The 72089-nt window shown below is 43.3% G+C and overlaps 1 long non-coding RNA gene across 1 annotated transcript; it reads left to right on the plus strand.

Moving 5' to 3' along the window:
- Positions 1-23324: 23324 nt before the first annotated feature.
- On the plus strand, positions 23325-34757 carry LOC140198187 (uncharacterized). Its single transcript, XR_011886134.1, has 2 exons — positions 23325-23609; positions 31745-34757. It is a non-coding gene; the product is annotated as an uncharacterized lncRNA (long non-coding RNA).
- The last annotated feature ends 37332 nt before the right edge of the window (positions 34758-72089 follow it).

Consider the following 72089-nt stretch of genomic DNA (forward strand, 5'->3'; position numbering starts at 1 on the left):
TAATACCTAATGACTGAACCTTCCAAACTAACCTTCTGTTTGGAACCCTGTCAAAGGCCTTACTGAAGTCCATATAGACAACATCCACCGCTTTACCCTTGTCAACTTTCCTTGTAACCCCTTCAAAAAATTCAATAAGATTTGTCAGACATGACCTTCCACGCATAAATCCATGTTGACTGTTCCTAATCAGACCCTGCCTATCCAGATAATTATATATACCATCTCTAAGAATACTTTCCATTAATTTACCCACCACTGACGTTAAACTTACAGGCCGATAATTGCTAGGTTTACTCTTAGACCCTTTTTAAGCAATGGAACAACATGAGCAATTATTGGGAGTTTGAGGAGATTTGGTTTGTCTCCTAAAGCACTCGAAAATTTCTACAGATGTACCATGGAGATCATTCTGACTAGCTGCATCACCATTTAGCATGGGGGGCGGGGCTACTGCAAAGGACCAAAGTGAGTTTCAAGGAGTTGTAAAATTAGTCAGTTCCATAACTGATACTAGCCTCCGTAGTACCCAGGACACTTGCAAGGAGTAGTGCCTCAAAAGAGCGGTGTCCGTCATTAATAACCACCCCCCACCACCACCACCACCACCTAGGACATGCCCTCTTCTCATTGTTACCATCAGGAAGGAGGTACAGAAGCTTGAAGGCACACTGTCAGAGGTTCAGGAACCTTCCCCTCTACCATCCGATTTCTAAAAGAACATTGAATCCATAAACACTAACCTCACTACTTTTTATTTCTGTTTTTGTACTGCTTATTTAAGTTAACTGTTTAATATACATATACGTGCTTAGTGTAGTTCACAACTTCTTTTCTGTATTATCATATATTGCATTGTTCTGCTGCCACTAAATTAACACATTTCACAACATATGCCGATGATGTTAAACCTGATTCTGAAATCTAGGTTGTTCCCGCTGCCACACAGGAAGGAATATGCAAATTAGCTCCTGGTTTACCTATCTACAATTCAAAATCTTCATGAGCTGACATAGTTGAAAGGTGTCCCTGTGAATGAGACAGTCTATGCTCTGTAAGAATTACATCAGTGTCTAATGACTAGTCATTTGAACTTCTGCAGATACAATTTGCACATCATTATGCATTTTATCTTTCGGAGTCAATGAGTCATAGGACACAGCAACATGCAACATCTTAAGGTCATTGAGTCCACATCAACCACCAACCACAAATTTACACTGATAGGGTATTTCTCTCAGATCAAGTAAAGTTTGTTGTTCATGCCTGTATGCACATAGAGACAGCATATAGAATTTAGATTCTCTATCAGAGACAAAAGGACTGAGCAAAAACTTTGCCCCTGCCTTCTGAAAAACTCTCCTCAGGCTCTATCACTCTCCTGGACACTGGAGATTGACGGTAGCCAATTCATCTTCCAGCCTACAGGTCTTCAGAATGTGAGGGGAAATTGGAGCACCTGAGAAACAAAGCAGTCAAAGCAAGAACGTGCAGACACCTTATTGGCTTGACATATGAGGAGCGTTTGAAGTCTCTGGGCCTGTGCATGATGGAGTTTAGAAGGATGAGGGGGATTCTCATTGAAATCTACTGGACACTGGTTGGATGTCATGAGGATGTTTCCAGTAGCAGGAAGGTCTAGGATCCGAGGGCACAGCCTCAGAATAAAGGAATGCCTGAGATGGGAAGAAATTTCTTCGGGTAGGTGGTGGTCAATCTATGGAATTCATTGCCACAGATGGTGGCACCGTGGTGTAGTGGTTAGCATAACATCGTTGCAGCACCAATAACCCAGGTTCAGTCCTGCCACTGTCTGTAAGGAGTTTGAAAGTTTTCCCTAGAACCATGGGGGGATTCCTACCAGTGTTCCAGTTTCCTCCCACATTCTAAAAACGTACACGTTAATAGGACAGTTGATCACATGAGGGTAATTGGGCTCATTGAGCTGGAAAGTCCTGTTACTGTGCTGTATCTCTAAAGAAAAGAGGGCTGTGCAGGCCAAGTCACTTGATGGATTGAAGGCAGAGATTGATAGATTCTTGACTGGCAAGCAGGAGAAGGGCTACAGGGAGAAGGCGGGAGAATGGGTTTGAAAAATCCTCCGTGATTGAATGGTGTCGCAGATTTGAATGACTAAAGGCTTGCTTCTGCTTATATACCTCATGGACTCGAAACAGACAGCACCAGAGTTCAGGATCGAACCCGGGACATGGGAGCTGTGAGGCAGTGGTACTGAAGTTGCCCCCTTTGTTTCAAACTTCTAATTTTCAAGACTTTTAGTTGGTTAAATGTTAAATAAATTGGAGGTGAAATAATGAAACAGGCGTGACTGAGAGCTGGAGCCAATGGAAACTCAGGCTGTGGAGATTTGGAAATTGATACTGGTGCACTTTAACTGAAACACTAATGCAATTACAAACTGCATTTCCTGGTTTCTGCTGATGTGTCCAGACCAGGTTCTCGTCACTTCTCATCTCTTCCTCAACCTCTTCTTGCTCACCAGAAGATCTAGAAACTCAGAAAACTTACAGCACAATACAGGCCCTTTGGCCCACTAAGCTGTGCTGAAAATGTACTTACTTTAGAAATTACCTAGGGTTACCCATAGCCCTCTATTTTTCTAAGCTCCATGTATCTGTCCAGGAGCCTCTTAAAAGACCCTATTGTATCCATGTTTAGCAATCTGAACTACCCAATACCTGTATTCACTTCTTTGGAGATTGGATAGTAACAGTAACTAGGGAATTAAATATTTTATATATTTATTATGTACAGTACATACAGTCTATTCCATTGAGCTCTCTATCCACGAGTTGTGTAAGATTTGGGAACATTCATTGCTGCCCTGACTAAATGATCATAAATCAAAATTGATCGTTCCTTAGCTCATATTACGCTAAGTGTATGTACTCATTGGCCCATTTTTAATTCTTGCTCACATTTTTTTTTAAACAAAGTGTCTGGCCAGAATCTTTCTTCAAGTAAAGGCTACATAGATATTGTATGTTTTTGTACTGTTGAAAATAAGGCAAGAAGCAGGAGATGCTATATTCATGAGCAAGAGTACATTGCAGTACAACCAGCAAGATTCAAGTACAGTGAAGTTTAAAAGAAACTTTAAACAAATCTTGAAACATCACTGAAAAATGCTTTCATCACAAGTGGAAAAAATGCTTTAAACACATTGTGGTGATCAAACAAGTAATTACCGACAGCAAATAAACTCATCCAAGCTTACTTTCTGGTTTCTACGTGCTTTGCTCACGCCTTTAGGGATGGAAATTGTACATCATTGAAGATCTCGGGTCCGGGTTATATTTTGTGAATAACTGAGTAATTTGTTTCTTGATAAATGAGCATCATCCTTTATAATGATACGCTTGAAATAAGACCATTAGACTTAGTAGCAGAATTAGGCCACTCGGCCCATTGAGTCTGCTCCACTATTTCATCATAGTTGATCCATTTCCCTTGTGAATCTCATTCTCGTGCCTTCTCCCCATAACCTATCATGCCCTGACTAATCAAGAAATTATCAACCTCCATCTTAAATATGCCCAGTTACCTGATATCCACAGCTGCTGGTGGCAACAAATTCAACAGATTCACTACCCTCTGGCTAAAGAAATACCTCTTCCTCTCTGTTCTAAATGGACATTCCTCTATTCCAAGGCTGTATCTTCTGGTCCTAGGCTCCCCCACCAAAGGAAATATCCTCTTCACATCCACTCTCTGGGCCTTTCAATTTTGATGGGTTTCAGTTAGATGCCCCCTCATTCTTCTAAACTCCATCAGTGAGTATAAGTCCAGGGCCATCAAACACTGATCATACGACAACCCTTTTATTCCCAAAATCATTCTCTTAAACCTCTTCTGAATCCCCTCCAATGTCAGCACATTCTTTCTGAAATAAGGGTCCCAAAACTGCTCACAATACTCCAAGTGAGGCCTCGCCAGTGCTTTATGAAGTCTCAACATTACATCCTTGCTTTTATATTCCAATTCTCTTGAAACGAATGCTAACATTGTATTTGCCTCCCTCACCACTGATTCAACTGCAAATTAACCTTTAGGGAATCCTGCAGAAGGACCCCTATACCCCTTTGCAACTCAGATTTTTGAATTTTCTCCCCATTTAGTAAACAGATCTATGCTTTTATTCCCTCAACCAAAGTGCATGACCATACACTTCCCAACATTGTATTCCATCTGCCACTAATTTGCCCATTTTCCCAATCAGTTTAAGTCCTTCTGCAGCCATTCTGCTTCCACAACACTACCAGCCTCTCCAACTCTCTTGGTATCATCCATAAATCTGGCCACAAAGCCATTAATTTCGTCATCCAAATTATTAGCATATAACATGAGAAGAAGCAGTCTCAACACAGACTTCTGTGGAACACCACTAGTCACCCGTAGGCAACCGGAAAAGGACCTCTTTATTTCCGTTCTTTGCCTCCTGCCAATCAGCCAATCCTCTCTCCATGCTAGTATCTTTTTTGTAATACCCTGAGCTCTCATCCTGTTTAGCAGCCTCATGTGTAGAAACTTGTCAAATGTCTTCTGAATATTCAAGTACTCAACATCTTGTCGTGTTATTTCTTCAAAGAGTTCCAACAAATGGTCAGGCAAATTTTCCCATAAGGAAACTGTGCTGACTTTGGCCTATTTTATCATGTGCCTCCATGTATCCTGAAACCACATTCTCGACAATTGACTCCAACATCTTCCCAACCACTGAGGTCAGGCTAGGTGGCCTATAATTTCCTTTCTTCTGCCTCCCATCCTCCTTGAAGAGTGGAGAGACATTTGCAATTTGCCAGTTCTCCGGAACCATTCCAGAATGTCCTGACTCATGAACGAGCATTATTAATGCCTTCACAATCTTTTCAGCTACCTCATTTATAACCCTGGTGTGTAGTACACTTGGTGCAGGTGACTTACCCACTTTCAAACCTTTCAGTTTCCCAAACACCTTCTCCCTAGTAATAGCAATTGCACTCACTACTGTCCCTTGACATCTCGAACTTCCACCATACTCTCAGTGTCTTCCACAGTGAAGACTGATGCAAAATACTTATTCAGTTCATCTGCCATTTCCTTGTACCCTGTTACTATCTCTCCACTATCATTTTCCAATAGTCTACTCTTGTCTCTCTTTCACTTTTTATATATCTGAAACCATAGAAAACTACAGCACAGAAACAGGCCTTTTGGCCCTTCTTGGCTTTGCCGAACCATTTTCTGCCTAGTCCCACTGACCTGCACATGGACCATATCCCTCCATACACCTCCCATCCATGTATCTGTCCAATTTATTCTTAAGTGTTAAAAAAGAACCCACATTTACCACCTCATCTGGCAGCTCATTCCATACTCCCACCACTCTGTGTGAAGAAGCCCCCCCTAATGTTCCCTTTAAACTTTTCCCCCCTCACCCTTAACCCATGTCCTCTGGTTTCTTTCTCCCCTTGCCTCAGTGGAAAAAGCCTGCTTGCATTCACTCTATCTATACCCATCATAATTTTATATACCTCTATTAAATCTCCCCTCATTCTTCTACGCTCCAGGGAATAAAGTCCTAACCTATTCAACCTTTCTCTGTAACTGAGTTTCTCAAGTCCCGGCAACATCCTTGTAAACCTTCTCTGCACTCTTTCAACCTTATTTATGTCCTTCCTGTAATTTGGTGACCAAAACTGAACACAATACTCCAGATTCGGCCTCACCAATGCCTTATACAACCTCATCATAACATTCCAGCTCTTATACTCAATACTTTGATTAATAAAGGCCAACGTACCAAAAGCTCTCTTTACGACCCTATCTATCTGTGACGACACTTTTAGAGAATTTTGTATCTGTATTCCCAGATCCCTCTGTTCTACTGCACTCCTCAGTGCCTTACCATTAACACTATATGTTCTACCTTGGTTTGTCCTTCCAACGTGCAATACCTCACACTTGTCTGTATTAAGCTTCATCTGCCATTTTCAGCCCATTTTTCCAGCTGGTCCAAGTCCGTCTGCAGGCTCTGAAAACCTTCCTCACTGTCTACTACACCTCCAATCTTTGTATCATCAGCAAATTTGCTGATCCCATTTACCACATTATCATCCAGATCATTGATATAGATGACAAATAACAATGGACCCAGCAATGATCCCTGTGGCACACCACTAGTCACAGGCCTCCACTCAGAGAAGCAATTCTCTACTACCACCCTTTGGCTTCTTCCATTGAGCCAATGCCTAATCCAATTTACCACCTCTCCATGTATACCTAGCGACTGAATTTTCCTAACTAACCTCCCAAGCGGGACCATCTGAAAAAATGTTTAGTTTCATTTTTGGTATTATAGTCTAGTTTTCCCTCATATTTCATCTTTTCACCTCCTTATGGTTTTTTACTTGCCTTCTGTTGTTTTTTTAAAAAAAACTTCCAAATCCTCCAACTTCTCACTATTTTCGCTCTATTATATGCCCTCTCTTTTGCTCTTATGTTGGCTTTTGCTTCTATTGTCAGACGTAGCTGCCTTTAGAAAACAACTTCTTCTTCAGAATGTATCGATCCTGCGCCTTCTGAATTGCTCCTAGAAACTCCAGCCATTGCTGCTCTGCCATCATCCCTGCTCATGTTCCCTTCCAGTCAACTTTGGCCAACCCCTCTCTTATGCCTCTGTAATTCCCTTTACTCCACTGCAATATTGATACATCTGACCATAGCTTCCCCTTCTCAAGTTGCAAGCTGAATTATATTATCTTATATGATCATAAGATACAGGGGCAGGCCATTTGGTCCATCAAGTCTGCTCTGCTATTTCATTATGGCTTATCCATTTTCCTCTCAGCCCCAATCTACTGCTGTTCTCCCCATATCTCTTCATGCTCTGACCAATCAAGAAACTATCAACCTCTACCTTAAATATTGCATAAAGACTTGGCCTCCACAGCTGCCTGTGGCAATGAATCCCACAGATTCACTAATCCCTGGCTAAAGAAATTCTGCCTCATCTCCTTTATAAAAGGACACCCCTCTATTCTGAGGCTGAGTCCTTTGATCTTAGACTCTCCCACCACAGGAAACATCCCCTCCACACCCACTCTATCATTCAATAGGTTTCAATTAGGTCACCACTTATTGTTCTAAATTCTACTGAACACAGGCCCAGAACCATCAAACAGTCTTCATATGACAAGTCATATGAACCTCCTTTGAACACTCTCCAGTTTCAGCACATCCTTTCTAAGATAAGGAGCCTAAAGCTGCTCACTATACACCAAGTGAAGGCTCATTAGTGCTTTATAAAGTCTCAACATTACATCCTTGCCTTCATATACTAGTCCTCTTGAAATCAATGCTAACATCGCATTTGCCTTCCTTACCACAGACTCATCATGCAAATTAACCTTTAGGGACTCCCAAGTCCCTTTGTACCTTAGTTTTTTTTAATGTTCTCTCCATTTAGAAAATAGTTAACCCTTTCACTTTTCCTACCCAAGTGGAGGACCATATAATTCCCGACACTGTATTCTATCTGCAAGTCCTTTGCCCATTCTCCTAATCTATCTGTCCTTTTATAGCCTCTCGACTTCCGAAGCAAACTGCCCCTCCACATATCTTCACATTGTCTGCAAACTTTGCAGCAAAGCCATCAATTTTATTATCCAAATCACTGACATATAACGTAAAAAGTATTGGTCCCAACATACACCCCTGTGGAACAACACTATCCACCAGCAGCCAACCAGAAAAGGCTCCCTTTCTTCCCACTCTTTGCCTCCTGCCAATCAGCCACAGCTTTATCATGCTAGAATCTTTCCTGTAATATCATAGGCTCTTAGCTTGTTAAACAGCTTCACGTGTGGCACCTTGTCAAAGACCTTCTAAAAATCCAAGTACATAACATCAAGCAAACCTCCTTTGTCTATCCTGCTTGTTATTTCTTCAAAGAATTCCAACAGATTTGTCAGGAGATATTTTCCCTTGAGGAAATCATTCCTATTTTAACATGTGCCTTTTGGTACCGCAGAACCACATCCTTAATAATTGACTCCAACATCTTCCCAACCGCTGTCAGACTAACTAGTCTATAATTTCCTTTCTTCTGCCTCTTTCCCTTCTTGAAGAGTAGAGTGACCTTTGCAATTTTCCAGTATTCCAGAACCATTCCAGAACCTTGTGATCACAGGTATTGCCTCCACAATCTCTTCAGCCACCTCTTTCAAAACCCTGGGGTATGGTCACTGTTTCCAGAAATTCTCTCTCATAAGATCCAGCATCAACTTGATTTTCCCAATCTATTTGCATATTGGATTCCCTCATGACTAATGTAATATTGACTTTTTCACATGCTTTTTCTTTCTCCCACGGTCATTTTCAGACCACATCCTGGCTACCGTTACTAACTCCCATCAGGGTCCTTTTAGCCTTGCTGTTTCACAACTCTACCCACAAGCATTCTACATCTTCCGATCCTATGTCACCTCTTTCTAAAGATTTGATTTCATTTTTTACCAGCAGAGACACTCGTCCTCCTCTACCTACCTGCCTGTCCTTTTGATAGATGATGTATCCTTGGATATGAAGCTCCCAAGTGAAATCATCTCTCAGCCGTGACCCCTTGATACCCACAATGTCATACCTACCAATCTCTAACTGTGCTTATTTCATATACCGTGTGCATTCAAATATAACATCTTCATTCCTGAATTTGTCACCTTTTTTTAGTTTTGCCCCTCTTTGGCACTGCAACGCATCGCACCATTTGCACTTCTGCCCTATCATCTGCCTGTCCTTCCTGACAGTCTCAACACACACTACCTCTGCTTATAAACCAACATCCTTATCCTTAGCCCCATCACTCCAGTTTCCCTTCCCCTGCCAAATTATTTAAAAACATTCCCCAACAGCTTTAGCAAACCTGTCCACAACTATATTGGTCCCCCTCAGGTTCAGGTGTAACCCAACCCTTTTGTACAGGGCATTCCTTCCCTAAAGAGATCCCAATAATTCATAAATCTGAAACCTTGGCCCCTGCACCAGTTCCTTAGCTACGTATTCATCTGTCAAGTCATCCTGTTCTTGCCCTCACTGGTGTGTGACACAGGTGGTAATCCAGAGATTGTGACCCTGAAGGTCCTGCTTTTCAGCTTTCTACCTTGCTCTCTAAATTCTCTCTTTAGGACCTCCCTTCTTTTCCTTCATCTGTCATTGGTACCATTATGTACCATGATGTCTGGCTCCTCCCCTTCCAGAATGTCGTGGATGTGATCTGAGACTCCCCTGACCCAGGTACCTGGGAGGCAGCATACCACCTGCGTCTCTTCCTTGCATCCACAGACTCTACTACCTACTCTGCTAACTATGGAATCTCCTATCCCCACTGCATTCTGCCTCTGCTCCATTCTGTTCTAAACCACATCGCCAGAGACCCAGTCTCTGCAGCTCACTCCTGGTCGGTTGTTCCACCACCCTCCCAACAGTATCCAAAATGGTATACTTGTTATTGAGGGGAACTGCCAGAGGGGTGCTCTATACCTGTTGCCTATTTTCCTTCCCTCTCCTGACAGTCACCCATTCATCTGTCTCTCACAACCTAGTGGTGACTACTTCCCTGTAGCTCCTATCAATCATTTCCTTGGTTTCCCTTAAGAGCCAAATGTCATCGAGATGCAGCACCCTGTCTTCAACACGTTCTCTGAGGAGCTGCAGCTCAGTGCACCTGGTGCAGATGTGGTTACTGGGGAGGCTGAATTCCCACATCTCACAGCCCCTGGAGCTATTCTTACTGCCCTGACTATACACTTAAAGATGAAGAATGTGCAAGAACAAGCTTACCAGATACTTACGTCGCCACAACTATTATTGCCCAAGCCTGTTGAGCCAAAGCCAAAAGTCCCTCCACTCTAACTCTGCCCTATCCAACACTGGCAGCTCCACTTGCCCTGCCTTATTTTTATTTGACCTTGCCAATGAATCCCTAACTCTGACTAGTCATTGCTTAAGCTCCAAAAAAAAAAAACAGCTGTTTAAGCTCCAAAAAAAAAGCTGATTCTTAAAGCTCTCTCTCTTCAACCTGGGTGAGGACACCATTACTTTTCGCATTTGAACTCCTATTGGCCATTGTTCAAGTTTTGAAAAAAAAGACCGCTATGAAGCGCTGATTTTTAAAGCTCTCTCTGAAATACAAGGACATGCTCTCCAAATTATATAAAAAATAGACGTGGAGACGCTGAATAAGGTTTGAAGGTAAATTAATAGATTTATTCCATAGCTAAGACGCTATAATTGTCAGAACAAAATGGCTGATGCCAGGCAGTGTTGCTCTCTCTTTCCTGTCTTGATTTTGCATCTGTTCAGCACTTTGCTGTACCCATCAGGAAGGATACCAGTACGAGAGGGCTCAAACACTGAAGATGATGGAATCTTATAGGAGAGGGCAGTGGAACATAAAATACAAGGAGGGAGGTGAAGAGGGAAACCAGTGGGAGGGGAGTGTTGGTGACGGGCAGAAGGAGACGATGGAGGAGGAGAAAGATAGGATGATAGGGGACATTTGAATCTGAAGGAGGGACCTTCCATATCTCACCTTCCAGTTTCTGGCATCAGTCCCACTCTCTACTTATCTCATCAGCTTTTCACCCTCCTCACCAATCACAGAGCAGCTTATGATTGCCATAGACACAAGGGATACTGCAGATGCTGGAAATCTAGAGCAACACATGCAAAATGCTGGAGGAACTCAACAGGACAGGTGGCATCCATGGATGGAAATAAATAGACCTGATGAAGAGTCTCAGCCTGAAACATCAACTGTTTATTCCTCTCCATAAATGCTGCCTGACTTTCTGAGTTCCTCCAGCATTGTGTATATGATTATCTGGCCAGATCATGCATAACATCCATCTACAAGTTTGCAGATGATACCACCATTGTGGGCTGTATCTCTAACAATGAGTCGGAGTACAAGGAGGTGGTAGAGGGTGTAGTGACATGGTGCCCTGACAACAACATTCCTGTCAACGTCAGCAAAATAAAAGAGCTGGTCATTGACTTCAGGGGGGAGAGGGGTTGTGGTGCATGATCGCCTGTTTACATCAATGGTGCTGAGGTTGAAAGTTTTGACAGCTTCAAATTACTAGGAGTGAACATCACCAAAGGCTTGTCATGGTCCAACCACGTAGACACCATAGTCAAGAAAGCTCATCAAGACCTCTATTTCCTCAGGAGGCTAAATAAATTTTGTATGTCTCCATCACCCCTTAACAATTTTTTTTAACAATGCACCATAGAAAGTATCCTATCTGCATGTACTATGGCTTGGTATGGCAACTGCTCTACCAGTGTCCATTAGAAACTGCAGAGAGTTGTGGACACAGCCTGGGAACAGGCCTTCCCTCTGTATAGACTTCACACTGCCTCAGTAAAGCAGTCAGCATATAAAAGAGCCAGACACAGACATTCTTCCTTCTCCCTTTTCTCATTATGTCTAAAAGCTTGAATGCATACTCGAGGTCAGCTTCTACCCTGCTGTTAAAAGATGATTGAATAGTTCCCCAGGATGATAAATTGGACTCTTGACCTCACAATCCAATCAATCTACCTTGTTATGATTTGCACATTGTTGATTGACTGCATTCCATTTCCCCTGTAGCTGTCCCAGTCTGTTCTGCATTGTTATTGTTTTACCTTGTTCTACTTCAATGCTCTATGTACTGATTTGATCTGTATGCATAGTGTACAAGACAAGTTTTTCACTGTGTCTCAGTACATGTGACAATAATAAAATAATTCCAATTCCATTTCTTGTCCCTCCCTTCCCTCCAACTCTTTATCCTGGTTCTCTTTCTTTCCTGTCCAGATGAAGAGTCTCGACCCAAATCATCGACTGCCCATTTCCTACTACAGATGCTGCCTGACCTGCTGAGTTCCTCCAGTACTTTGTGGGTTACTGAGAGGGGTCAAGCTAATTCAAGTACATTGTGGCAGTGAGGTACAGATGCTTCATGGAACATAGCCTCAGATAAGCGGCAAGCACAAGAGAAACATAAAATAAATGTAAATTATATACAAATTTTACAAGACAATAAAATTAGAACCAAAGAATCAGTCTATTCTAGTGCAAACTGGTCATTATTATTATGCTTTGTATCTTCAAAGTATTAAACTAATTCAAATGAAACCGGGGAATTATAGACCAGTTAGCCTAACGTCGGTGGTGGGGAAACTGCTGGAGTCAGTTATCAAGGATGTGATAACAGCACATTTGGAAAGCGGTGAAATGATCGGACAAAGTCAGCATGGATTTGTGAAAGGAAAATCATGTCTGACAAATCTCATAGAATTTTTTGAGGATGTAACTAGTAGAGTGGATAGGGGAGAACCAGTGGATGTGGTATATTTGGATTTTCAAAAGGCTTTTGACAAGGTCCCACACAGGAGATTAGTGTGCAAACTTAAAGCACACGGTATTAGGGGTAAGGTATTGGTGTGGGTGGAGAATTGGTTAGCAGACAGGAAGCAAAGAGTGGGAATAAACGGGACCTTTTCAGAATGGCAGGCGGTGACTAGTGGGGTACCGCAAGGCTCAGTGCTGGGACCCCAGTTGTTTACAATATATATTAATGACTTAGATGAGGGAATTAAATGCAGCATCTCCAAGTTTGCGGATGACACGAAGCTGGGTGGCAGTGTTAGCTGTGAGGAGGATGCTAAGAGGATGCAGGGTGACTTGGATAGGTTGGGTGAGTGGGCAAATTCATGGCAGATGCAATTTAATGTGGATAAATGTGAAGTTATCCACTTTGGTAGCAAAAATAGGAAAACAGATTATTATCTGAATGGTGGCCGATTAGGAAAAGGGGAGGTGCAACGAGACCTGGGTGTCATTATACACCAGTCATTGAAAGTGGGCATGCAGGTACAGCAGGCGGTGAAAAAGGTGAATGGTATGCTGGCATTTATAGCGAGAGGATTCGAGTACAGGAGCAGGGAGGTACTACTGCAGTTGTACAAGGCCTTGGTGAGACCACACCTGGAGTATTGTGTGCAGTTTTGGTCCCCTAATCTGAGGAAATACATCCTTGCCATAGAGGGAGTACAAAGAAGGTTCACCAGATTGATTCCTGGGATGGCAGGACTTTCATATGAAGAAAGACTGGATGAACTGGGCTTGTACTTGTTGGAATTTAGAAGATTGAGGGGGGATCTGATTGAAACGTATAAGATCCTAAAGGGATTGGACAGGCTAGATGCAGAAAGATTGTTCCCGATGTTGGGGAAGTCCAGAACGAGGGGCCACAGTTTGAGGATAGAGGGGAAGCCTTTTAGGACCGAGATGAGGAAAAACTTCTTCACACAGAGAGTGGTGAATCTGTGGAATTCTCTGCCACAGGAAACAGTTGAGGTCAGTTCATTGGCTATACTTAAGAGGGAGTTAGATATGGCCCTTGTGGCTACGGGGTCAGGGGGTATGGAGGGAAGGCTGGGGCGGTGTTCTGAGTTGGATGATCAGCCATGATCATAATAAATGACGGTGCAGGCTCGAAGGGCCGAATGGCCTACTCCTGCACCTATTTTCTATGTTTCTATGTTTCTATGAAAACAAGGAGTCTGAAATGAGCGTCGAACTTCGGATTTACTTTAAGCGAGGCTTGCATGTATCACATGGTAGCATCATGGCATATTCAATTAAGGTATTTTTACATAGAACCCACAATGAATTATTAAATAAACAAAAATGCATAATCAAATTATATATATATATACACACCCACACACAAGATTACTCAAATATTATTGAAATATTAAGTACACAATCATCATGTTATACTGAGGTTGTGAATATGTTTATGCAGGTTGGTTCAAGAACTGAATAGCCTTAGAAATGTACCTGTCTTTGATGATGTAGGACGTCAGGCTTCTGTACCTCCTGATGGTGAAAGCCTTCCTGTAAACGGGCAGCATCATCCTCTTCTGCTTGGTCTCACGTTCCACTCACACATCCATCAGCATCTGTGAACTGTTCCCAGGACAAATGCTAAGCCAAACATCTGGCTGAAACTAGCTGGTCTTTCAGAAGATGTATGTTCCTCAGTGGTCGGTATTGGAACCACTATTTTTCGCATTGTCAATGATTTGAATGGAATTGATGGCTTTGTGGCAAAGTTTGCAGATGATACAGAGATAGGTGGAGGGGTAGGTATTGCTGAGGAAGCAATGTGATTGCAGCAAGTCCTAGACAAATTAGAAGAATGGGCAAAAAAGTGGCAGATGGAATATAGTGTTGGGAAATGAACGATAATTGATTTTGGTAAAAGGAACAAAAGTGTGGACTATTATCTAAATAGGGAGAAGGTTCAAACATCAGGGGTGCAGACGGAGTTGGGAGTCCTTGTACAAGACTCTCAGAAGGTTAATTTACAGGTTGAGTCTATGGTAAAGAAGACAAATGTATAATGTTGGCATTTATTTCGAGGGGAATAGAATATAAAAGCAAGGAAATAATGCCGAGGCTTTAGAAGACACTAGTCAGGCCACACTGAGTACTGGCAACAGTTTTGGGCCCCATATCTTAAAAAAGAATGTGTTATCATTGGAGACAGTCCAGAGGAGGTTCATGAGGATGATTCTGGGTTAACATATGAAGAGTGTTTGGCAGCTTTGGGCCTGCACTCAATGGAAATTAGAAGAATGCAGGGGGATCTCATTGAAGCCTACCGAAAGTTGAAAGGATTAGATAGGGTAGATGCAGAGAGGATGTTTCCTTTGGTGGAGTTATCCAGAACTAGAGGGCAGAAACTCAAAACTGAGGGGTGATCTTTTAGAACAGAGGTAAGCGGGGTTTTTTTAAGCCAAAGATTAGTGCATCAGTGGAATACTCTCCCACAGACCGTGGTGGAGTCCAAGTCTGTGGGTATATTTAGGGTGGAAGTTGGTCATTTCCTGATTGGTCAGAGCATCAAAGGGTATGGTGAAAAGGCAGGTGTGTAGGGTTTAGTTGGATGTGGGATCAGCCATGAGGAGAAGACTCGACGGGCTGAATTGCCTAATTCTGTTTCAGTGTCTTGTGGTTTTGTATTGGTGAGCGAATACTGTTGATGGGCACATTCTTGGGTATGAGAACATATATTAGGAGGAACGTATAGCTGGTTGGGACAGCCACTGGAAAGCTCCTTGGGAAGGACCTCTATCTTGGCTCTTGTCGCCACTGAAGCCAAAGAGTCTGGATCCTGTGCATCTTCCTCTCAAATACTGCACAGTTCACTGTTTCAGAAGGGAAAAGGAGTGGCATTGACACATTACAAAAGAATGTATTCAGTTCTTAGGACAAAAGTGGTGACAAAACCGCATCTCAAAATAATAAGTGCAATATACTTTGGGAAATTTATGTCCAACCATACTCAGTGTCTCCACATCCTTTTTTTATATAATTTTGAGATTATAGCTGCTTGCCATACTCCAAGTGAACAATCAGAATAAGAGCTCAAAATCAGGATCAGGTTTAATATCACAGGCATATGCCGCGAAATTTGTTGTTTTGCAGCAGTAGTTCAATGCAATGCAATGCAAAACAAAGCTACTGTGTCACGCCAATGGCCTTTGGGACCGCCCGGTGCAGGGAGCCATTGAAATAAAACTAGAGAAAAGGAATTTTAACAAAAACAAATGTCTCGCTCCAAGAACTGGAACTCAACGGTAAACAAGGTAGGACAGCGGAAACCTGATTGGATGAGGACTAACCAATCAGGAGGGACGGATGATGGAGGCATAAATACCACCAGACTAAACATGCCCCAGCATCATCCCTGAAAATGGCAGAGTTTGTCATCGAAACATTGGCTGAAATAGATACCTGTACCCAGCTGGAAGCCCAAGAAAAGATTATTCGTCGTGTACACTGGGAAAACACCAGATCCATTTTCAATGCAATACAATATAAAAAAAACTATAAATTACTATATATACACAATATTATAAATACAATAGAGCAAAAAAAAGAGACAATAGTGGTGTAATTAGTGCATGTAGGCTCATTGTCCATTCAGAAATTTGATGGCAGAGGGGAATTTATTTATTTATTGAGATATACCATGGAATAGGTCCTTCCAGCCCTCTGAGCCACGTTGCCCAGCAATCCCCCAATTTAATCCTCACCTAATCACAGGACTATTTACAATGACTAATTAACCTACCAACCAGCATCTCTTTAGACTGTGGGGGGAAACCAGATCACCCAGAGGAAACCCGCACTGTCACGGGAAGAATATACAGACTCCTTACAGGCAGCAGTGGGAAGTGAACCCAGCGTGCTGGTACTGTAACGTGTTGTGGTAACCACTATGCTACCGTGCTGTTGCTAAAGAAGCTGTTTCAAAAATCTTGAGTGTGATGAACATCTCAAGAGGCTGAGTTAAATATATTTCAGGAAAAGAAACTGAATGAAAAAGTTTAAAGTAAGTTTATTATCATTTACATATACATCACTCTGTACCACTCACAACAAAAATGTTGTGATTGCCTTACACAAAAACTAGCTCAGACTAAAAAGATAATAACTTTCTAGTGATAACAATTAAACTATAAAATGGCCAGATTCAAGAGGCGTGACACCTGCTACAGGAAAAACTAAGAGGCTTCTAGAAAGATAAAGAAGCACTATTACTGGAAAATCCACTTACATGCTCAGTGGCTATTTTATTAGATACACTTGTACACCTGCTTGTTAATGAAAATATCTGATCAGTCAATCTTATGGCAGCAACTCAATACATAAAAATATGCAGCCATGGCCAAAAGTTCAGTTACTGTTCAGGAGAAACATCAGAACGAGGAAGAAATGTGACCTCAGTGACTTTGTGGAATGATTGTTTTTGCCAGACAGGGTGGTTTGATGGTCTTAGGAAATGCTGATCGCCTGCGATTCTCACACAGAACAGCCCCTAGAGTTTACAGGGAATGGTGCCAGAAGCAAAATACATCCAGCGAGCGGCAGTTCTGTGTGGAAACACACTTTATCAACGAGAATGATCAGAGGAGAATGGCTAGACTGGAAGGCATTAGTAACTCAAATGATCGCTTGTTACAGTAGTGGTGTGCAGAAAAGCGGACAGGAAGCTGACTGCAACTCAAATGATCACTTGTTACAATAGTAGTGTGCAGAAAAACATCTTTGATGGCACATCATGCTGAATCTTGCAGTGGATGGGCTACAGCAGAACACTGCAAAATAGACCCAGTGGCCACTTTATTAGGTAGAAGAGATCCTAACGAAGTGGCTACTGAGTGTAGATGTTTATATAAAAATAAAAGCAGGCATAGGAAAGATTAAACTGCTTGAAAAATAACAATTTCACACACTACTCTGATAGATGATTCCCTTGGAAAGCCCGTTTTACCTTCAACATTATTCACCAAACTCGGTATCCTGGGAGTTAATGCCTCCCTCTGCATCTCGGATTTCTGACCAGCATAATGCTATCAGTAACAATAAGCAGCAAAGCCTCTGCCACAACTTTTCTAAGCACTGGTTTTCCACAACGTTGTGTCATCAGCTCAGCATCTGTACGCACAGGACTCTGCGGTCAGATCCTGCACAAACTTTATCTGCAGGTTTGCTGATGATATCACTGTAGTGGGCTGCATCTCAAATAATGTTGAGTCAGAGGACAGGGAGGTGATAGTGACATATTGTCATGGCAACGCCCTTCCCCTCAATGTCAACAAAAGAGGTGCTCAATTGCCTGACAAAGCTGTGCACATGCTCTTGTCTACATCTGTGAGGTTGACATTGAGATGACTGAGAGCTTCAAGTTCCTAGGTCTGCACGTCACTAATTACTTGTCCTTGTTGAGACAGTCCTGATCCAACCCTGTTGATGTCACAGTCAACACCTATACTTCCTCAGGGAGCTAGAGAAATTTAGAATGTCTCCATCGACTCTTACCAATTTACATCCATAGAATACATCCATAATAGCTTTGTATGAGAACTGCTCTGCACATGACTGCAAGAAGCTGTAGAGTGTCGTGGACACAGCTCAGCACATCACAGGAACTAGCCTCCTCTCCAAGGACTCTGTCTATATTTCTCACTGCCTCATTAAGACCATAAGACAGGAGCAAAATTAAGCTATTTGGCCCATAAAGTTTGCTCTGCCATTTAATCATGGCTGATTCTTTTCTTCCCCTCTTCAAGACCATTCCCCATGCTTCTTCCCCATAACTTTGATGCCGCATCCAATCAACAACCTTAAATACACCCGGTGACCCGGCCACTGCAGCTGCCTGCGGTAACAAATTCCACAAATTCACCACCCTCTGGCTGAAGAAATTTCTCTGCATCTGTTTTAAATGGACACTGCTCTTTCCTGAGGCTGTGCCCCCTTGTCCTAGACTCTCTCACTATGGGAAATATGCTTTCCATATCCACTCTGCCTAGGCTTTTTTAACATTCAACAGGTTTCAATCAGATTCCCCTGTCATCCTTCTAAGTTCCAGCGAGTACAGACATAGAGCCGTCAGATGTTCCTCGTATGATAACCCTTTCATTCCCAGAATTATCCTTGTCTGCCTCTGAACCCTCTCCAATGCCAGCACATCTTTTCTTAGATGAGGAGCCCAAGGTTCACAATACTCAAGGTGAGGCCTCACTACTGCCTTATAAAGCCTCAGCATCACATCCCTGCTCTTGTATTCTAGACCTCTTGAAATGAATCCTAACATGGCATTTGCCTTCCTCACCACCGACTCAACCTGCAATTCAACCTTTAGGGTTTTCTGCGCGAGGACTCCCAAGTTCCTTCACATCCCAGATTTCCTCCCCATTTAGAAAATAGTCTGCATATTTATTTCTACTATCAAAGTGCATGACCATGCATTTTCCAACATTGTATTTCATTTGCCACTTTCTTGCCCATTCTCCTAATCTGTGTAAATTCTTCTGCAACCTACCTGTTTTCTCAACACTATACCTGCCCCTCCACCAATTTTCACGTCATCTGCAAACTTGACAACAAAACCATCTATTCTATCATCTAAGTCATTGATATTCAGCATAATATCCAACGTAATCAAAGACCCACCCAACTCGGACATTCCCTCTTTTCTCCTCTCCCATCGGGCAGAAGATACAAAAGCCTGAAAACTTGTACCACTGGGTTCAAGGACAGCTTCTATTATCAGACTCTTTTACAAACCTCTGGTACAATCAGATGGATTTGGCTTCAGTCTACCTCCTTCTGAGCTTGCACTTTATGGCTTACCTACACTTCACTCTTTCGGTACCTTTCTTCATTCTACATTGTTTTACCTTTTTTTTAAGCCCAATGCACGGTGTAATGATTTAATCTATATAAAGGACATGCAAAACACAATTTCTACTGGATCATGTGACATTAATAAACCATACTAATAGGTATTTTCTTGGAAGGGGCTTGCTTTCTCCTCATTTCTACAATTGGGTATTAGGTATAGGAGTCTGAAGATAGATAGACAGACATACTTTATTGATCCCGAGGGAAATTGGGTTTCGTTACAGCTGCACCAACCAAGAACAGAGCATAAATATAGCAATACAAAACCACAAATAATCAAACAACAATATGCAAACTATGCCAGATGGAAATAAGTCCAGGACCAGCCTATTGGCTCAGGGTGTCTGACCCTCCACGGGAGGAGCTGCAAAGTTCGATAGCCACAGGCAGGAACAACCTCCTGTGACGCCCAGTGTTGTATCTCGGTGGAATATGGCCGGAGTCCAACAGCAAAAAGTTCAATATCCGGTCTACAAACACGTTCCTCGATCGTAATATGACCAGGATGGCAACATCCGTTTTTAACCAGAACAGCAGGCCCCCAACTCCTTTACGCTTACCGCTCTCAGTGCACTTCCGGTCAGCCCGAACGGTCTGGAAGCTCTCCATGGAAAAGTTTTGATCGGGTATGTCCTCGTGCAGTCCCGTTTCAGTAAAACACATAACACTGCTCTCCTGAAATGTTCTCTGACTCCTGGCTAGCACTGTCAACTCGACCATTTTATTACCCACCGAACTCCTCTTCTCCATAAGTCTCTGTTGTCTCGACCCGGTCCTCTTTCCTGAAGGCCCACTCTCAGTGTTTTAGGAACAGCATCTTCCCCTGTGCTATCAGATTTCTGAGTGGACAATAAGCCCATTAACACTACATCACTATTCGTCTTTTGCACTATTTATGTATATTAGAAACACAGAAAACCTACAGCACAATACAGGCCCTTCAGCCCACAAAGCAATGCTGAACATGTCCTTACCTTAGAAATTAACCATATAACAATTACAGCACGGAAACAGGCCATCTCGGCCCTTCTAGTCCGTGCTGAACTCTTACTCTCACCTAGTCCCACCGACCTGCACTCAGTCCATAACCCTCCATTCCCTTCCTGTCCATATATCTATCCAATTTAACTTTAAACAACAACATCGAACCTGCTTCAACCACTTCTGCTGGAAGCTGGTTCCACACAGCCACCATTCTCTGAGTAAAGAAGTTCCCCCTCGTGTTACCCCTAACCTTTTGCCCTTTATTAGCTAGAGTTACCCATAGCCCTCTTTTTCTGAGCTCCATGTAGCTATCCAGGAGTCCCTTAAAAGACCCTATCGTATCCAGCTCCATCACCGTCGCCGTCAGCGCATTCCATGCACTCACCACTCTCTGTGTAAAAAAACTTACCTACTGTACCTACTTCCAAGCATCTTAAAATTGTGCCTTCTTGTGCTAGCCATTTCAGCCCTGGGAAAAAAGCCTCTGACTATCCACATGATCAATGCCTCTCATCATCTTATACACCTCTATCAGGTCACCTCTCATCCTCCGTCGCTCCAAGGAGAAAAGGCTGAGTTCACTCAACCTGTTTTCATAAGTCATGCTCTCCAATCCAGGCAACAAGTACTGGTAACCTTCGTAATTTTTATGTCTGTAAAACAACAATTTTCACAACATATGGCAGTAATAATGCCAAATCATTGAGTATATTTAAAGCAGAGGTTGGTAGCTTCCTGATTAGTAAGGCATCAAAGTCTATGGGGAGAAGGCAGAGGGGTAATAAATCATTAATGATTTTCATCATTCGACCAGACCCAATTCTAATTCTGCTCCTCTGTCTTATGGTTTTATAATAAACCCGATTCTGATTCTAGTTACTCTGGATACTTACTACAAATATTGTTGGCAAGACCAAAGCTTTGCACAGGATTAGTAAAGAATATCTAATATTTCAAGCAACATGCACAAAATGCTGGAGGAACTCAGCAGGCCAGGCAGCTGCTATGGAAAAATAACAGGCAATGTTCTGGGCCGAAACCCTTCGGCAGGGCAGGATTTCTCGGATTTCCAGCGTCTGCAGATTTTCTCTGGTTTTTAATGTTTGAAATCAAGATTCTGTTTCTTGGATATACACCTCACCGCCCCCCCCCCCCGCCACTGTTTTTATTAACCATACTGTATCATATTAGCAGTGAACTCTTCTGGAGAAGGAATTTTGATTACAGATTGGATTGCTGTATCCCCCATAACAGAAGTGTTGCCCTGAGGCAGCAAACTGTTGCAGGTAGGAGAGCTGCCACCAGCATGGATCAATCACTACCTCTGCTGCTGTCCACGTGGAGTCTGCATGCTCTTGCTGTGACTGCATGGGCTTCCCCGCTGACCTCCCTCATCCCAGAGAACTTGTGGGCCCGTAGATGACGTGGCTGCTGCTGATAATGCCAAGTGCGCAGGTGAGTCAGGGAGGAGTTGATGGAAATGTGTGAAAGAGGACAGATTACAGGGAAATAAATAGGATTGAGAAGATTTAATTGGGAATTTGGAACTGGTACAGACTGCCCTATTAATCTGGTAAGGAATTACACCGGGAGGCAAAACATCTGATTCAAACTGTGAAAACTGCAGTGTAGAAGAGTGCAGCGTAAAACACCTCCAAGACAATTTCATTAGTAGTCCCTTTCCAGACCCATGATGCTGCCCAGGCCATTCAGCCCCACAATGCTGGTACTAACTCATAGCATGGAAGCAGACCCTTCAGTTCACCAAGTCCACACCAAGCTGGTGGATTCAGAATCAGATCATTATCACAGTGCCACTTTATTAGGTACCTCTTGTAACTAAGTGGTCACTGAGTGTAGGCCTGTGGCCTCTGCTGCTGCACCTCTTCAGAGATGCCTCTCTACACACCATTGTGGTAATGAGGAGTATTTGAGTTACCTTCACCTTCCTGTCAGTTTGAACCAATCTGGCCTTTCTCCTCTGACCTTTCTCGTTAACAAGGTGTTTTCACCCTCAGAACTGCCACTCACTGGACTATTTTTGTTCTTCACACCATTCTCTGTCAAGTCTGGAGACGATTGCGTGTGAAAATCCCCCGGCGATCAGCAGCTTCTGAGACATTCAAACTAATAATCATTCAGTTCCATCACGTTTCTTCCCCGATCTGATATCTGGTCTGAAGAACAACTGAACCTTTTTGCCGTCTTCTTTTGTGTTAAGGTGCGAGTGGCCATATCAGGAAGGTGCATTACAGTCACCTACCAGAATGAAGCATGAAGGGAGTCACATCGGCCACCATGCCTCGGCGTGTTTTTATGCATTGTGTTGCTGCCAACTGATTGGCTGATTTGAGGATTGCAATAATGAGGTGGAAAGGTGTACCTAATAAATTGGCCACCTAATATATGGTGAAATTTGTTGCTGTTTTTTCGTGTCTGTAAGACAATGCAAGACGAGGGTTCGATCCTGACCTCCAGTGCTCTGTGTGCAGTTTACAAGTTCTCCCTATGACTGCGTGGTGTCCGTCTCACCTCACAAAGATCGACAGGTTAATTTGCCACTGGTGTGTAGATGAGCAATTATAATAAAGGGTGGGGATGGGGGAATAGAATAAAGAGGGATCCATTTAAATGGGTTAAAATATTCAGCATAGGCCGAATGGCCTGTATTCCTCCCTGTGTACCCCTAGCACCACAGCATTACTTTGCAGTTTGGTGAATCGGGAGATGCTGTTAATCTTGAGAAAACCCCTGACTGTTGGACGAACCTAACGGGTCAGGCAGTATTTTTCGGGTTTCTGACTGAAACGCCAACTGTCCACTCCCTCCACAGATGCTGCCCAACCAGCAAATTCCCCCAACATTTTTGTGTGCATTATTCTGCATTTTACTCGGGTTTAGGGGGACGAACCTACCTTGCTGGAACAATGGCCGGTGATTGTGCAAAGGAGGCGGGGGGAATGGTACGTGTGTCGGTAAGTCGTGAGGAATTCTGAGAGGACACGGGACACCCAAGGACTGGCCAATCGGCGTCTCCTTCGCTGCTGTCAATCAAGCTAGTACGTTTAAAAGGTGCTGTTCTCAGTAGGCAAAGTTATTAGCGGTGCCGTACCTGGTCGATCGGTCGCTGATGTATTCGTCGGTCACCCTCATCAGCGTACCGCTGCCCAGTCGCAGCAAGCATCTTAGCGACCTGGGCCCCCGGAGGCATACTGAGCCCGAGGTATTCACTTTCGACCGAATCCCGGAGCTCAGGTATGGGCGCAGATACAAGAGGCGGTTACTGAAAGTCCTTTATCCAATTTACCAGGTAAATATCCCGCCGCACTAAGACCAGGATAAAGTTGAGGGAAAAAAAAGTGGTTTGGGTTTAATTCCCGCCTGAAGTGGTTTGAATTGAAATTGATTTAAAACGGCTATTGTCACTCTGTTTCAATGTATACAAGGCAAATAAAGCTGATATTTAATCGCTAGTTTTGTGTGGGGATGTTAACTTGCTCAAACCTATTTTAAAGATAGAAAATAATTTTTCTAGTACATGACACTGAAATAATGGTTACTTCAAATTTAATACAGCATATAAACATAATCTATACGATTGTAAAATCAATCTTTAAAACAAAATGTGCAAGTAACTGGCTGTATCTACATAAGATTAGCTCGTATTCATGGTCTGTATGTACATGTAAGCAGCAGGAGTATCTGATCTTTGGGTGATTAACAGAAATGATAGTAACTGGGCAAGAGGAACACTTGAGAATCAGAATCAGGTTTAAGAATCAGAATCAGGCTTATATCGTTGGCATGTGGTGTGAAATTTGTTAACTTAGCAGAAGCGGTTCAATGCAATACACGATGTAGCAGAGAAGAAGAATAAATAAAATCAATTACATATATCAAATAGATTGTTTAAAAAGTGCAAAAACAGAATCTGTATAGTAAGTAGCAGGGCATATGGCCGAGCATCCATAAATGTTTAATAAGCACAAGAATTTCTGCAGATGCGGGAAATCCAAAGCAACGCACAAAATGCTGGAAGAACTCAGCAGGCCAGGTAGCATCTATGGGGGGCGGGGAAGTACAGTTGATGTTTTTGGCTGAGACCCTTTGCAGGACTGGAGAGGAAAAAAAAGCTGAGGAGTAGATTTGAAAGGTGGGGGGAGGGGAGAGAGAACCACCAGATGATGGGTGAAACCTGGAGGGGAGGGGATGAAGTAAAGAGCTAGGAAATTGACAGGTAAAAGAGACAGAAGGCCATGGAAGAAAGAAGGGGGGAGGATCAGCAGAGGGAGGTGATGGGCAGGCAAGGAGATAATATGAGAGAGGGACTAGGGATGGGAAATGAAGCCATTACTGGAAGTTTGAGAAATCTATGTTGCCTATCAACTTCCCAGCTATTTACTTCAAATCCCTTGCCTTCCAAGTTTCATCTATTGCCTGATGTTTCTCTTTCCTCTTTCTCTCTCCCCCCCCCCCCCCACCTTTCAGATCTTTTCCTTGGCTTTTTTTCTCCAGTCCAGCTGAAGGGTTTCGGTCTGAAACATCAACTGTGCTTTTTTTTCCATGGATGCTGCCTGGCCTGCAGAGTTCGTCCAGAATTGTGTGCGTGTTGCTTGGAATTCCAACATCTGCAGATTGTCTCGTGTTTGTGAAATGCTGGAGGAACTCAGTAGGTCAGCCAGTAAAATAAATATACAATTGATATTTTGGGCTGAGCCCCATCATTGGGACGTCATCCGTTTTTTTTTGTGGTGATTTTATTACTTACTGAAGCTGAAGCTTTGATTTTTTTTTTTACAAAGCTGTTGAAAGGAATGTATCCTCTGGGTGCCTTGGTGCACTGTTCCATTGGCCAGTTATCATGAGTTGCAGAGCTTTTCCTAAAACCTTTCACATGACAGTACTTTTTGAATTATGGGTGGGCTTTAACTTGTTAGGTTTAGTATAGATTCCCCACCACAGATGCTGCCTGACCTGTTGACTTCCTCCAAAAACATTTGTTAATCTGAATGGGCTCAGATTAAGCCTAGCACAATGATGATAATAGGCATCCGTTAGTCTCGTGAGACCATGGATATGCGCCTTGGAAGGTTTCCAGGGTGCAGGCCTGGGCAAGGTTGTATGGAAGGTTGAATGCAAGTCTCCCCTCTCCACGCCACTGATGTTGTCCAAGGGAAGGGCACTAGGGCCGATACAGCTTGGCACCGGTGTCGTCGCAGAGCAATGTGTGGTTAAGTGCCTTGCTCAAGGACACAACATGCTGCCTCAGCTGAGGCTCGAACTAGCGACCTTCAGATCACTAGACCAACGCCTTAACCACTTGGCCACACGTCAACACCCTAGCACAATGAAAATCGAGCAATTTATTAAATGAATTAAAATACAGGATTAATTTAATAGTCTCTAAGTAAGTTTAATTAGAGACTACTAAATTTAAGCACTCCAAATTCCTGGGAGTACCCATCTCAAATTACCTCACCTGGTCCCTCAATATCACCTCCCTGAAAAAGAAGGTACAGCAGCATCTCCACTTCCTGAGGAGATTGAGGTGAGAAAGCCTCCCCACCCCTCCTATCTTCACTGGATTTTACAGGAGCACCACTGAGAGTGTTCTGAGAAGCTGAAAATCCATCTGGTAAGGGAGTGGCCAAGCATCAGAATTGGAGGCCCTACGAAGGAATGAGAGAACAGCGGAGAGGATTTTGGGGGGTCTCCCTACCATCCATCGGGGATATTATCAGTTGTGCTGCATCCTCTGGATTTTCTCCCATCAGGCAGGAGACTCCAATACATAAAAACAGGAGTGGGCAGAGCAGGAAATTCTTTCTTCCCTTGGGCCATTAGACTTCTGTGCTCCCTGCTGTATCGTATTCGAAGTGTTGCTGGTTAATCTGTTCTGTACCTTGCAATATATATTATGCACTTTATTTATCCATCTGTAGATTTCATCCTTGTTTTCATAAGTTATTGTGTTGTGTGTTTTGTATACTACAGTGCTTCACACTGCTTTTCTGGAGAAATGTCTCATTTGACAGTACACATTAACATACTTAAATAACAATAAATTTGACTTCTGTCAATGTGTAGAAAAGATTAACTTCAATGTTAACTAAAATGCCCTTGAACCAGCTGGAACACACACAAAAAGTGCTGGAGGGACTCAGCAGGTCAGGCAGCATCTATGGAAAAACAGTAAACAGTTGACATTTTGGGCCGAGACACTTCGTGATCTGTTGACAGGTTGACATAAAGTGTATGGTGCATGTTTACAAAAGACAGTGCAATGTTACTGGCACGATTATCATAAAACAAGCAGTTGTATAAATACATGGAATAGCAGCAATAAAAGATGGGGCTAAAGAATATTCAGACGTGGTATATGTGTGCTGGGTGGCAGTAAGGTGTTACTAAGTTTAACAGCTAAGGGAAAGGTGTTGCCCAGCCTGACAGTTCTGATTCTCGTACTGACGTGCCTTCTCTCTCATGGCCAGTGGTCAAGAGATTCTGGGAAGGATAGGAGGAGTGTTCAACAAACTGTTTATGGTAATTTCACAGTAGTCAATTTCCTAAGTTCCTACTTCCATGGACTCTGAAGTTCTTCCAAGAACTTGAAGGAAAAGGCTATTGTGGGCTGTTTATCCTAACATAGTACAGTAGCACCAAAATGTTGAAGTCTAATATAAAGGGTTGAGAGGGCATGTTGAAATTGCCTTTAGCATGGATTGTGAAAGTGTTTCTCAAATATTTTTGAGATTGGTTCCTCTTTGTTCTGCCAGTTAGTGGGCATGGTCGGTTTTAACTTTCGGTAAAGTGCTACGTGATGGTGTTAAAAATAGAATGCCTGCAAAAAATATCATTGTTGGCTTGTGGATTGGTTAATGGTCAGGTTATTTTCAAGGTGCTGGGTCATTATTAATATCAATGATTTGACTTGGCTAAGTGGATCATAGATACACCTAATTTCACCTATGACATACCAGCTTGTACTACTTCCTCCCCTCACCTGATTCGGACTTCTCCCCTTCCTTTCCAGTCCTGCTGTAGGTTCTCAGCCTCAAACATCGACTGTTTACTCTTTTCCATAGATGCTGCCTGGCCTGTTGAGTTCCTTCAGCATTTTGTGTGTTGCTGCATCCTCTTATGGCTTCTCAATCAGAACAGATTGAATGTTGCATCTTGTGGAAGGCTGTGGCAGTTGTCATTTTCATCTTCGAGGTAGATGAGCAACATACAAAATGCTGGAGGAGCTTGGGTCAGGCAGCATCTATGGAAGGTAGGGCAGGGAAAGCAGTTGAAGTTTCATCTTGTACAGGAGAGAGATGTTCGAATAGAGTCACAGGGAAGTAGTCACTCTGAAGTTGCTGGAGGTGGGTAGTTGGGTGATCGTCAGGAGAAATGGAAATGTGAATAAGCACTTAGCATAGAGAACCCATGTGGCCCTTTCCCTCAAGAACATGTAACCACTTTGGATATTTTTGTGGGGCTTGACCTCCCAGGGGATCACCATAGAGACCAGGTTTCTGGCAGTGAGCATGGGTCTGCGATGCAGAAGGTGTAGAGGAGACCGGTAGTGATAGAGGACTCAATAGTCAGAGGAATAGACGGGAGATTCTGTGAACATGAATGGGACACCCAGAGGGTATGTTGCCTCCTAGATGCCAGGGTCGGGGACATCTCTGACGTCCAAAAGCGTTTTGAAAGAGAGCAACCATATGTTTTTGGTACATATTGGTACCAATGACATGGGAAGGAAAAGCAATGAGGTCCTGCAAAGAGAATTTGGAGAGAGGCAGAAAGCTGAGGAGCAGGACCTCAAGGATAGTAATTTCTGGATTGCTACCTGTGTGACGTCCTAGTGAAGATAGGACAGGATGATTTGGCAGGTAAATGTATGGCTGAGAAGCTGGTGTAGGGGGCAGGGCTTCAGGTTCTTGGACCACTGCAATCTCTACTGGGGAAGGTATGACTTCATCAAAAGTGATGGGTTGCACTTGAACCTGAGGGGGACCAATATTCTCACAGGCAGGTTTGTTCGAGCTGTTGGGGAGGGTTTCACCTAATTTGGCAGGGGGGTATGGAACCAGAATTAAGGGACTCAGGATAGGATGGGTGCTTAAAAAGCTTTGCAGTCAGACTGTCAGGAAGGGCAGGCAGATGATGGCAGATAGTTGTAGCCAACAGGGTGAGTATCATACATTAGGGATGCAAAATCAAAAAAAGGCTAACAAATATGGTACTCAAGGTGTTGTATCTCAAGGCACAAAAGTATAAGAAATAAGGTGGATGATCTTGTTGCTCTGTTACAAATTGCCAGATATGATGTGGTCATCACTCAATCGTGGCTGAACAATGGTTGTAGTTGGGAGCTGAATGTCCAAAGTTGCATGTTGTATCAGACAGATAGGAAGGTAGACAGAGGGGGTGGTGTGGCTCTGATAAAGAATGGCATCAAATGGTGGAGCAGACTCAATGGGACAAATGGCCTATTTCTGCTCCTATGTCTTGTGGTCTAAGTTTCAGGCTGAGACACTTCATGTGGACTGGAAAGGAAAGTGGGAGGGCAGAAGCCAGAATAAGAAATGGCAGAATGGGGAGGAATATAACCTGGGTATTTATTGAGCCCAGGTGAGAAGCTAGGAAGTGAGGGGTGGATGAGGCTAAGGGAGAGTCAGAACTGGGTTTAATAGGACTAGCATGTGTCATGAAATAATTCTCTTTTGGCAGAGGTACAGAGCAATACAAAAAAAAAACTAAGACACATTAGCTGTGCAAAAAAATAGAGGTTGTATTTGTGTTCATTGTTTGTTCAGAAACTGACAGGGGAAGAACCTGTTCCAAAAATTTGTCTTCAGGCTCCTGTACCTCATGGATGATAGCAATAAGAGAAGAGCCCTCTTCTCACTGTTACTGTTGGGCAGGAGTTACAGTTGCCTTTGGTCCATTCCACCAGGTTCAGAAACAATTATTACCCTATGACCATCAGATTCCGGAATTGATTCTGCAACCTACAGTCTTGTGCTCTCAGCATTCTTTGATTTGCACAGTTCAAACTTCAAAGTCAATTATTTATGTATGTCACCATATAAGTAGATTCCAGTTAACTGGGAAAATCATTACTGCTTATTTGGGACAACTTTTTTTTTTTTTTTTTTTTTTTTTAAAACAGATTGAAAATATCTAGGATTCACTGAATTCCTCAGATATCAGTTCCCAATTAAATCTAATATACTGTATTTTTGGTTGTATTCTATATTCATTTAAATACATAATCTGTTGCTCAAATAGTTTCTTTTTTTATATACCTTAACAATTTCCATGAAACTTCAGCTAATTGGGGCAGCCACTTAATTGGGCTCAAATGAGCCACCCTCCCCTGTCTGGCAGAAATAGTCCTCACCCACAATTTCTTCTTTGGCTCCCCACTCAAAATCTAGGGGTAGCCATGGGCACACACATGAGCCCCGGGCACACCTGTCTTATGGCTATGTAGTGTAGCCCATATTCCAGGCCATCCCTGATAATGCTTCCCAACTATCCCAGATGATGCACAGAAAGAGTTGGGAAGCTACATTGATGACTGCATTGGAGCCTGTGCTGAGCCCATTAACTTTGCCTCCAACTTCCTCCCTGCACTTGGTCCATTTCTGACACCTTCTCTTCCACCCCCCACACCCCCCACCCCCCCAACTTCTTGATTTGTCTCCATGACTGGACACAAACTGCTGAAATATTTTGTAAACCTACGGATTCCCATGGCTATCTTGATTATGTATCTTGCCACTCTCTCTGTAAATTCTCCTGTAAAAATGCTATTCCCTTTTCTCAGTTCCTTCATCTCTGCATCTGTGCCCAGGATGAAGCTTTCTTTTCTAGGACATCAGATGTCCTCCTCCAAAGAACAGGATTTCCATTCTTCCACCATTGATGCAGCCATTACCCTCATCTCCTCCATTTCCCAGTCATCTGTGCTCACCACATCTTCCCACTGCCTTAATAGGGATAGATTTCATCTTGTCCTTATTTACCATCTTATGGGTCTCCATGAATAATAACATTCTCTGCAACTTCTGCCATCTTCAATGGGATCCAACCACCAAACACATCTTCACCTCTTCACTGCCCACTCTGTGTAGGGATTGTTCCCTCCATGATCCCCCTTGTCTGTTCATCCCTTCACGCTAATCTCTCTCCTGGCATTTATCCCTGCAAACAGAAATGCTACACCAGCCCACTTGCCTCCACTCAGGGCCCAAACAGTCCTTCCAGGTGAGGTAACACTTCAGTTCTGATTCTGTTATGGTTATCTATTGTATCTGGTGCTCCTGATGCAGCTTCCTCTACATAGGTGAAACCTGCCGTAAATTGGGGCACAGCCTTGGTGAGCAACTCCACTCCATCCACCAAAGTGGAATTTCCCAGTGGCCAGCCATTTTAATTCCTATCTTCATTCCCATTCTGATATGTTAGTCTACGGCCTCTTTTGCCACAATGTAGAGCAACACCTTGTATCCTGTCTGGGTCATGTCCGACCTGATAGCATGCACATTGATTACTCCCTCCAGTTTTTGTATATAATTCCCCCTTCCCTCTTCTCTTACCCACTCTGGTCGCCTGCCCTCTTCTCGCCTGCCCCCTGGTGCCACTCCTTCCCTTTCTCCCATGGTCTTCTCTCCCTTCCAACGAGATTTCTTTTTCAGCCCTTTACCTCTCCCATCCACTTGGCTTCACCTTTCTCCTTTACGTCTAGTCCTCCTCCTTCCCACTCCCACTTTTATTCTGGCACCTTTGCCTTTCCATTCCTGCCCTGAAGAAGTGTCTCAAACTTAAGCAACGACTGTTTATTCATTTCCATAGATGCTATCTGATCTGCAGAGCTCAACCAGCATTTTGTGTGGGTGTTGCTTCAAAATATACTGGTCCTGATTTGTCCAAATTAACTGGAATCCACTACAACTGAGATTAATTTCCTTGCAGGCATTCACTTAGAACAAAGGAAAACAATAGGCACTTTGGTTGTTAGTCTTTTTATATAGTTTCATAATTACTATGACATCTTATTTTCCTGTAAATTTTGTATGAAAATGAATCTCAATATAGTATATGGTAACTTGTGTATTTTGGAAATTTAATTTTAACTTTGAGAAATTTGATCAAGGACAATGGAGTAAAGAGGTAAATGCTAGAGTTTTTAAATAACAGTTAGGGGAGGGGTTGTTGCTGAGATAAAGATTGCTGTAATCCTTGGCTGACAGTTTCTTGAGCACACTAATAATGTTATATCTTGTGTGGGTCATGAATAGTGAAGGGGTAAAGGTAAGCCATCAGCTGATTGGCCCTTGGCAATCTCTGGGTGGGTTGGGTTAAAATGGAAGTGTAACTGGTTGACTTGTTTGTGGTATACTATTTCCATGAACCTTCCATTAACTTTTCTCTTTGGATCCCCAGCCTCGGAAGACTGTACCTGCTAAGAAGGATGTTGCAAAGAGACTTCTGTTTCTCCTGCTCTCCATTGTTGCTCTGCAGGTCCACCTCACAACAGACCAACCAGATGATCTATTTGTTGTCCCGGAGGAAGTGACTGTGGAAACTGGTAGTGAACTCTCCCTCCCTGCTTGGCCTCTCTGGATGTCTTGTTCCACTTCAGCTTTGCTTAAGACACTGAAAAAAGTCGAAGTGAATATTACCTGTCCAAATGGCCATTCAGCCCATTTGAGTACTTGAGGGCTCAACTTTAGGAGCAACTGTATAACATCCAGTTGTTTACTTGGAAATCGATCTCACAACTTGAAGCGGAAATTCAACTGTGGGAACATCTCATGGGACTGAAGTTATGAACTTTGAGGACTGGGGAATTGGGTTGAGCACCACAGAATGCAAGCCTTTAGATTTGGCTGACTTCAACTTGCCAAAAATTGGGGTGGGGGTGGGGGGGGTGGTGGGGTGGTGTTGGAGAGAAGAGTTATTTTGTTCCAGCCAGAGCAGCCTCTTGGCTACAAGTACAAGATTACAAGTGGGGTGCGGGTGCTCAGATCAATTTTTTAATATAAAAAAGCAGCATCACACTGAAGATAGCTAAGAAATAGACATTCATATTGTAATTCTAAAATCGGATGATATTTTGCTGCCATCTAGAGTATTAATTTGATACTGTTTTAAGGATTTTGTTAGAGGATGCAGTGTATTTTAATGCTCATACCTTCTGGTTTGCCTTGCATCTTGTCCTGGTTTTATTTTTGAGCAAGCTTTTGTTTGTAACTTTTTTCTATAAGAGATCTTGGTGTTCAAGTCCATAGATCGCTGAAAGTGGCTGCATGTAGATAGATGTGACATGTTTTCCTTGCTCGTTGAACTCAAGTCAGGAAGTTACTCAAGTTATGAAATTGGCTTTGTTTAGTATCATAGATGGCCAACCAATTATAGGAAGAATGTAGAGACTGAGGGTGCAGAGGTAGTTTACCAGGGTGCTGCATGGGTTCGTAGACATGTTCTCTGAGAGGATGAATGGATTTGGGTTTTCTCTGCAGTGAAAGAGGTTGAGGGAAGACCTGGTAGATGTTTGATTGAGGCATGGATGGCCAGTATCGTTCCCCTGACTGTTAATTGCTGGGGTGCATTTAAAGTGAGGGGGCAAGGTCAATGATGTGCAGAACTGGTTTTGAGGCGAGTGGCTGGAATGTCCTGCCAGGGGTGGTAGTGCAGGCAAGTACAGTAGCTGTTTATGACCTTGGAGTTCCTGAATCTGCAGAAAATGGAGGGATGTGGACCATGTGTAGGTAGAAGAGAATGGTTTAGTAGGTGTTTAACTAGTTCAACGTTCATAGATCCCTTGGTTAATAGGGCCCATGGCATAAAATCAGATCAGGAACCTCTAAAATAGTTTAATTATTCTGATGGAAGAGCTTGATCCTGTATTCTATATTGAGTGAGATCAGCTCTTGAAAGTTTCCATGATATACATTGTGTAATGGCTTAACTGAGAATTGGGTAATCTGCAGATCTAATGCTAGTATCTAATTTGAGATGTGAGTTAGCTGCTTGACCTTTTCAACTCTGGAGGAAGTGGATGAAGAGAAAATACTTGATGCACATCTCTTTTCTCCCCCCCCACACACACACAAATCTGCTCATTATGGTTTACAAATCCAATTGCAATCCGTTGGAGCAGCTAAAGAGGAGCTTCTTTGGCTGCAGAGACCCAGGTTTGTAAGTCAGGAGCCGAATTGGGCCATACGGTTGATTGAGTATGCTTCATCATTCCATCATGGCTGATTTATTATCCCCCTCAGCCCCATTCATCTTTCATTCTCCCTGTGACCTTTGGCCTTGCTATTCAAGAGCCGATCAGCCTCTGCTTTAAATATACCCAATCACCTGGCCTCCACAATTAATTCCACAGATTCACCACCCTCTGGTTAAAGAATCTCTATTCTAAAGGGACATGCTTCTATTCTGAGGCTGTGCCCTCTGGTCTACTATAGAAAACATCCTCTCCACTTCCACCTTATCGAGGCTATCAATATTCGATAGGTTTCAATAAGGTCTCCTCTAATTCAGTGCTGTCAGTGTTGAGTTTGTTCTCCCTATATCTCTAGGCTTCCCAAAAATTCATGCAGCTGATAAGTTGATCATAATCGTGATACATTCTGCAGATACTGGAACACCTGAGTGGTGGAATCTGGGGTGTTTACTGTTATGGGGAGAAGTTCAGTGGGGTAAAATAGAGGGGTGGATTTGAGCTGACATGGTCTTGTCCTGAAATGATCTGCTATTGAGGGAATGGAAAGGAGTGCCGTTGGACCTCAAAGCATAAAGAAGAACAAGGCCATATTCCAACTTGAAGTCTCTGCTTGGAAACGGGGTGGTTCCTAGTATCCATCACAATAATCTGTGCTTCCCTCCGTACTCTGCATTTCAGGATGTAAGATTTTCAGTATGGATTTTAACTTTTCAGTAATGCTCTGAAAGTGCAAGTGAGGTTGATATAACCGAGAGTTTGAGTATTTCTGGAAATGATCTTGATTTGAATGTTCTGTTTGTCTACCTATTTATTTTTTTTTATCATATTTTGATTGAGTTGACGTGGCAAGGACTGATTTGGGGCAGAGGTCAAGTGTGTAGACCACTAAGGCAAAAATGACAACCTCACTCGTGATCTGACACAATTGGGTTTAAAAGTTCTGAAGTTGTTCAAGAGACAGTTCCTCTTTTAAAACACCCTCCAATCTTTCCCAATCAACTTCCGTTTGAAGTTCCTGTTTGTAACATGAGCCATGGAATTTTTCATAAGTTAATATTTGGATATCAATTAATGCAGTTTTTATTCAATGTCATTCCTTGAATGTTTATTTGCATAGATTGTAATCTATTGAAGAATCTTTTAAAGCTTTGTTTGAAAGTAATCTCATTGAACAATGATGGTAATTACATTTTGAAATAATAAAACTGCATATTTTAAAAATTGTTTTTGTTTTAAACCTTCCTGTACCTGAATAAAAGGGTTACATGTGAGGAGTGTTTCATGGCTTTGGGCCTGAACTTGCCAGAGTTTAGAAGAATGGAGTGGGGGTTTGGGGGGCGGGGGAGAAGAATCTTATTGAAACCTATTGAATATTGAAACTCCCAAATAGTGGATGTGGAGAGAATGTTTCCTATAAATGAGGACGTCTAGGACCAGAGGGCAGAGTGTTTGAATAAAAGGGCATCTTATAACAGGTGAAGAATTTCTTGGAATTATAGAATTCATTGCCACAGATGACTGTGGAGGGGAAGTCACTGGCAAGGTTGATAGGTTCTTGATTAGTAAGGGTGTCAAAGGTTATAGGATGAAGGCAAAACTGGGTTGAGAGGGATAAGAAATCACCTATGTTGAAATGATAGAGCAAACTCGATGTGCTAAAAGACCTAATTCTACTGTCTACTGGCCTTAAATTCACCACTCCAGATTGATACTTCAGCAATATATAAAATGCTGGAGAAACTCAGAAGGTAAGGCAGCATCCATGTAGGGAAATAAACGGTTGAGATGTTGGGCCAAAATCCTGAAGGGCCTTGGCCTGAATTTGCATCTTTTTTTTCCCCTCAAATGTGGTTCTGTACAGTTTGGAGCCAGTGATCTACATTTCAGACTTTGCCAATAACTCGGCCCCATCCTCAGATGTTCCAGACTATTACCCAACACCATCTTGATTCCCTGTTTAAATGTTGCACAGTAATTGTAGCTCTAGTGATGTAGAAGACTTCAGGGAGCAGAATGAGTTGGTCACAAAAGGCTGAAGAATTCAAGTTGTGCAGCATCTGTGGCAGTGAAAAAACATGGAAAGGTCAGTGCTGTAAGTGTGGTGACAACTGGGCTGTCACCAGCACATACTTGGACTGTGGTCGTTGATGTAAATGATACTTTTCATGTGTTGTGATGTACATGTTCCAAAATCTTTTAGTCTGTTTCTGGCCCAACAACCCTTCTGGATTTAGCATCCTGATGAAAGGTCTCAACCTGAAACTTCAACTACTTACTCCCTCCATAGATGCTGCCTGACTTGCAGGGTTCTGCCAGCAGTCTGCATGAAATTACTAGCTTTGGGACAGAATGTTGCCCTAGGAGAGGTAACATCCCCTGTCCCAAGGGGGATGTTCATTCTCTGATTCTTGCCAGTGATTTTGTTCGTTCTTTCTTAATCCTTTTATTGATTTAAAAGAAGTATAAATATAATCAAGAGAATTATGTCAAGTATATATCAGTAACAATACAAACCGAGAGTAAGATAGACATTGTCAAAATCATAGATATTGTTAAACTAGTATAAAATATATAATAAAAAATGAAAACAGCAATTCTCATCAGTTTGTGAAGAGAAAAGAAAAAACATTGAGTTTTAAATAAGGAAAAAAACCCACTACACTATATTTTAAAAAAAAAAAAAAGGACTTCGCAGTCCTGAGGATACAACCAAAAAAAAGAGACTTTCTGATCAAATCTAAAACTTTGGGGGGGGTGGGGAGATTGAAAAAGTAATCAAATTAAATGAAAATATTGTATAAAAGGTCACCAGATTTGCTCAAATTTAAAGGATGTATCAAATGTCCAACTTATTTTCTCTAAACTTAAACAGGACATAATAGAGGAGAGCCAATAAAAGACCGTAGGTGAATTAGCGTCCTTCCACTTCAATAAAATGGCTCTCCTAGCCAGTAAGGTCGAAAAGGCTATCATACATTGAGCAGAAACAGGAATATTTCCTCCTTCTGATGGGATAATCCCAAAAATTGCTGTAAGCAAATTAGGTTGTAGATCCAGATCCAAAACTTTTGATAGTATTTTGAAAACATCTCTCCAAAAGTTATCTGCCAGTGATTTTTGCAGGGGTCTGCAGATTGCCTTGAGGTAACTGCTACAGGTGATGTGCCAAATCTATGCAAACTTCTAAGAAAGAGATGCTGTAATGCCATCTTCGTGATGGCACTTGCATGCCGGCCTCAGGCCAAATCCTCTATGATAACGCCATGGAAACTTCTCTGTCTGTGATCCGGTAATGAGAGGTGGCTGATGGACCAATATGGATGGGTTTCCTTTCTCAAAGGCTGTGGGTGCTTGAACTACAGAATATTTGGTGCACTTGAATATCAAACTTGAGAGAAGGTAAGCTTGAGAGATGCTGCCTGACCTTCTGAGCCCCTCCAGCAATTTGTGCATTGCTGAAGTATCAAGCCGGAATGGAGAATTCACAAGGCTACGAGACATCAGAAGAAAACTGGGTCATTCAGCCTATCGTGTCTGCTCTCATTCCATCATGGGTGACTTATTATCCCGCAATGCTCAGCAGTTTGGGCAGCATCTGTGGTAAAGGAAGCAGTTAATGTTTCAATTCAAACCCCTTTTAACAGAAAACTTGTCAGAGGCTGTATTGAGTGTTAAAAGCATAAGGCCATATTCGGTTTGGAGGACCAAATGTCTTCGTAGCCTCCAACCTGATGGCATGAAGATCTATTTATCCAATTTTAAGTAATTTCTTTCCTCCTCCCTTCTCGTTACATTTTCCCTTCTGGCTCCCCTCTTAGCCCTTCTCTTCCCCTCACATGCCCATCAACTCCCTTTGGTGTATCTCTCCTTTCTCCCATGGTCCACTGACCTCTCCTATTGGATTTTTTCTTCTTCACTCTTTACCTCTTCCACCTGAACTCTCCCAGCTTCTCGCTTATCACCCTCCCCACCCACTTTCCTTCTCACCAGGTCTTAACTATCATTTGCCAGCTTGTATTCCTCACTCTCGACCCCACCATCTTATTCTGGCATCTGCCCCCTTCCTTTCAAGTCTTATTGAAGGGTCTTGGCTGAAATCTTGATGGTTTATTCCTCTGTAGATGCTGCCTGACTTGCAGAGTTCCTCCAGCATTTCATGTTGCTGCTCTGGATTTTCAGCATCTGCGGAATCTCTGGGTTAAAATGAGATCTTTTTACTCAGTTGTCAATCCGGGCTCCACAATGAGCAGGTGTGTTGATCAGTAAAGCAAAAGGTCTTGATTTATATGGTCCTTGGTGCCTTGAAGGATGCGGACGTGAGATGTCAAGAAATGTGCCTTGTCTGTGTTAACTGGGTGAGACCTTGCTTTTAAACGGTTCTGGGGTCACCCTCAGGAGGAAACATCTCCACATTTGCTCTATAAACACAAGGAGTGCTGGAAATCCAGAGCAATACACTAAATGGAGGAACACAGCATGGAGGGGAATAAACAGGTGAAGTTTTGGGCTGAGACTATTCATCAGGACAGGAAAAGAAAGAGGCAGCAGCCAGAATCAGATGCTGTGAAATTGTAAGATCACTAGTTTTTTTCCTCCCCCTAGAGGTGAGTGAAATTATTTCAGTTGACAATATAAAATTAAATAAGAAATGACTAGTTTTAGAATTGTAGCTGACTGGAATAAATGTATAGATCTTTAAAAGATGGTGCCATTAGGAGACAACTGTTTGCATGCATCTCTGATGGGGATCATCATCAAATATTACTGTTTAGGGCTACAGCTGAAATCCAGTCACAGCCAGACTTTAGTAAGCAGTGTCATTTTAAGATGTTTTTCTAAAAAAAACACAACTATCAATACTCAAAATTAATGAGCCTCTGGCAGTCTCTGGTTGTGAGTGTAGTTCTCCTTTAAGAAAACAAGTGGGGATGGTATGCCAGTCTGCAAGTTCAATTGAAATGCAAAGGCTTTCAACCTCCACTCCAATGATCTTGCTGACGAATGTACAATCTCTGGAAAATATGAAGACTCAGCAAGATTAATGTACTTGAGGGAGTCCTGTGTGTTCTGCTTTACTGAAACATGGCTATCCCTTGTCATTTCTTGGGGTCCGAGACCATAGGACACTCAAAGCTGCTGCACAGGATGACTCTGTGGTTAAGAAAGCACACAGTGCATTGGCCTCTTTCAATCATGGGACTGAGTTTAGGAGCCGTGAGGTAATGTTGCAGCTATATAGGACCCTGGTCAGACTTAGAGTACTGTGCTCAGTTCTGGTCATCTCACTATAGAAAGGATGTGGAAACCATAGAACGGGTGCAGAGGAGACTTACAAGGATGTTGCCTGGATTGGGGAGCATGCCTTATGAGAAGAGGTTGAGTGAACTAAGTCTTTTTTCCTTGGAACGATGGAGGATGAGAGGTGACCTGATAGAGGTGTATAAGATGTGAGGCATTGATTGTGTGGATAGTCAGAGACTTTTTCCCAGGGCTACAATGGCTAGAACAATAGAGGACAGTTTTAGGGTGCTTGGAAGTAGGTACAGGGGAGATGTCAGGGCTAAGTTTTTACACAGAGAGTGATGAGCGCGTGGAATGGGCTGCTGGTGACGGTGGTGGAGGTGGATACGACAGGGTCTTTTAAGAGACTCCTGTACAGGTACATGGAGCTCAGAAAAATAAAGGGCTACCCTAGTTAATTTCTAATGTAAGGACATGTTTGGCAGAGCTTTGTGGGCCGAAGGGCCTGTATTGTGCTGTAGGTTTTCTATATTTCTATTTTGGATGCAGCGCTGCAGTTTTATGGCTTCATAATTTTCCACAAGGACAGGAGAGCTGAGTCTTTTAATTGCAGAGGAGGTGGAGTATGGTTTGATTAACTCATTGTGATGCACAACATGGTGGTTCTCTCCAAGCCCTGCTCCACTGAACTGGAACATCTTGCAGTCAAATGTGATCTATTTTATCTACTGCCATCATCCCAGTAGTGGTGTGCATTCCAGCTCAGGCCAAGATCAGGCCATCACTGGAGGAACTGGGCAATAATCAGCAGGAATAAAACTGTGCACTCTGCTACCTTCCCTATCGTTGCAGGAGATTTCACTCAGGTCAGCTTGTAGAAGTCTCTGAACAACTACAAGCAACATACCACCAGTGTAAACAGAGAAGCCAACTTGGCACTGTTATACCACCATCAAGAATGCCTGCTGTGCCATCCCACACCCACATTTTGAAAGTCTGATCACCTGGGTGTACTTGTACGCCCAGCATATTGGCAGAGACTGTAAACAGCAGCAATACTGGTGAAAACCAAGAAGGTATGGACAAAGGAGAAAGAGGAGTACTTGCAGGACTGCTTTGAACATAGACTATTACAGCACAGTGCAGGCCCTTCGGCCTACAATGTTCTGCCGACTCCTAAACCCTGCCTCCCATATAAACCCCTACCTTAAATTCCTCCATATACCTGTCTGGTAGTCTCTTAAATTTCACTGGTGTATCTGCCTCCACCACTGACTCAGACAGTACATCCCATGCACCAACCACTCTGAGTAAAAAAAACTTTCCTCTAATATCCCCCTTGAACTTCCCACCCCTTACCGTGAAGCCATGTCCTCTTGTACTGAGCAGTGGTGCCCCGGGGAAGAAGTGCTGGCTGTGGGTACCTCTATCATGTCTCCTCTCATCCTCCTTCTCTCCAAAGAGTAAAGACCTAGCACCCTTAATCTCTGATCATAATGCATACTCTCTGAAATAGGCAGCATCCTGGTAAATCACCTCTGTATCCTGTCCAATTCATCCATATCCTTCCTATAGTGAGGTGACTAGAACTGGACACAGTACTCCAAGTGTGGCCTAACCAGAGTTTTATAGAGCTGCATCACTACCTCGTGAATCTTAAACTCTATCCCTCGACGTATGAAAACTAACACCCCATAAGCTTTCTTAACTACCCCATCCACCTGTGAGGCAACTTTCAGGGATCTGTGGACATGTACCCCCAGATCCCTCTGCTCCTCCACACTACCAAGTATCCTGCCATTTCCTTTGTACTCTGCCTTGGAGTTTGTCCTTCCAAAGTGTACCACCTCACACTTCTCCGGGTTGAACTCCATCTGCCACTTCTCAGCCCACTTCTGCATCCGATCAATGTCTCTCTGCAATCTTTGACAATCCTCTACACTATCCACAACACCACCAACCTTTGAATCTGCAAACTTACCAACCCACCCCTCTACCCCCACATCCAGATTGTTAATAAAAATCATGAAAAGTAGAGGTTCCAGAACTGATCCTTTTGGGACACCACTAGTCACAACCCTACAATCTGAATGTACTCCCCCAACCACAACCCTCTGCTTTCTGCAGGCAAGCCAATTCTGAATCCACCTGGCCAAATTTCCCTGAATCCCATACATTCTGACTTTTTGAATAAGCTTACCATGTAGAACCTTGTCAAATGCCTTACTAAAATCCATATAGATCACATCCACTGCACTACCCTCATCTATATGCCTGGTCATCTCCTCAAAGAACTCTATCAGGCTTGTTAGAAGAGGTCTGCCCTTCACAAAGCCATGCTGACTGTCCCTAATCAGACCATGATTCTCTAAATGCCCATAGATCCTATCACTAAGAATCTTTTCCAAAAACTTTCCCACCACAGATGTAAGGCTCACTCGTTCAAAAAAGGTAGTAGGGATAGTCTGAGTAATTATAGACAAGGGGACAACATTCGCCTCCCTCCAATCCTCCAGTACCATTCTTGTGGTCAATGAGGACATAAAGATCCTAGCCAGAGGCTCAGCAATCTCTTCCCTTGCCTCATGGAGCAGCCTGGGGAATATTCCATCAGGCCCCAGGGACTTATCCATCCTAATGTATTTTAAAAGCTCCAACACCACCTCTCCCTTAATATTAACATGCTCCAGAACATCAACCTCACTCATATTGTCCTCACCGTCATCCTCTCATTGGTGAATACTGAAGAGAAGTATTCATTGAGGACCTCGCTCACTTCCACAGCCTCTAGGCACATCTTCCCACCTTTATCTCTAATTGGTCCTACCTTCAATCCTGACACCCTTTCCTTCTTCACATAAGTGAAGAATGCCTTGGGGTTTTCCTTTACCCTACTCGCCAAGGCCTTCTCATGCCCCCTTCTTGCTCTCCTCAGCCCCTTCTTAAGCTCCTTTCTTGCTACCCTATATTCCTCAATAGACCCAACTGATCCTTGCTTCCTAAATCTCATGTGATGCCTTCTTCCACCTCACTTGTCACCCATGGTTCCTTCACCCTACCACTTCCTCACTGGGACAAATTTATCCCTAACATCCTGCAAGAGATCCCAAAACATCAACCACATGTCCATAGTACACTTCCCGGCAAAAACATTATTCCAATTCACACCTGCAAGTTCTAGCCTTATAGCCTCATAATTTGCCCTTCCCCAATTAAAAATGTTCCTGTCCTCTCTGATTCTATCTTTTTCCATGATAATATTAAAGGCCAGGGAGCGGTGGTCACTGTCCCCCAGATGCTCACCCACTGAGAGATCTGTGACCTGACCGGGTTCGTTACCTAGTACTAGATCTAGTATGGCATTCCCCCTAGTCGGCCTGTCAACATGCTGTGACAGGAATCCATCCTGGACACACTAAACAAACTCTGCCCCATCTAAACCATTGGAACTAATCAGGTGCCGATCAGTATTAGGGAATTTAAAGTTACCCATGATAACAACCCTGTTATTTTTGCACCTTTCCAAAATCTGCCTCTCAATCTGCTCCTCTGTATCTCTGCTGCTACCAGGGGGTCTATAGAATACTCCCAATGGAGCAACTGCTCCCTTCCTGTTCCTGACTTCTACCCATACTGACTCAAGAGGATCCTGCCACATTATCCACCCTTTCTGTAGCTGTAATAGTATCCCTGACCAGTAATGCCACCCCTCCTCCCTTCTTTCCCCCGCACTATCCCTATAAAGGACTGAAATCCAGGAATATTGAGAATCCATTCCTGCCCTGGTGCCAGCCAAGTCTCTGTCATGGCCACTACATCATAATTCCATGTATGTATCCAAGCTCTCAGTTCATCACCTTTGTTCCTGATGCTTCTTGCATTGAAGTACATGCACTTTAGCCCTTCTACCTTACTACCTTTACGCCCTTTTTTCTGCTTCTCTTTCCTCAAAGCCTCTTTAGATGTTAGATCTGGCTTTACTCCATGCACTATACTTGCAGTTCTCGCATGATTGCAGTTCCCATCCAATCGGAATAGGTCCCACTTTCCCTGGAACAAGGCCAAATTGTCCAGAAACATAAAGCCCTCCTTCCTGCACCAACTCTTTTAGCAACGTATTTAGCTGCATTATCTTCCTATTTCTAGCCTCACTGGCATGTGGCACAGGTAGCAATCCTGAGATTGCAACCCTGGAGGTCCTGTCCTTCAGCTTTGCACCTAACTCCCTAAATTCTCTTTGCAGGACCTCCTCCTCCTTCCTATCCACGTCATTGGTCCCTACATGGACCACGACGTCTGGCTGCTCACCTCCCCCCTCTTGAGAATACTGAGAACTTGATCTGAGATATCATGGACCCTGGCACTAGGGAGGCAACAGAGCATCTGGGATTCTCGATCTCTCCCACAGAATCTTTGAGTCGGGACAATATTCAGGGATTCCTCTTTGAGTCAGAAAATGCTTTAGTTGTCACTGACTTCAACAAGATATGCGTGCATGAGTGTGCCCTTGAAAATGTATGAGACATACCCAAACCAAAAGCTGTAGATGAACTAGGAAATTCCCCATAGTTTGCTGAATGCTAGATCTGTGGGATTCAAGACCAGTGATCCAGAAATCTACAAGAAGTCCAGGTTATTTTAACTGCCAAAGAAACAATTCCAATTGAAGTTAGAGATGGAATCAGATGCACAGCAGCTCTTGGCATAGTTGATGGGCTATTACTTCCTAGAAAGCGAAACCTAGCATCATAAGTGGCAGAGATGCTTCACTCCTGGATGAGCTCAATGCTCAAAGGGAGAATAAAACTAAGCTTGTGCAAATCTCTGCAGCATCTGGTGACCCTGTGATCTCTGTCTTGCAGGCTGATGTCAGAACATCTTTCAAGAGGATGAACTCTTGCAAGGCATCAGGCTCTGACGATGAACCAGATGGGGCTCTGAAAGCTTGCACCAACCAATTGGTGGGAGTGTTCAAGGACATCTTCAATCTCACTGCTGTAGTCAGAGGTTCCCATCCACTTTAAGGGGGCAACAGTCATACTGGTGCCCAGGATGATCAGGGTGAGCTGCCTCAGCACTATCGCCCTGTGGCACTCACATCTATTGTAAAGAAATGCTCTGAGAAGTTGGTCATGACCACAATCATCTGTCAAGCCAAGGACGGACCTGAACCCACTGGAATTTGCCTATTGCCACAATAGGTCTACAGTGAATGCAAACTCACTGCCTCTCCATACAGCTTTGGATCACCTGGACAATAATAATACTTGCACCAGGCTACTGTTTATTGACTACAACTCAGTGTTTAACGCAATCATACCCACAATCTATAAGCTCCAAAACTTAGGCCTCTGTACCTTTCTGCAACTGGATTCTTGACTTCCTCACTGGGAGACCACAGTCTGTGCAGACTGGAAATAACATCTCCTTGCTGACAGTCAACACTGCCGTATACTTGGCCGACAAGTCTACTCCCTCCACACCCATGGTTGTGCAGCTAGGCACTGCTCAAAGGCCATCCATAAATTTACCACGGCCAAAACTGCTTGTAGAGCGGTGTTGCAGCAACACCCCTGCACTCAAGGACAGTAAGACCAAGGAATTGATTGTGGATTTTAGGAAGGGGAAGTCACGGGAACACATCAGTCCTCAAGGGATCAAAAATGGAAAGGGTGAGCAGTGTCAGGCTCCTGGGTGTCAACATCTCTGAGGATTTATCCTGGGCTCAATACATTGATGCAATTACAAAGAAGGCGTGACAGCTGCTATGTTTCATTGGGAGTTAGAGGAGGATTGATATGGCCACAAAGACACTTGCAGATGTCTACAGATGTATCCTAGAGAGCATTCTCGCTGGTTGCATCTCTGGCTGGTATGGAGGAGCCACTGCATAGGATTGCAAAAAGCTGCAGAAAGTTGTAAACTCTGCCAGCTCTATCATGGACACTAGCCTTCCACATCCAGGACACCTTTGAAAGGCAATGCCTCTAATGGACAGCATCCATCATTAAGGACCTCCATCACCCAGGACATGCCATCTTCTCATTGCTACCATAATGAGAAGGTACAGGGGCCTGAAGGCACACATTCTATGTTTCAGGAACAGGTTCTTCCCCTCCACCATCAGATTTCTAAATGGACAACAAATCAATGAATGATACCAGTATTTTCCCCTCTTTTAGCACAAATTTAGTGTAGTTTATAACTTTTACTATGTACTGAAATGTCCTGCTGCCACAAAACAAATTTTATGACTTGCAGTACGCCAGTTTTATTAAGCCTGATTCTGATTTTGGATTAGAAAATAAGCACGGGCTTTCTTGTTTATCTAAGTATGAGTAGTGAACAAGCTTGGATGAGAATCGTGATCAGTGCCATGAACATCTGAGATTCTCCAGACCATTCATCCCAAAGAAGCAAAGTTCAAAGTAAATGTATTACTAGAGTACATACGTATTCATCTACCTGCAGGCAATCACAGTAGAACAAAGAAATGCAAAGGATCAATGCAAACACAAAGACTGATGAACAGCCAATGTCCAAAAGATGACAAACTGTGCAAATATAACAACAATAATAAATAAATAATACTGAGAGCATGAGTTGTAGAGTCCTTGTAAGTGAGTCCATAGGTTGTGGCACCAGTTCAGAGTTGAGGTGAGTGAAGTTATCCCCTTTGGTTCAAGGACCTGCTGGTTGTAGGGTAATAACTATTCCTGAACTTGGTGGTGCGGGAGCTCCTTCACAATGGCAGCAGTGAGAAGAGAGGTTGGCCAAGATGGTGGGAATTTTTGATGTAGAGGATATTGCTTTCTTTTGGCACTGTTCCTTGGAGATGTGCTCAGTGGTGGGGAACTTTTTACCTGTGATGGAAGCACAGAAGGGCAAGATACTCGTTCCTTCATCAATCATTCTATAGTGTGTGTTTTGGCACACTGTTAATACATCATATATACAGTACACTGCATATCTATCTTGTGTCTTGTTATACTTTAAAATAATACTCTGTAGAAACTTTGAAGTTTTCTTTCTTCTTCATTGGTCTGAATTCTTGAAACCTGTTGTACTCCGCCCTCCCCGTAGTATTAAGAAGATGGTTTGTTATAGATGGTGAGAATCCTTCATGATGGATCTCTGTTGATGGTGAGAATGATTGTGCCCATGATTGGAAGATGCTAAGTCTACAACCCTCTGCAGCCTCCTGTGCATTGGAGCCTGTGACTCTCCTTCGGGTGCTTGACCATTTGGTAACAGTGGCAAGTGTGAGAAAATACTGTCCGTACACTTGAACCCATTTGTCACTTTAGAAATTCACAGAGGACTGCAGTTTCCATTATATGCCCACTCCTTCTGATTAAGTCTCTAAGACTGACTCAATTCCTGTGTAACTGATTCACTCCCTCTTTCACTACAGACTTCCATATTTCCTGACAACTTACTTTTGTCTGTCGTTCCTGAATAAGGAAGTCGATGAGAGCAAGTTACTAATCTAAGTATTACTCCCCCCAATCCTAATCATGTTTGGAAGATTGTGCAAATTAAATTTAAAAAGGTATGGTAGATGCTGGAAATATGAAATAAAAATAACAAATACTGCCAGGAACATTTACAAGGTAATGAGGAACACTCATACACTTCTTCCACACAACCCTCCCATCTATTTATCTGCAGTTTAGTGATCTCCTGTACTTGTGAATGCATTGATTCCTGTCCATTCTGACTGGGAGATGCCTACACTTGAATCCTGCTACCATACAGCCTTGTTAAAACTGTTGGATTTGATTCTAAATTGTTTTATTTTGTATTTTAACTTCCTTTATGGTTGATTGACACTGACAAGCATTGCCATGAAATTTATTGTTTTGCTACAGCAGTACAGTGCTCCGTTCCGCGTCTCGTGGAGCATTGGTGGCAACCTTGCAGTTTCCTTAGCAATTTTTGTCTGATTTTTACAAGGCTGCGTTGCTAGCTTGACGCTCAACCCAGCATGGATGGAAAGTGTACAGGGAGCTGGCTGGATTCGAACCTGGGACCACACGCCTCGATGTCTGGTGTAGTTGGCATTACACCACTGGCCAGCAGACAGCAGTACAGTGCAATTCAGAAATTGTATTGTAAATTACAATATATAGTGCAAAAGGAAACAAATAGTTCATGGAGGATTCAGAAAGCTGATGATGGATATATCATCAGAGATGAAGACTACTCAGAAACATGAAACTGCCCACTATTGACCACTTGCCTGTAAATGTTCACTGGATTTTCAGTGATTCATAGCAGAGCTGGTTCTCTACTTCAGTAGTTTCCCACTGTAGCTTAAGTCCATTGCCCTACTAGAGCAAAGGCTGCCGTCCAGCAGCTCACCAGATTCCTCTGTCCTGGGCCAGTCTTTAAACTTGTCCCCAGGTATAACCCACCTTCGAAGATCCTTCCTCTCCCAGGAATGAGGTCTTTGGAACTTCTGATCGTGTTTTGGTAGATCTGGGTTTTTATGGGATTGGGTCGCTCGTCCCATACCTGACCCTCCTCCTTTCACGAACAGACTTGGAATCATCCTTGGCGGAGTGCGTCTGTGTCATGACATTGTACTTGTCTCATGGGCTGATTTTTATCAAAGGAGATTCCCTTATCTGTCCAGCTTGAACCAGCTTTCATAGAAACATAGAAAACAGGTGCAGGAGTAGGCCATTCGGCCCTTCGAGCCTGCACCGCTATTTATTATGATCATGGCTGATCATCCAACTCAGAACCCCGCCCCAGCCTTCCCTCCATACCCCCTAACCCCCGTAGCCACAAGGGCCATATCTAACTCCCTTTTAAATATAGCCAATGAACTGGCCTCAACTGTTTCCTGTGGCAGAGAATTCCACAGATTCACCACTCTCTGTGTGAAGAAGTTTTTCCTAATCTCGGTCCTAAAAGGCTTCCCCTCTATCCTCAAACTGTGGCCCCTCGTTCTGGACTTCCCCAACATCGGGAACAATCTTCCTGCATCTAGCCTGTCCAATCCCTTTAGGATCTTATACGTTTCAATCAGATTCCCCCTCAATCTTCTAAATTCCAACGAGTACAAGCCCAGTTCATCCAGTCTTTCTTCATATGAAAGTCCTGCCATCCCAGGAATCAATCTGGTGAACCTTCTTTGTACTCCCTCTATGGCAAGGATGTCTTTCCTCAGATTAGGGGACCAAAACTGCACACAATACTCCAGGTGTGGTCTCACCAAGGCCTTGTACAACTGCAGTAGTACCTCCCTGCTCCTGTACTCGAATCCTCTCGCTATAAATGCCAGCATACCATTCACCTTTTTCACCGCCTGCTGTACCTGCATGCCCACTTTCAATGACTGGTGTATAATGACACCCAGGTCTCGTTGCACCTCCCCTTTTCCTAATCGGCCACCATTCAGATAATAATCTGTTTTCCTATTTTTGCCACCAAAGTGGATAACTTCACATTTATCCACATTAAATTGCATCTGCCATGAATTTGCCCACTCACCCAACCTATCCAAGTCACCCTGCATCCTCTTAGCATCCTCCTCACAGCTAATACTGCCACCCAGCTTCGTGTCATCCGCAAACTTGGAGATGCTGCATTTAATTCCCTCATCCAAGTCATTAATATATATTGTAAACAACTGGGGTCCCAGCACTGAGCCTTGCGGTACCCCACTAGTCACCGCCTGCCATTCTGAAAAGGTCCCGTTTATTCCCACTCTTTGCTTCCTGTCTGCTAACCAATTCTCCACCCACACCAATACCTTACCCCCAATACCGTGTGCTTTAAGTTTGCACACTAATCTCCTGTGTGGGACATTGTCAAAAGCCTTCTGAAAATCCAAATATACCACATCCACTGGTTCTCCCCTATCCACTCTACTAGTTACATCTCAAAAAATTCTATGAGATTTGTCAGACATGATTTTCCTTTCACAAATCCATGCTGACTTTGTCCGATCATTTCACCGCTTTCCAAATGTGCTGTTATCACATCCTTGATAACTGACTCCAGCAGTTTCCCCACCACCGACGTTAGGCTAACCGGTCTATAATTCTCCGGTTTCTCTCTCCCTCTTTTTTTAAAAAGTGGAGTTACATTAGCCACCCTCCAATCCTCAGGAACTAGTCCAGAATCTAACGAGTTTTGAAAAATTATCACTAATGCATCCACTATTTCTTGGGCTACTTCCTTAAGCACTCTAGGATGCAGACCATCTGGCCCTGGGGATTTATCTGCCTTCAATCCCTTCAATTTACCTAACACCACTTCCCTACTAACATGTATTTCGCTCAGTTCCTCCATCTCACTGGACCCTCTGTCCCCTACTATTTCTGGAAGATTATTTATGTCCTCCTTAGTGAAGACAGAACCAAAGTAATTATTCAATTGGTCTGCCATGTCCTTGCTCCCCATAATCAATTCACCTGTTTCTGTCTGCAGGGGACCTACATTTGTCTTTACCAGTCTTTTCCTTTTTACATATCTATAAAAGCTTTTACAGTCCGTTTTTATGTTGCCTGCCAGTTTTCTCTCATAATCTTTTTTCCCCTTCCTAATTAAGCCCTTTGTCCTCCTCTGCTGAACTCTGAATTTCTCCCAGTCCTGAGGTGAGCCACTTTCTCTGGCTAATTTGTATGCTTCTTCTTTGGAATTGATACTATCCCTAATTTCTCTTGTCAGCCACGGGTGCACTACCTTCCTTGATTTATTCTTTTGCCAAACTGGGATGAACAATTGTTGTAGTTCATCCATGCAACCTTTAAATGCTTGCCATTGCATATCCACCGTCAATCCTTTAAGTGTCATTTGCCAGTCTATCTTAGCTAATTCACGCCTCATACCTTCAAAGTTACCCCTCTTTAAGTTCAGAACCTTTGTTTCTGAATTAACTCTGTCACTCTCCATCTTAATGAAGAATTCCACCATATTATGGTCACTCTTACCCAAGGGGCCTCTCATGACAAGATTGCTAATTAACCCTTCCTCATTGCTCAAAACCCAGTCCAGAATAGCCTGCTCTCTAGTTGGTTCCTCGACATGTTGGTTCAAAAAACCATCCCGCATGCATTCCAAGAAATCCTCTTCCTCAGCACCTTTACCAATTTGGTTCACCCAATCTACATGTAGATTGAAGTCACCCATTATAACTGCTGTTCCTTTATTGCACACATTTCTAATTTCCTGTTTAATACCATCTCCGACCTCACTACTACTGTTAGGTGGCCTGTACACAACTCCCAGCAGCGTCTTCTGCCCCTTAGTGTTACGCAGCTCTACCCATATCGATTCCACATCTTCCTGGCTTATGTCCTTCCTTTCTATTGCGTTCATCTCTTCTTTAACCAGCAACGCCACTCCACCTCCCCTTCCTTCATGTCTATCCCTCCTGAATATTGAATATCCCTGAACGTTGAGCTCCCATCCCTGAGAGTGACATAGTTAATTCAGAAACAAAGGTTCTGAACTTGAAGAGGGGTAACTTTGAAGGTATGAGACGTGAATTAGCTAAGATAGACTGGCAAATGACACTTAAAGGATTGACGGTGGATATGCAATGGGAAGCATTTAAAGATTGCATGGATGAACTACAACAATTGTTCATCCCAGTTTGGCAAAAGATTAAATCAAGGAAGGTAGTGCACCCATGGCTGACAACAGAAATTAGGGATAGTATCAATTCCAAAGAAGAAGCATACAAATTAGCCAGAAAAAGTGGCTCACCTGAGGACTGGGAGAAATTCAGAGTTCAGCAGAGGAGGACAAAGGGCTTAATTAGGAAGGGGAAAAAAGATTATGATAGAAAACTGGCAGGGAACATAAAAACTGAGTGTAAAAGCTTTTATAGATATGTAAAAAGGAAAAGACTGGTAAAGACAAATGTAGGTCCCCTACAGACAGAAACAGGTGAATTGATTATGGGGAGCAAGGACATGGCAGACCAATTGAATAATTACTTTGGTTCTGTCTTCACTAAGGAGGACATAAATAATCTTCCAGAAATAGTAGGGGAGAGAGGGTTCAGTGAGATGGAGGAACTGAGCGAAATACATGTTAGTGGGGAAGTGGTGTTAGGTAAATTGAAGGGATTAAAGGCAGATAAATCCCCAGGGCCAGATGGTCTGCATCCCAGAGTGCTTAAGGAAGTAGCCCAAGAAATAGTGGATGCATTAGTGATAATTTTTCAAAACTCATTAGATTCTGGACTAGTTCCTGAGGATTGGAGGGTGGCTAATGTAACCCCACTTTTTAAAAAAGGAGGGAGAGAGAAACCGGGGAACTATAGACCGGTTAGCCTAACATCGGTGGTGGGGAAACTGCTGGAGTCAGTTATCAAAGATGTGATAACAGCACATTTGGAAAGCGGTGAAATGATCAGACAAAGTCAGCATGGATTTGTGAAAGGAAAATCATGTCTGACGAATCTCATAGAATTTTTTGAGGATGTAACTAGTAGAGTGGATAGGAGAGAACCAGTGGATGTGGTATATTTGGATTTTCAAAAGGCTTTTGACAATGTCCCACACAGGAGATTAGTGTGCAAACTTAAAGCACACGGTATTGGGGGTAAGGTATTGATGTGTATAGAGAATTGATTAGCAGACAGGAAGCAAAGAGTGGGAATAAACGGGACCTTTTCAGGATGGCAGGCAGTGACTAGTGGGGTACCGCAAGGCTCAGTGCTGGGACCCCAGTTGTTTACAATATATATTAATGACTTAAATGCAGCATCTCCAAGTTTGCGTATGACACGAAGCTGGGTGGCAGTGTTAGCTGTGAGGAGGATGCTACGAGGATGCAGGGTGACTTGGATAGGTTGGGTGAGTGGGCAAATTCATGGCAGATGCAATTTAATGTGGATAAATGTGAAGTTATCCACTTTGGTGGCAAAAATAGGAAAACAGATTATTATCTGAATGGTGGCCGATCAGGAAAAGGGGAGGTGCAACGAGACCTGGGTGTCGTTATACACCAGTCATTGAAAGTGGGCATGCAGGTACAGCAGGCGGTGAAAAAGGTGAATGGTATGCTGGCACTTATAGTGAGAGGATTCGAGTACAGGAGCAGGGAGGTACTACTGCAGTTGTACAAGTCCTTGGTGAGACCACACCTGGAGTATTGTGTGCAGTTTTGGTCCCCTAATCTGAGGAAAGACATCCTTGCCATAGAGGGAGTACAAAGAAGGTTCACCAGATTGATTCCTGGGATGGCAGGACTTTCATATGAAGAAAGACTGGATGAACTAGGCTTGTACTCGTTGGAATTTAGAAGATTGAGGGGGGATCTGATTGAAACGTATAAATTTCTAAAGGGATTGGACAGGCTAGATGCAGGAAGATTGTTCCCAATGTTGGGGAAGTCCAGAATGAGGGGTCACAGCTTGAGGATAAAGGGGAAGCCTTTTAGGACCGAGATTATGAAAAACTTCTTCACACAGAGAATGGTGAATCTGTGGAATTCTCTGCCACAGGAAACAGTTGAGGCCAGTTCATTGGCTATATTTAAGAGGGAGTTAGATATGGCCCTTGTGGCTACGGGGGTCAGGGGGTATGGAGGGAAGGCTGGTACAGGGTTCTGAGTTGGATGATCAGCCATGATCATAATAAATAGCGGTGCAGGCTCGAAGGGCCGAATGGCCTACTCCTGCACCTATTTTCTATGTTTCTATGTTTCTATCCACTCTTACACACTTGGGCCATTTCGCCTTCCAACCCGCACGTCTCCGGGATGGAGAGGTTTCGGGGGGGGTGGGGGGAGGAATCGGGACACCCGGGGGAATTCAGACCCGATTAGAACGTGCGAAATGCACACGGCTAGTTCCGGTGGTCGGAATCGAATTAGATTTTCGCAGCCGCTAGGCAGCCAGGCTAACCGCGGCGCCTCCGAGATCATCCGGTTGATGCCGGAAAACATAAATAAAATTTTGCTTGGTTCGAAGACCCAACCAGGACAGGTAGGTGACAGCTACGGCCCCGCCCCAACCCTGGTATCTATAACCAGACAGCGGGAGGAGGGAGTGATTGCATTTCGAACACAGGGCTGTGCGTGTGTTTAATTCATTTGCAAAATTTATAATTATTTTGGAAAGTTTAAAAATAACTCACTATGTGCTTGGCCAGAGAGTACACCAAGCGACCGGGAGTGGCGCCCGTCTCCTACACCAAAGACCAGCCTCTGATCTTCAATTTCGAGAGCATCATCGAGCCGAAACCCAAAGTCCCAGGCAAGAAGCGAAGGCGGCGGGTGCTGTACCCCGTTCACTCGGTAAGGCTGATGTCTTTTTTACGGGATAGGTGTCAAGGTTATAATTCAGTGAGCGACTGAGTATAATCGTGAGACAATCTCATACTAAGAAATTCTCTATAATTTCTATAATTTATCTATAATTTATTGTTCTATAATTTATTTCATTGGTTTATTATTTGAACACATCCCAAGGTCAGCGAAAAGCTTTGTTTTTACGCCATCAGTTAGGATAATTTTATTCCTACTGTGTTTCTTCTGCATGCTTTTAAGATTGAAGTTAGTGTTTGAAATAAATGACAATACTCTGCTCTAACATGTGCTTCTCTTCCCTGTTAGGTCAGGAAAGTTCCTGCTCAGACAGACGTGGCCAAGAGGCTGTTGCTCATCTTCCTCTCCGTGGTCATCCTACAAGTGTACTGTGTGACTGAGGACGAGCCCGGCCTCGGTCCAGTGGAGGCGAGCAGACCCAGAGACCAGGCTTGGCCTGGTGACATCTTCTTCTCAACTGCATCGACTGGTGCCGAAGCTCACTGCATCCTATTTTGCTGGTGTGGAGAGATCTGCGGGAGTCCCTCTTTGCCCTGCGATGCCCCACTCAGTATTCCCAGCTGGGTGTGTGAAATGGAACCAGTGTCCATGGACTGAAACATATTTAATCTTGTCCAGCCATGGTTTTGAACACGCAAGACGTATGTTGATTTGTCTGATATTGAACCATTGCATGTTGATTAATGTAAACTGCAATTCCGATGTCCGTTATTCGATAAATGATATCCGCTTACGTTGGAGGGTCTCACACCATAACGCTGGTTCCCACACTCCTTCCGTTTTCCTCCACCCCACCCGAATCTCTGGCTGCTGCAGAGGTAGATACAACAGAGGCATTTAGTCAGAGCAGGAATGTGCTGGGAATGGAGTGATATGGTTCTTCTGCGGGCAGAAGTGGCATTGTGTTCAGCACAGACATTGTGGGCCGAATAGCCTGTTCCTGTACTGCACTGTTCTATATTTTATGTTCTGAGCTCACCTTCCCTACAAGCCACCATAGCCTTGTTCCTGTGCTACACTGACTTACTTTCTGTCTCTGCATGTGTGACCCATTGAAGCATCCAGTCACACAACACAACAGGCCCTTCAGCCCACTGAGCCTGTTCTGACCATTAGCCAGCAATTTACAATTCCATTCTCTCCAGATTCAAATCAGCCCCCCTCACTGGGGGTGACCAATATTTTTTGGACTTGGGTGGAAACTGCAGCACCCAAGGGACCCCATGCAGTCACAGGAACATCTTACAATCTCCACACACAGACAGCACCCAAGGTTGGGATTGAACCGAGGTCTCTGGAAGGGGGTGAGGCAGCGGTGCTACCAGCTGCACCACTGTGCCACCCTGAGCTGAGTATTTAAAAACACTAATTATAGGAATAGGCCATTCACCCCCAACAAAACATTATTTCCCTATCATCCACTTTAAATCATGTTGTCCTCCTCAAATCCTTTGAGCTCTTTTGAGCAATAAAATCCACTCATACTTTCTATTTTTGCTTTACAGCATTCAGTGTGTGTTATATCAGTTAGTTAATTTATAGGATCATGCTAAATATGTTGATCATTTTAATTATTTTTCCATATTTAAAGTATTGATTAGAGTTATTTATACTATTTCACCTTGTGTTTGTAAGGCCTGTTAAACCCTGACTTGCACACGAAGATATTCACCATGAACTGACTTCACCAGTTCGGTGAGGAAGTGTGCCTTTGCAAGAGAGAATGTGGACAGACACTGTCACATGTATAAATGTTCTGTGAACAACTTCATTACAATAAAACAGAGACTTTATTCAAATTGCCATCGTGTGGGTAAAGACATTACCATGTCTCCATTTGTGTGTTTCCTGGGGAATAAATACAGGAGAAATGTACCCTCAGTGGTACACCTGTATAGCTGCTCAATAATGCAAATATCAAATCAGCCAATCACGTGTCAGTAACTCAATGCACAAAGCATGCAGACATGGTCAAAAGGTTCAGCAGTTGTTTAGACCAAACATCATAATGGAGAAGAAATGTGAACTAAGTGACTTCGACTGAGGAATTACTGTTGGTGCCAGAGTGGGTGGTTTGAGTATCTCAGAAACTGGTGATCCCCTGGGCTTTCACACACAACACTCTCTAGAGTTTACAGATAACGGTATGAAAATCAAAGAAAAAATCCAGTGAGTGACAGTTCTGTGGGCAAAAACAACTTGTTCATGAGAGAGGTCAGAGGAGAATGGTCGGACCGTTCAAGCTGACAGGAAGCTGACAGTAACTGGTATATAGATGCACTACAACAGTGTTGTGCAGAAGAGCATCTCTGAATGTACAACATGTCAAAGCTTGAAGTGGAGGGGCTACAGCAGCAGAAGACCAAGAACATACTGTACACTCAGTGGCCACATTACAATGTACAGGCCGTACCTATTAAAATGGCCACACAGGATACATATGACGATATGGATGAGGACCAGGAGTCATAGACCCATACAGCACAGACACAGGCCATTCGGCCTAATCACTCTGTGCCAACCAAGGTGCCCACCAAAGCTAGACCTATTTGTCAAGTTTTCTTCATATACCCCACTGAACCCTGTCCAAAGGTTGTTGAAATATAGTTAATGAACCAGCCTGAACCACTTCCTCCAGCAGCTTGTTCCACATAAAGACATATTGAGCAGAGACTGCTGCTCTATGCACAGTTGATCTGATTATCATCACAACGGTACACTTCATCCTACCCGCCTACGCCACTGTCAGAAAATCAATCTCACTGAAAGCAAAGATTCTGTTTCTACCAGTCTTTGAGAAAGCCAAAGACTGACAACGCCTGGGAAACAAATTGTGCCTCATCTGTGTTAAGTGGACAACAGCTTATTTATAAACAGTTCTGGATTCCTCCACAGGAGAAACCAACTCTACATTAATTCTGTCAAATTGCATCTCTTGTTCTCCCAGTCTACAGTGTTGTGGCCCTTGCAGTTCATTTACCCTTCTGCCCTTTCTCTGTATCCACAACACTATCCCCTCGAATCTTTATTTTTGGCTTGCTCCCTTGATGTACTTGTGTATTGCATACTATGTCTGAATGTCACAGTATGCAAATGCTTTTCACTCTATCTTGCTATCTATTGTTTCGGGAAGTAGTCACACCCCTTAGATTAGCTGCCTCAAATTCGGCTTGTGGTCAGGGACAAGAGGGTGTGACTGCCAGTGAGGCTATCTCGCTATCTATTGTTTTAGGAAGTAGTCACGCCCCTTAGATTAGCTGCCTCAAATTCGGTCTGTGGTCAGGGAGAAGAGGGTGTGACAGCCAGTGAGGCGGATAGTGGGATCCAGGAGACAGTGCTGGATGAGCCTCAGCCCTCGAGCATGTCCAACAGGCCTGAGATTTTGCTCCTTGGATTACTACCTCAGCCACACGCAAACTGGCACAGGGGCAAGAAGATTAAAGAGTTAAATGTGTGGGAGAAGTGGGTTTGAATTCATGGCAAACTGGCTGAGTAATGGAGAAGGAGGGAGCTGTACCAATGGGAGGGGCTCCACCTGAACCATGATGGGACCTGGATCACAGCAAATCGCATAACTAGGGCTGTGGGTAGGGCTTTAAACTAAATAGTAGGGGGTTGGGTTCAACAAATTGGATATGTATGGATAAAGTAAAAGAGAAAAGTATGGATAAAGATAAAGAAGAAGCAAAAGGTAAATGTCAAAGTGAAATTAAAGGAAAATCAAGTGCAAAAGAGTAAAAGATCACAAGATTTTAAAAGCACAATTAGTGTACGGGCACCTTATGTGAATGTCCGTCGTATTCAAATCAAGGTCAGTGAACTTGTGAATCAAATCAGTACAAAGAGGTATCATTTAGTGGGCATTACAGAAATGTAGTTGCAGAGTGGAGAGAATTGAGAAATAGATATCCAAGGATATCAAGTAATACGGAAGGATAGGCAGGAAGGTAAGGGAGTAGGGTAGCATTCTTAATTAAGGATGATGTCAGGGCAATAGTGAGAGATGATATAAGACCTAAGGAGCAGAATGTTGAATCCATCTGGGCAGATATTAGGGATAGTAAAGGAAAAAAAAATCACCGATGAGTATTGTCTATCGGCCACTGAATAATAACTTTGCAGTAGCACAGTCATTAAACAGAAAAATATTGGAAGCATGGAAGAATGGAACAGCAGTTATCATGGCGGACTTTAACTTGCACATAGATTGGTTGAATCAAGTTGGTCGAGGCAGTCTTCTGGAGAATTTCATAGAATGTATCCATGATGGCTTTCTTGAACAGCATGTTACTGAACCTACAAGGGAACGTGTTATGTTAGATCCGGTCCTGTGCAATGAGACAGGTAAAGTTAGTGATCTTGTAGTTAGGGATCCTCTTGGAAAGAGTGATCACAGCACGATTAAGATTTATTTGGATTTCTTGAAGGCATTTGATAAGGTGTCACATAAAAGACTTATCCATAAGGTATGGAGGCATAGAGTTGGGGGGATGTATTAGCATGGATAGAGGATTGGTTAACCAATAGAAAGCAGAGAGCTGAGATACATGGGTGTCACTCTGAATGGCAATCAGTGGTGAGCGGTGTGCCGCAGGGGACGGTGCTGGGTCCACAACTGTTCACGATATACACTAACAATCTGGAAGACAGGACCAAATGTAATGTATCTAAGTTTGCTGATGATACTAAGTCGAGTGGAAAAGCAAATTGTGCAGAAGATACAAAGTTGGCAGAGAAATATAGATACGAAGGTTAAGTGTGTGGGCAAGTGTCTGTCAGACGGAACACACTATGGGTAAATGCGAGGTCATCCACCCTGGAAGGGAAAATAGAAGAGCAGTTTACTATTTAAGTGGTAAAACATTGCAGCATGCTGCTGTGCAGAGGGACTTGGGCGTGCCTGTGCATGAATCACGAAAGGTTGGTTTGCATTTTCAGCAGGCTTTCAAGAAGGCAAATGGGATGTTGGCCTTCATTGCTAGAGGGATTGAATTAAAATCCAGGGAGGATATGCTGCAACTGTGTGCAGTTCTGGTCTCCTTACTTGAGGAAGGATATACTGGCTTTAGAAGCGGTGCAGAGAAGGTTCACCAGGTTGATTCCAGAGACGAAGGGTTAGACTATGAGGAGAGATTGAGTCGCCTGGGACTGTACTTGCTGGAATTCAGAAGAACGAGAGGAGATTTTATAGAAACATATAAAATTCTGAAAGGGGTAGATAAGATAGATATAGGAAAGTTGTTTCCACTGGTAGGTGAGACTAGAACTAAAGGACATAGCCTCAGATTTGGGGGAATAAATTTAGGATGATGATGAGGAGGAACTGCTTTTCCCAGAGAGTGGTGAATCTGTGGAATTCTCTGCCCTATGAAACAGTGGGGGTTACCTTAGTAAATATATTTACTCAGAAAGGCGCTGCCAAAGTTATAACAACATATCTCCTGCCCCACTAGAGGCCCGAATATACTTGACCACTGCAACACAGCAGTCAAGGATGCCTACGGTTCCATCCCACGACCTCACTTCGGAAAATCGGACCATCAGGTCGTACTCCTCCTCCTGGCTTACAAACAGAAACTGAAGCAGGAGGTCACAGTGTCAAAAGTAGTGTGCGTTGGACGGAGGAAACGGATGAGGCCCTCTGTGACTGCTTTGAATCGGAGGACTGGTTAGTACTCAAGGACTCGACAGCTAACCTCCATGAGTATGCTTCAGCTGTCACAGACTTTATTTGGAAATGCACGGAGGACTGATAGTCTCTCAAGACTATCCGGGTATTCCCTAACCGGAAACCTTGAATGATTTATAAAGTCAAGTCCCTTTTAAAGGCTAGAGCTGTGGCTTTTAGGTCCGGGGATACCAGTCGCTACACGGAATCCAGGCGTGAACTCTGGAAAGCCATTAAGGGCGCCAAGAGGCAATATCGAGCCAAGTTGGAAGCCCAGGCTAACCAGAGGGATGCCAGTAGACTATGGCAGGGTCTAAATGAGATCACAGGGCGCAAAGAAAAGGCTGGGAATATCAATAACTGTGGCGCTTCTCTTCCTGACGAACTTAACGTATTCTACGCAAGATTCGAACAGAAGAGGAGCGTCCCGCTCCCTCCGGATGAACCGGACCTGGTGGCATCGAGATTCATCGTCACCGAGGAGGACGTTAGAAGGGCCTTCCTAAAGATAATTCCAAGGAAGGTGACGGGCCCAGATGGCATCCCAGGATGGGTTCTCTGGGCCTGTGCAAGCGAGCTAGCTGGAGTGTTTGCTGACATCTTCAACTGCTCGTTGCTTCAGTCTAACATCCCCTCGTGTTTTAAGAAGGCAACGATAATCCCAGTGCTGAAGAAGAGCAAGGTGGCATGCCTGAATGACTATCGACCTGTGGCTCTGACATCAATTGCTATGAGGTGATTCGAGAGATTGGTTATGGCACACATCAACCACAGCCTACCGGTCAACCTCGACGCTTGGCAATTCGCCTACCGGAGCAACAGGTCAACGGCAGATACCATCTCTCTGGCCCTACATTCCTCCTTAGAACACCTGGAGAATAAAGACGCATACTTAAGGCTCCTTTTCATTGACTGCAGCGCTGCCTTTAATACCATCATTCAAAATAAAATGATTCCTCAGCTCCGGAACCTGGGCCTTAACACTCAGATCTGCAGCTGAATCTTCAACTTCCTCACAGACGGGACTCAGGCTGTAAAACTAGGGGACAAGCTCTCCTCTACAATCACTCTGAGCACTGGTGCCCCACAAGTCTGTGTACTCAGCCCTCTGCTGTACTCACTGTACACCCTTGATTGTGTAGTCAAGTTTCCATCAAACTTAATATATAAGTTTTCTGATGACACAACAATTGTAGGCCGTATCTCTGGTAATGATGAGTTTGAGTACAGAGAGGAAATTAAGAACCTGGTGGCATGGTGCAAAGACAATAACCTATCCCTCAAAGTCAGCAAGACGAAGGAATTGGTTGTTGACTTCAGAAGGAGTAGCGGACCGCATGACCCCATTTACATCAGTGATGCGCAAGTGGAACAGGTCAAAACTTTAAGTTCCTCGGGGTCAATATCACAAATGACCTAACTTGGTCCAACCAAGCAGAGTTCACTGCCAAGAAGGCCCACCAGTGCCTTTACTTCCTGAGAAAACTAAAGGAATTTGGCCTGTCTCCTAAAACCCTCACTAATTTTTATAGATGCACTGTAGAAAGCATTCTTCTAGGGTGCATCACAACCTGGTATGGAAGTTGTCCTGTCCAAGACCGAAAGAAGCTGCAGAAGATCGTGAACACAGCGCACAAACCAATCTTCCGTCCTTGGACTCAGTTTACACCGCACGCTGTCGGAGCAGTGCTGCCAGGATAATCAAAGACACGACCCACCCAGCCAACACACTTTTCGTTCCTCTTCCCTCCGGAAGAAGGCTCAGGAGCTTGAAGACTCGTATGGCCAGATTTGGGAACAGCTTCTTTCCAACTCTGATAAGACTGCTGAACGGATCCTGACCCGGATCTGGGCCGTACCCTCCAAATATCCGGACCTCCCTGTCGGTTTTTTTGCACTACCTTACTTTCCATTTTTCTACTTTCTATTTATGATTTATAATTTAAATTTTTAATATTTACCTATTTTTACTATTTTTAATATTTTTAGTATTTAATATTTGTAATCCACGGAGCAGGAAGCGCAGAATCACATATCGCTGTGATGATTGTACATTTTAGTATCAATTGTTTGGCGACAATAAAGAATAAAGCATATTTAAGACAAGGCTGGATAGATTTTTGCATGGTAGGGGAATTCAGGGCTGTGGGGAAAATGCAGGTAGGTGGAGATGAGTCCATGGCCAGATCAGCCATGGTCTTTTTGAACGGCAGAGCAGGCTCAACATGCCTACTCCTGCTCCTATTCTTGCGCTCTTACGTGACAATATTAAACCTAGAATAATCATCTATGTTTCCACCAAGTCCTCTCTCATGCAGCTGAATATCTGATCTGTTCAACCTTCCCTTTTCAGTCAAACTAAGCTTTCCAACTATTAGCAGCGTTCTCTCCAGGTCCACTCAATCTAAGCCTGTTAATATTCAGTAGATTTAATGACATTCCTTCCCATCCCTATTTCTTCTTAACTCGAAAGAGGGCAGGCCCAGAGACATGAAACACTCCTCACACTTCAACCATTTAAATGCCGGGATTATTCTTCTGAACCTCCACTGGACCCTCTCCAATGTCTACTCACCTTTTGTTAAATAAAAGGCCCAAAATTGCTCACAATACTTCAAATATGGCCTGACCAATGGCTTATAAAGCCTCAACATTACATAACTGCTTTTATATTTTAGTCCCCTTCCATGTAATGCAAAGATTGCATAACATTTCCTTCCTGCTGACTTAATCCTGCACTAGGCCTCCCAAGATCCTTTGAATCTCCAATTTCTCAATCTGCTCCACATTTAACTAATATTCTATGCCTTTATTCCTTTTACCAATGTGCATGAGCATGCACTACTCTACACTGCATTCCATTTGCCAATTCTTCACATCTGTCTAAGCCCTTCTGCAGACTACCTGCTTCCTCAACACAGGCTGCCCCTCCGTCTATCTCTGTATCATCCGCAAACGTGGTCACATTGCAATCGATTTTATCATCCAGGTCATTGACATATAACGTGAAAATAAATGGTTCCAACACCGACCCTGGTCGAGGCCGTCTTCTGGAGGACTTCCTAGAATGCATCCATGGTGGCTTTCTTGAGCAGCACGTTACTGAACCTGCAAGGTAACATGTTATGTTAGATCCTGTCCTGTGCAATGAGACAGGTAAAGCTAGTGATCTTGTAGTTAGGGATCCTCTTGGAAAGAGTGATCACAGCACGATTAAGTTTCTCATACAAATGGAGGATGCAATAGTTCAATTGAAAACCAGTGTATTATGCCCAAACAATAGAGACTACAATGGGATGAGGGAGGATTTGGTTAGTGTAGACTGGGAACACAGGCATTATGTTGGGACAGTTGAGAAACAGTGGAAACTTTCAAAAAGATTTTTCATGATGCTTAATACAAGTATACTCCAATTAAAAGCAAGGACAGTACGGGTGGGGAGAGCCAGCCTTGGATAACTAAGGAAATAAAAGAAGGCATCAAATTAAAAGCTTGTGTGTACAAAATCACTAAGAGTAGTTAGAAACTGGAAGATTGGGAAAACTTTAAAAAGCAACGAAGAACAATTATGCAAAAGGGAAGATAGATTATGAAAATAAACTAGCACAAAATATAAAAATGGATATTAAAAGTTTTTTATAATTACAAACAGTGGAAAAGGGTGGCTAAAGTGAATGTAGGTTCCTCGGAGGACAAGAAGGGGGAATTGATATTGGGTAAGAGGAAATGGCAGAAGCTTTGAATGACCATTTTGTGTCGGTCTTCACCATGGAGAACATGTCTAACGTCCAAAGGGAGATGTTATGGATGCAGTGAGAGGTAAGGACCTTGATACAGTAGCCATCACTAAAGAGGTAGTGCTGAGCAAACTTGTGGGCCTGAAGATAGACAAGTCTCCTGGTCCTGATGGAATGCACCCCAGGGTACTGAAGGAAATGGCAGAGGATATAGTAAAGGCTTTGGTGATAATTTAACATAATTCTCTGGACTCAGGGCAGGTCCCAGCAGATTGGAATACAGCAGATGTCATGCCACTGTTCAGAAAAGGATGTAGCAGAAAGCAGGTAACTATAGGCCAATCAGTTTAACATCTGAAGTTGGGAAAATGCTTGAAGCTATCATAAAGAACAAAATAACAAGGCTTTCGCAACGAAATGGATCCATCAGGCAGGAGCAGCATAGATTCAGCAAAGTCAGGTCCTGTTTGACAAAGTTACTGGAGTTCTTTGAGGATATAACGAGCACAGTGGATAGAAGGGAACAGACGGAAATTATTTATTTGGATTTCTAGAAGGCATTCGATTAAGTGCCACATAAAAGACTTATCGATAAGGTAAGGATGCATAGAGTTGGGGGGATGTATTAGCATGGATAGAGGATTGGTTAACCAATAGAAAGCAGAGAGCTGAGATACATGGGTGTCACTCTGAATGGCAATCAGTGGTGAGCGGTGTGCCGCAGGGGACAGTGCTGGGTCCACAACTGTTCACGATATACACTAACAATCTGGAAGACAGGACCAAATGTAATGTATCTAAGTTTACTGATGATAATAAATTGAGTGGAAAAGCAAATTGTGCAGAAGATACGAAGTCGGCAGAGAGATATAGATACGTAGGTTAAGTGTGTGGGCAAGTGTCTGTCAGATGGAACACACTGTTGGTAAATGCGAGGTCATCCACCCTGGAAGGGAAAATGGAAGAGCAGTTTATTATTTAGAACATAGAACATAGAACATAGAATAGTACAGCACATTACAGGCCCTTTGTCCCACAATGTTGTGCCAACCCACAAACCCTGCCTCCCACATAACACCCCATAAATTCCTCCATACACCTGTCCAGTAGTCTCTTAATCTTCACGAGTGTATCTGCCTCCACCAATGACTCAGGCAGTGCATTCCACACACCAACCACACTCTGAGTAAAAAACCTTCCTCTAATAACCCCCTTGAACTTCCCACCCCTTACCTTAAAGCCATGTCCTCTTGTATTGAGCAGTGGTGCCCTGGGGAAGAGGCGCTGGCTATCCACTCGATCTATTCCTCTTATTATCTTGTACACCTCTATCATGTCTCCTCTCATCCTCCTTCTCTCCAAAGAGTAAAGCCCTAGCTCCCTTAATCTCTGATCATAATGCATACTTTCTAAACCAGGCAGTATCCTGGTAAATCTCATCTGTACCCTTTCCAATGTTTCCACATCCTCCCTACAGTGAGGCGACCAGAACTGGACACAGTACTCCAACTGTGGCCTAATCAGAGTTTTATAGAGCTGCATCATTACATAGCGACTCTTAAACTCTGTCCCTCAACTTATGAAAGCTAACACACCATAAGTTTTCTTAACTACCCTATCTACCTGTGAGACAACTTTCATGTACCCTCAGATCCCTCTGCTCCTCCACACTACCAAGTATCCTGCCATTTCCTTTGTACTCTGTCTTGGAGTTTGTCCTTTCAAAGTGTACCACCTCACACTTCTCTGAATTGAACTCCATCTGCCATTTCTCAGCCCACTTCTGCATCCTATCATTGTCTCTCTGCAATCTTTGACAATCCTCTACACTATCCACAACACCACCAACCTTTGTGTCGTCTGCAAACTTGCCAACCCACCCTTCAACCCCCACATCCAGATGGTTAATAAAAATCACGAAAAGTAGAGGTCCCAGAACCGATCCTTTTGGGACCCCACTCGTCACAACCCTCCAATCCGAATGTACTTCCTCCACCACAGCCCTCTGCTCTCTGCAGGCAAGCCAAATCTGAATCCACCTGGCCAAACTTCCCTGGATCCCATGCATTCTGATTTTAGAATAAGTCTACCATGTGGAACCTTGTCAAATGCCTTACTAAAATCCATATAGATCACATCCACTGCACTACCCTCATCCATATGCCTGGTCACCTCCTCAAAGAACTCTATCAGGCTTGTTAGACATAATCTGCCCTTCACAAAACTATGCTGACTGTCCCTGATCAGACCATGATTTTCTAAATGCCCATAGATCCTATCTCTAAGAATCTTTTCCAACAGCTTTCCCACCACATACGTAAGGCTCATTGGTCTATAATTACCCGGACTATCCCTACTACCTTTTTTGAACAAGGGGACAACATTTGCCTCCCTCCAATCCTCCGGTACCATTCCCATGGACAACGAGGACATAAAGATCCTAGCCAGAGGCTCAGCAATCTCTTCTCTCACCTCGTGGAGCAGCCTGGGGAATATTCCGTCAGGCCCCGGGGACTTATCCGTCCTAATGTATTTTAACAACTCCAACACCTCCTCTCCCTTAATATCAACATGGTCCAGAGCATCAACCTCACTCATGTTGTCCTCACCATCATCCGTCCCACCTTTCAGCACCACCGGGTCAGACTCAGTGCCGGAGGCCCTGCCACCATGGTGCACATCTGGTCGGTTGTCCCCGCCAACAGTATCCAGGATGGTAAACTTATTATTCAGGGGAATGGCTACAGGGGTGCTCTGCACTACCTGTCTGCTCACCTTCGCTTTCCCCCCTCTGACTGTCACCCAACAACCTGCTTCCAACAGCCTAGGTGTGACTACCTCTCTGTAGCTCTCATCTATGACTGCCTCATTCTCCCTTCTGAGTTGAAGGTCATCCAGCTGCTGCTCCAGATTCCTTACATGGTCTTCCAGATCACCCAGCCATGTGCACTTCTGGCAGATGTGACTCTGCGGGAGAGGGGCGTTCCCCCAAGACTGCCGCATCTCACATGAGGGGCCCATCACCGTCTCAGGAGGCATTGTAAAGACTAACTGGGAACAAGCTCATCCTCCGCCTCTTCTCGTCGAAGCCTCTCGAGTCAAAGCCTCAAAGCTCCACTCCTTCACTGGCTCACTCTCTCACTGGCCGCTTTCCACGGGCTGCTCCGCTTGAGCTACCCCTCAGTATAGGAAGGATGTGGAAGCATTAGAAAGGGTACAAAGCAGATTTATCAGGATGCTGCCTGGTTTAGAGAGTATGCATTATGATCAGAGATTAAGGGAGCTGGGGCTTTACTCTTTGGAGAGAAGGAGGATGAGAGGAGACATGATAGAGGTGTACAAGATAATAAAAGGAATAGATAGGAGTGGATAGCCAGCGCCTCTTCCCCAGGGCACCACTGCTCAATGCAAGAAGACATGGCTTTAAGGTAAGGGATGGGAAGTTCAAGGGGGGTATTAGAGGAAGCTTTTTTACTTAGAGAGTGGTTGGTGTGTGGAATGCACTGCCTGAGTCAGTTCTGGGGGTAGATACACTAATGAAATTTAAGAGACTACTAGTCAGGTATATGCAGGCATTTAAGGTGGGGGGTTATATGGGAGACAGGGTTTGAGGGTTGGCACAACATTGTGGGCCGAAGGGCCTGTACTGTGCTGTACTATTCTATGTTCTATGTTCTAAGTTATCCGTTTGAGCTTTTCAAAATGCTTGGTCACCTGACCTCAATTGCACAATCAGCTGCTTTCTGCTGAGTCTGAGCTATTCAAATCTTGATTGTCTAATCAGCGGCTTTCTGCTGATCTATTCAAATCTTGATTGACTTGATTGCACAGACCAACTGCAAAATCTGCCAGAATCTCTCGAGTCAAAGCCTCAAAGCTCCACTCCTTCACTGGCCCACTCACGCACTGGCCGCTTTCCACGGGCCACTCCGCTTGAGCTACCCCTTTATTTATCCGTTTGAGCTTTTCAATATGCTTGGTCACCTGACCTCGATTGCCCAATTGTCTACTTTCTGCTGAGTCTGAGCTATTCAGATCTTGATTGTCTATTCAACGGCTTTCTGCTGATCTACTCAAATCTTGCTTGACTTGATTGCACAGACCAACTGCCAAATCTGCCAGAATCTCTCGAGTCAAAGCCTCAAAGCTCCACTCCTTCACTGGCCCACTCACTCACTGGCCGCTTTCCACTTAAATGGTAAAAAATCGCAGCATACTTCCATGCAGAGGGACTTGGGAGTGCCTGTGCATGAATCACAAAAGGTTGGTTTGCATTTTCAGCAGGCTTTCAAGAAGGCAAATGGGATGTTCCAGGTTTGTGTTGCTTTGATCCCAGCATCTGCAGATTATTTTGTAGCTATAACTAGGCAGTAGGAGGAAGGACTTATTGCATTTCGAAGACAGGAATGTGCATCTACTTAATTAATGTGCAAAATTTATAAATAGCTTGGAAAGTTTTTTTTTTAAAACTCACTATGTGCCTGGCCAGAGGCTACACCAACCAACCAGGACTGGCCCCAGTATTCTACATGGTGGACGGCAACATTCCAGGTCAAGACCCTTGATTTGGTCTTGTCTTGCTGCAAACATCATTTCCCTCCACAGACAATTCTCAAGCTGGGATCAAACCAAGGTCTCTGGGGCTATGAGTGACGAAATACCTTGGGCTCTTTTGAGATATAAAATCCACTCGTACTTTCTGTTTTTGCTTTACTGCATTCAGTGTGTTATATTGTAAATTTACAGGATCATGCTAAATATGGTGATCAGTTTACTTATTTTTCTATTAGTTAATTACATTATATTTAATTTATTTAATACACTTATTTACACTATTACACCTTGGGTTTACAAGACCTATTAAACCCTGACTTGCACAGGAAGATATTCACTGTGAACTGACTTCACCAGTTCGGTGAGGAAGTGTGCCTTTGTAACAGAGAATGTGGGCAGACATTGTCACATGTACAAATGCTCAAGGAACAACTCCATTGCAGTAAAGCAGAGACTTTATTCAAATTGCCATTGTGGGGAAAAAGACATTATTACTGGGCAAGAGAACCCTTGTTCATGAGAGAACACAGGAGAATGCCCATCAAAGCTATGTCTGTTTGCCAAGTTTTTCTCATTTCTATCTGTGAACTCTCCAAAAGCTGGTGAAGCATAATTAATGAACCAGCCTGAACCACTTCCTCCAGCAGCTCGTTCCACATAAAGACATATTGAACAGAGACGGCTGCTCTACTCACAGCTGACCTGATTATCACCACAATGGTACACTTCAGCATATCCGCCTACGCCACTATCAGAAAATCAATCTCACTGAAAGCAAAGATTCTGTTTCTACCAGTCTTTGAGAAAGCCAAGGACTGACAACTGCCTGGGAAACAAATTGTGCCTCATCTGTGTTAAAAGAACGACAGCTTATTTTCAAACAGTTCTAGACTCTTCCACAGGAGAAACCAGCTCCACATTAACTCTGTCAAAATGCATGTCTCGATTTCCCAGTCTACCTTGTTTTACAGGTTATTCCAATTCTGCACTTTCTCTGTAACTGCGACACTATCTCCTGCAGACTTTGTGGATTGCTCCCCGGATGTACTTGTGTTTCGTGTGATCTGTCTGGATGGCCCAGTACACAAATGCTTTTCATTCTATCATGATTTATCTGGCAACATTAAACCTAGAATAATCATCTATGTTCAATCAAGTCCTCTTCTAATTACCAGCAGCTACAAGTCTGGTCTGTTCAACATTCCCTCTTCAGCCAAATTGAACATTCCAGCTATCGGCAGTGCCCTCTTCAAGTCCACACTATCTAAATCTTTTAACATTCTATGAGTTTAATGAGATTCATTCCCACCCCTATTTCTTCCAAACACCAGGGAATACAGGTACAGAGACATCTAACACTCCTCACACCTCAACCCTTTCACTGTCGGGATTATTCTCATGAAATTCCTCTGGACCGTCTCCAATGCCAGCGCATCTTTTCTAGATTATGGACCCAAACTGCCACAACACTTGAAATATGTCCTGACCAATGGCTTATAAAGCCTCAACATTACATAATTGCTTTTATATTTTAGTCCCCTTCAATTCGATGTAAGCATTGCATAACATTTCCTTCCTGCTGACTCAGTCCTGCACCAGGACTGCAAAGACCCTTTGAATCTCCAATTTCTCAATTTGGTCCACATTTGAAAAATATACTATGCCTTTATTCCTTCTACCAACGTGCATGAGCATGCACTTCCCTACACTGCATTCCATTTGCCACTTCTTCTCATCTGTCCAAGCCCTTCTGCAGACTACCTGCTTCCTCAACACTGGCTGCCCCTCCATCTGTCTTTCTATCATCTGCTAATGTGCCCAGACTGCAATCAATTTCATCATCCTGATCATGGACATATAACATGAAAATAAATGGTTCTAGCACCGACCTGCTGGACACCAGCAGCCGACAGTATCCAACCAGAAAGGGGCCAATTTATTCCCACTTTTTGCCTCCACTAGACAACCAATCTTCTGTCTCGTACCTTTGCTGTGACATCATAGGCTCCTATCTTGTTTCACAGCCTCGTGTGTGGGACCTTGTCAAAGGCTTTTGGAACCTGGAGCCAAACAACAAGCATGAGGAGGACTAAGCAGGTGAGGCAGCATCTACAAAGGTTGAGCTCCTTCATCTGGACTGGTCAAACAGATCTTTCCTACTTTTGGCAGCGTCCCCTCCAGTGCGACACTATCAAAGCCTTTTAATGTTCAATGGGTTTAATAAGATTCCTTCCCACTCCTATTTAGACCATAAGACATAGGAGCAGAATTAAGCTGTCTGGTCCATCAAGTCTGCTCCGCCATTCAATCATAGCTGATCCTTTTTTTAAGATCTCCTCCTCAACCCCAGTTCCCGGCCTCCTCCCCGTAACCATTGATGCCATGTCCAATCAAGAACCTATCAATCTTGGCCTTAAATACACTCAACGGCCTGGCCTCCACAGCTGCCTGTGGCAACAAATTCCACAAATTCACCACCCTTTGGCTAAAGAAATTTCTCTGCATCTCTGTGTTGAAATGACGCCCCTTTATCCTGAGGCTGTGTCCTCTTGTCCTAGACTCTCCCACCATAAACATCCTTCCCACATCTACTCTGTCTCGGCCTTTCAAGATTCAAAAGATTTCAATGAGATCCCGCCTCATCCTTCTGAATTCCAACGAGTACAGGCCCAGAGCTATTAAACATTCCTTGTATGATAACCCTTTCATTACTGGAACCATCCTTATGAACCTCCTCTGGACCCTCTCCAATGTCAGCACATCCTTTCTAAGTTGAGGGATCCAAAACTGTTCACAGTACTCAAGGTGAGGCCTCACCAGTGCCCTAAATCCTCAGCATCACATCCTTGCTTTTGTATTCTAGACCTCTTGAAATGAATGCTAACATGGCGTTTGCCTTCCTCATCACTGACTCAACCTGCAAGTTAACCTTCAGGGTGTTCTGCACAAGGACCCCCAGATCCCACTACATCTCTGATTCCTGGAATTTCTCCCCATTGAGAAAATAGTCCGCACATTTTTCTCTACTGCCAAAGTGCATGATCATGCAATTTCCAACATTGTATTTCAATTGCCACTTTCTTGCCCATTCTCCTAATCTGTCTAAGTCCTTCTGCATCCTACCTGTTTCCTCAACACTACCTGCCCCTCCACCAATCTTCGTATCTTGGCAACAAAGCCATCTACTCCATCATTTTTTTTCCAATTTTTTTTTCCAATATTTTTATTAATTTCTTACTGTGACGGGGTCCTGAATTACCCCTATGAACTGTGCTTTTGAAAAGAGAGAGAGAGAGAGTTGTTCAACACCAGGCACCTTGTTAAAAAGAGAGAGAAAGAAAGAGAGAGAGAGAGGCGAAGACTGCTCACAGTTTGTTTATACTTTCTACAAGCACACTGGCAGTTTCTGTGTTCTTACAGAGAGAGGAGGGAGGAGTTGCTTGATGGACAGTTGGTATTCAGCACGGTGAGATAAATGGAAGGTCAGCTGTTAGACCTATAGACACATGGTTTTGGACACTGAATGAGCTTTGTTGTGCCCACAGAAAAAGTGGGTTTTGGAGGATCGATCAGGCAGATTAATCAGTAGCTCTTGCAGTATGAAAAAGGGAGTGACCGGTGGGGAGTTATTTTGTGTGTCCAACCCTCGCCTGGGTTGATAATTCCACCACAGAAGAGCGGTCCCCTTTGTTGTGGTCACAGTCGGTGACCTCTAGAGGATGTCGGAGGACAGCGGGAAGATCGACGGCATCAGTTCACTTGAAGACTCAAATCTCTCCCACTCTCTCTCTCTCCATCACTACTCAACTAAATACCATGAACTGAATTGAACTTTACTCATCGTCGTAAGACTATCTATTTACCCCTAGACTTGAAGGAGCTTGGTTTTCATATATTTCCACACTTATTTACATATAATCATTGTTAACCTGTTTGATATATCTGTATTTATATTACTGTATTGTGTAGTTACTAATAAATACCATTATTTAGTAGCAATATTGGACTCCAAAATGTTTTCTATTTCTGCTGGTTCTTTAACCGGCCATGGGATACGTGACACTTACGTAAAAGAGTACAGAGTACTTTTATAATATATATCGATTATATTATAATGAAATCACAGATAAGGTGTAATTACCCCATATCCATATAAAATTAAATTTAAACATAATATTGAAAAGAGATAATTATATTATTACAAAAAAAATCTAAACCCACTACCAGAAAAAACAGCTGTAGAGTTAAAAAAAAAGAAAAGGAAAAGATCCTTAACATATAGTAGAACATATTATTTGCCAACATCTGTGCTTAATAGCAAATCAAAGATTATGAAAGTAATTCAAAAAAGGTCCCCACAATGGTTAAAAAAAATCTTGTCTAGGTTCAGAAATTGAACAGCGACTCTCCTCTCAATTTAAGCAAGACATGGCATCAAGTAACAGTGTAACCAATGAGTATGAGTTGGCGGAGTGACATCCTTCCATTTAAGCAACAATTCTCTCCAGGCCATAAGAGAAATAAAGGCCAAAATATGCAGATCCTGTTTCTCCAAAATAATATCATTTCCTCCGACAATACCAAATCAAGCCATTAAAGGATTAGGTTTAAAATCTACTTTAAAAAGCACCGAAAAAGTTTGAAATACTTCCTTCCAATATTTTTTCAAGACTCGGACAAGTCCAAAACATAGATTAACGAAGCTTCTCCAATATTACATCTATCACAAAAGGGAGATATATCTGAATAAAAACAGGACAGCTTATCTTTAGACATATGAGCTCTATGAACCACTTTAAATTGTAGAAGGGAATGACGGGCACATAACAACGAGATATTAACCAACTTAAAAATTTCATTCCAAGTGTCCTCGGAAATTGAAATCTGTAAATCTTTTTCCAAAAGATTTTTAATTTTATGTAAAGGAATATTTCTCATTCCCGACAACATAGCATAAGTATTAGAAATAGGTGCATTTTGGAAGGGTTTCAAATTAAAAATTATATCAAGTAAATTTTTATCTGAACTTTTAGGAAATGTATGAACTTGAGAATGCAA

Source organism: Mobula birostris, chromosome 5, assembly GCF_030028105.1.
Source record: "Mobula birostris isolate sMobBir1 chromosome 5, sMobBir1.hap1, whole genome shotgun sequence".
Classification (NCBI taxonomy): Eukaryota; Metazoa; Chordata; class Chondrichthyes; order Myliobatiformes; family Myliobatidae; genus Mobula; species Mobula birostris.